At 30.3% G+C, this 72,089-nt stretch overlaps 1 protein-coding gene and 1 non-coding gene across 4 annotated transcripts; both read left to right on the top strand.

Annotated features, from left to right (window-relative positions):
• The first annotated feature begins 40,223 nt into the window (after window positions 1–40,223).
• TRNAG-UCC (transfer RNA glycine (anticodon UCC)) lies at window positions 40,224–40,295 on the top strand. Its single transcript has one exon. It is a non-coding gene; the product is annotated as a tRNA-Gly (tRNA).
• An 8,147-nt stretch (window positions 40,296–48,442) lies between these two features.
• On the top strand, window positions 48,443–71,821 carry Tim17b (Translocase of the inner mitochondrial membrane 17b). Of its 3 annotated transcripts, none has more exons than XM_016048476.5 (7): window positions 48,443–48,484; window positions 50,611–50,710; window positions 54,042–54,105; window positions 55,552–55,680; window positions 57,939–57,974; window positions 59,816–59,890; window positions 71,598–71,821. In XM_016048476.5, the coding sequence occupies exons 1-7, from the start codon at window positions 48,459–48,461 to the stop codon at window positions 71,669–71,671; spliced, it is 504 nt and encodes a 167-aa protein (XP_015903962.1). In that variant the 5' UTR covers window positions 48,443–48,458; the 3' UTR covers window positions 71,672–71,821. The 3 variants fall into 3 exon arrangements, with proteins under 3 accessions (XP_015903962.1, XP_087025458.1, XP_042903567.1); XM_087169332.1 differs by having other exon boundaries at window positions 48,443–48,685; XM_043047633.2 differs by lacking the exon at window positions 48,443–48,484 and adding an exon at window positions 48,665–48,833.
• The last annotated feature ends 268 nt before the right edge of the window (window positions 71,822–72,089 follow it).

Below are 72,089 nucleotides of genomic sequence, written 5' to 3'. Positions count from 1 at the left end.
GCATTGTGGTGGCATTGAAAAAATCGTTTGGTTTCAATTATTTCTTGCTTTCTTCGCAATATTATATTTATTATTTATAAAATGACTCGTAGTCGTAGGGATACAACGAACATCATTTGAAAGTTGTATATTTTTCATCACACTAATGGCAAATTAGTTCGGAACATTGCAAGGTTAGTAAATCTATTCCATTCTACAGTGCAGTAGACGTTTAAACGCTTTAAAGAAAATCCTGTTGAAAACAAGGTACGAAAATGGCATTTGGCTAAGTTAACGAAACATGATTAGAGCGCTAAAATTTGTGAAAATTCCACCTTTGAATGCGGTAAAAGCTTTTGCTGAATTTAATGAAATTTTTCTTCTACAATTTCACCTAAAACTGTTCGACGATTTCTCGGAACAGCTGAAGTAAATGGACTTTATTTTCCTGCAGAAAAATTTTTTTAGTTCGAAAAATAGAGGCTTTCCTTTGTAAAATCTATGTTAAGTAGACTTAATTTTGTTAAATTTTATTAATTAATTTAGTTAAAAATTAATTACAACATCAACCCTTTTTTTAAAAAAGAAAAACAAATCTAAATCTCTTATGTTTAACGAAGAATAAGTATGAATCAAAGAAATGATGATTCACCATTCCGTTGATGAATAATACTTTTATTTTTATTAACCTCATTTACAAGATTTTGAACATTAGATTTAATGACTCACTGGCGATATAATATATCCAAAAATATTTTTTTGAATAAATTAAAGTTTATGGCCTTTTAAATTTAATAGTCTATTCCTCAGTGAGAAGTTAAATTTTTTTATTTGAACTTTTAACGATGTTGCTCTACAGAAGAATAATCATTGATGGTGAAATGTTGATTAATCTTTGAATTGATTAATTGAAGCTGATCTTTTAAAATCAAGATCGCTAATTTTAAAATCCATTTCGAATTAGTTAAAGTTTATTTTTGAATGAAGTAAATTTAAAATTTGTATAATTATTTATTTATAATACAGTCAAACCTCGATATCTCGAACTTGAAGGGAGAGGAGAAAAAATTCGAGATATCGAAAGTTCGAATTCTCGAAAATCGCATGTTATCGATGGTAGAATAAAGAAAAATGCTCTTTACATACCTTATTTACTATTCCATATTTATTCTAAAAACACTTTTTACACTTTCATTTTAAAAAAGATTCAATTGTTGTTTGCTTTAGAGGTGTGTAAGAAAGTTTGTCTTCAGCACTTTCTAAGTGGACTATAGCTTTAAATGTATCCTCGGACATATTCGGTTGCCTATCAATAAATCTCCTTACAGTGTCCACTGCAGAAAGTGCTTGTTTATTAGTAACATTGGGCGGTTAATCTTCGATTTCCTCATCCTCTTCTTCTGATAGTTCACAAGAAGCTTTCGTTTGAGCGATGATATCATTGTCATCCCACTGGCCACACACTGTTACTGCATCATCTACGTTTACAAAGTCATGAAATTCCTTGTCATCAAGCTTCTTGAGTCCGGTCAATCTGTTCCAATCACTTTCGATGTAGTTTTCAGCAGAATAAACGATATTGATTGTTTGACTACTTTCGTGATCTTTAATGAATCCAGACTTCTTGAAGCCATTCATTAGCGTAGAGGAAGACACATCATTCCATGCCTTGTCAGCCATTTTTAAACTGTTTAATTTTTTTTTTTTTTTTTGAATATTTTTTTAGTTTTAGAAAAAAAATCTACTCTATTTATGGAAAAAAAATTCAAGTTAACGAGGGATCAGAAAAAAAAAATCGTGAAATCAAGTTTTTTTTTACATTGAGTGTATAGGAAATTTGAAGGGAATTTTTTTTTCTTCGAGATATCGAAAAATTCGTGAAATCGAGGTTCGAGTTAGCGAGGTTCGACTGTATTTTTATAAATATTTATGAACTTGATGTTTAATAATTTTCCTTTTAGTGAGAATATAAATTTTTTAATCGTTTATTTGAGCTCTCATTTAAAATCACATAGCTTCATTCAAAACAGAGCAATGATGAAATAGGTACTAAAAATTGAAGGAAAAAATTATATCATGTTATAAAATAGTTGAGAAAATGTTTCTAACTTAATTCTGCTATAATTGTTATCAAAAGAAATATTTTGCTGAAGAATATCACTAATTTAAAAAAATAAAAATAATAATATTCCAAAAAATACTTTAAAATATTATAACTTCAAGCATCACAGCAGTCACTTTATTTAACTAAATTTTGATTTGCATTTAAATAAGTTTTTTTTTTCTTCTCTCCTAATTTTTTTTTTTTTTTTTTTTTTTGTACTTAAGATTGTTTTTCTTTTTACAATATGAAACATTGACAATAACAAATTTAAATAATAGCAATTGCATACCGCATGTTTTTTTTAAATTTTTTTATTGCTATTAGTATTTTTACAAAATTGCGTAGTTTTATTGCTTGTGTGATTATCTTTTGATTATTTTAGAAATTTGCTGACGTAATTGTTCTTATATATTACAGTCGCCTATTCGTGTAACAGCAATAGTTTTAACCGTTTAGAAAAGAACATTTTTCTCTTAACAGTGAAGAAAAAAACATGAATAATTATTGATTTAATAATTGAATTTACACCTGGGACATTCCACGGTAAGGTCAACCAGATGGCCTAAATTCTACCACTTTAAGTGGATCTCTAACAAGTACAGTATTTTTGAAAAATTCACATTAATTATTGAAAATGGAATAAATAATAAATAAAGTAAACTGTATCAAAACAGGTCATCTTACACAAATAGGTAGAAGCATTTCACATTTTGATTTACAAAAAAAAAAAAAAAAAAAAAAAAATATTTCCCACGATGCACTTATTATTATTTTACATCCGACACCAAAATACATAATTAATTGTACTGTGTCACTAACAAGGGAAACTAGGGAAGTGTGACTCGCCAATTTTGAAATAAACTAGTGGGATGTATCCCTTATGAAGAATAATTTTCGGGGGCAACATTCGTTTCGGCCCATAAAAGGTCCTTTGAGAGCTAAAAAATAATTTAATCTATAGAAAAATCGGTATTTTATTACTTCAATGCAGACTATTAGTTATTGTAATTGTCTCATACTCCAATTAATTGGATAATTAATTAATTTGATAATTAATAAACTAGTTAGCAAATTAATTACTTAATTAACTTGCAATTAAATACTCCAATTAGTTTGGAAAATTTCTTGAAACAAAAATTTAAATAAATTTGATATAAATTTTTTTTTTTTAAATTAACCTAACAGGCTTTTCTGAAAAACTACAGATAGATAAAATTTTCGAGATCAATTTTGACAAAAAATATGCATTATATAGTACGTGAAAGTACCACAAAATTAATTGGAGTATGAGATAATTGCAATAACTAATAGTCTGCATTGAAGTAATAAAATACCGATTTTTCTATGTATTGAATTATTTTTTATCTCTCACAGGACCTTCCATGGGCCGAAACGATGTTGTTTCCTAAAATTATTCCTCATAAGGCATACATCCCACTAGTTTATTTCAAAATTGGCGAGTCACACTTCCCTAGTTTCCCTTGTAAGATTTAACATTATAAAATTTTTTTCTCTGTTTAAAGCAAGATTACGAAGTCTTATTTGTATGAAAATAATAAATATTCTAATTGCAAATTAATAATTAATTATTTTTACGTTCAACGCTATTTACGTCCAACACCACTACTTATTTTTCATTACATTTTTTTCCATCTATTTCCCGCTCATATTTTACTTTTTCTTTATAAAATGAAGTGAAATATGAATAGAAACCATCTAAACTCTTAGGTTTAATTTAGAATAATATATTTAATTTCAGTAACCAAATAGTATCTGCTTAATTAGGCTATACTTATTTATATTATTCATCAATGAAAATTTTTTTTATTTCATTTATTTATTTATTTAATTATTTTTTGAAGTAAGCAACTAAATTTTAATCTTTTGCGAAGCAGTTATTTGAAATATTTTAAATCGATCAGTTTGCTTCGAAGAGCTTGAAAAGTGAATACATTTGGAGCAAAAAAAATTTCTTTCAAAGTTCACTGTAGTTATTTATTTATTAATTATTATTATTATTATTATTTTGAGAAAAGCAACTGAGACCCGCCTTCAGAAACTGTTCTTGAGTTTAAGCGCATGCTCATACATAGGTTAGTAAGAGTACTTGCTAAAATACATACGCATTCAAATGTAAGTACCAAACCTAGCTAATAATAGCAATGGTGTAGTTGGAGCTGCGATGGCTTAGGTGATGGAGCGTTCGCCTTCCAATGAGGTGAACCGGGGTTCGATCCCGGCGATCGCTGGTCGATACGAATTCCGCATACGGCTTGCACCGACCACAGTTCTAACGTGAAATATCCTCAGTGGCAGACGGATCATGGGTTAGAGTCCCCTTGCCGTCAGGCTAACCGTGGGAGGTTCCTGTGGTCTTCCTCTCCATGTAACGCAAGTGCGGGTTAGTTCCATCAAAAAATCCTCCAAGAAGGTAAATTTCTCCCTATACTTGATCCCAGGAGATCCCTTGTCTTCTGGATTGGGTTCAAAATTACAAGTGTATGGAGTTGAACATTAATAGTCGTGAACCCAAAGATTGGATCGGGTGTTCAACGACGGTTATAAAATATAAAATGGTGTAGTTAGGGATTACAGCACTGTGAACACACTCAAATTTTGCGTCCCTTGACAAATACGTATATAATCTAATATATATAATTCTCTTACGTGACTCCCAAATTTTGGCTGTATTTCTTTTCCGCCGGTGGCAACGTTTGCTTTGTTTTGTTTTCGTTACTATTTCTCTTACACGGCGAATCGACCAATGATTGCCGCTAAAAATGTCACATGCCAAATTTAACTGAGGTGGCTCAACATATAGCGCTTTTAAAAACGGAAACTGAATTAACCAGAGAACATCAGCTTCGGCAATCTCATGCTATTAAGCTAGGCAGAAGTGAGTAGTCTTTGTCGATAGATCTCTATTTTAGTATTTTGTCGAAAGCGCTTTTTTTTTTCACGAATTTATAAAGTATTACGAATTTATTTGACGATTTTTGATTTATATTACGAATTATACAATAGCACATTTCTAATAGGTTTAACGAATTACATGTCATTTATTTGAATTCAAATTTATTTTAATGACTTAGTATTTACTAAAAAGATGTAATTTTTTTTTAAAAATAAAGTTGTTATATGGATTTTAATGATTGTTTTGAATTCTTAGAATTTTGTGCATTTGCAATGTACCTAAGTTAGTAGCGACCGAAGCGAGCTTGGTTTGCGAAGCAAACCATATAAGATTGCGTAGCAATTTTCGGGGGTTGACGAGCGTTAGCGAGCAGGGAGCGCAGCCCACTAGTAACATATATAAATGATATAATATCAAACTTAAGGGGTTTTTTTTGTTGGGACTTTTATAAGTTTAGATTCTGTAAAACTAAATTCATTAATAAAATTTTACATTGAATAAGATTTCACAACTTTAAACCAACGTAACTCGACAACGTTAAAACGATCACTTGATTTGGGATAAAATTGAACAGTATATGTTACTATAGTATGTAGTTTCTATTACACTTAGATATTTATTGTCTTTGATTGAATAAGTGTTTATTGTTTCTTTACCTAATTTGTCTCGCCAATTAGCAGAAAATAATTTAAAAAATAATTAACCAGCATGCAAAGCAAACTGCAATAATAATACACATTCTGTTAAATTTTTCGCAAATGGGATAAAAATTTGAAGTAGTTTTTGGATCCGTAATTAGCAAATGAAACTAAGGGAGAGGTGGATTTTTAAAAAAAAAAATGTATTATTGAATTCCTTTTTAATTATTTTTGATAAATTTGGGGCATCTCTAAGGCTACAACTGGGGACATATGCCCTTTCTTGTCCTCAGCTAGCTACGCCACTAAATGAAAGTAAAAGGTATATAGATAAATATCATTTGCATTGACGCATCTAATAAAATATGATTGTAAAAACTATACGAAACGATTATTCAATTTTATGTAAGAGATAAATAAAACAATAAAATTATCATTTTAACTGCGCAGAAAGATATTTTTTTCTCAGAAAAAATAGAAAATCTTTAGGGACAGTTACTTATTTATTTTTTTATTTATTTCACGATTTTCGAAATTATTGGTTTTAAAGAAATGTTTTATTTTGTTGTATAAGAAATGTTTATTATAGAAAATTAACTTTTGACCACTTTTCGATGTAAACAAACAAACACACACACACACACGAAATAAAAAATACATAATTAAACAGAAATAAAATTTTAATAACTTCTTATTTCAAGCTTCTCATTTCTTATTTTATATTATTCACAAAAAAAAAGTGGGGAAAAACAGTGTACGGAGTTATCACTTTCGTAATTAACTTCTATCACCTCTAAAAGTTAAGCTTTTCGAAAGACTGATGTGCTCCATTTTTTAGGATTGACGAAAACTAAATTATTTTTTGCTTTTCGAACTTTTACTTTACGAACTTATACTTTAAAAACGTTATTCTTAAAAAAGAATTTTTTTTCTTGATTTAAAACATAATTTTTTATAAAGTGGAGGATTTGCGTATCATCGAACTTAACATTCGAAGAAATGCAACATTTTAATTTGATATGAACTCAGTAAACCAAAACATCACTCTCGTCATATGATTTGCAAACCAGCTAAACAGCCTCGCGTTCGAATTTTTTTACAACACCACCAGAGCAATGAACCAAAGTTTCTTTAATATCCTCGCTTTATTTAGACAGAAGAATACTTGAGAAGTACGAAAAACAGGAAACACGAGAAAGATGGGGCCTGCAGCAAACGATATATTCAGATAGAGGTGACCCTTTACAATATCGTTTGGCAAGCGATGTTAATAGGGAAAAAAATAGAAAGATAAACCAGTGAGAGTGGTAGTAAGACCTGTTAGTACAATGGAAAGAAAAAAATGATGCCACAAAATGAAACTACTCTCGCCACCAGGCAGTATAGTTTTTAATAATAATAATTTTCCACGGATCGTTTGCAATAAGAATCCATTGTTCGCAACAGATGTATTCGGCCATGGCCGTAAAAACCTTCTGGCATATTTTATGAACTCGATTCTTGGTTAATTATAGTAAAATACGTGTTTTTGTAACAAATTGTTACATTAAGGTTTAATCATACATATCTTAATTTGGTGTTTCAAGTTTTCGAGGACATCGTTGAATAATTATTCTCATTCAATTTCAAAGAGAAGTAATAATGCCTTAAAAAATTTTCCCTACATAGGAGAATTCCAGATACGCATGACAATGTAAATTAAAATTAGCCTTAATTATATAGAATTAAAGCTTAAATTCACGAACCTATGCAAATAGAAGAGCATGTGAGAAAATATCTAAGTAAGTTCCTTATGAAATATAATATAAAGAAACTTATTTTTCCTCTTAAATCATCAAATAAAGCTTATTTCCAACATATATTTTTTTTTTTGTTTTTTTTTTTATAATAAAAAAAATATAAATTTTTTAACTTTAATTTTCAGATTTGCTTTTTACATAATAGGTTTTTAGTATTAAGTTATCTAAAATTCATTTTTTTTTTAATGTTTAAAATTATTATTTTTTTTAAAAATGCTTTTGACAAGTTTTTTACAAACTATAAGTTTTTTACGTATTTATTTTCGAATTGATTTCCCCTTTCACTAAAACTTATAATTTTTGTTTTATTTATTACCTTCCCTTCCTCCATAATTCTATATTCAATCATTCTCTTTCTTCGGGTGGTTTAACTTCTTTAAACACAGGTACTACGACCTCCAAATGTTGTAGTTTCTCAACAATTGCTTCGTTTTTTCCTCTTATGTTAGTCTTAGTTTGCGACTTCGTTTGATCAGCTTATAGCTTACATAATTCCGTTAACGCCTGTCACAATATAGTTTGTTCCAACCCGTGTCTATTGACCTCAACAATTAACATGGTTTTTCGAAGCTCTGTCGCCAAAGAAAATAAAAAAGCCACAGTTTCAGTGCCTTACATGATGATTAAAATGATAATTTTAAACTACAAATATCATCTTGCCTTGAAGAATTATTCAGGGTTTTAGAATGGACGAATTACTTAAATATTTTAAAAATTATTAAACTTTTGTAAAAATCGCCAAATTGGCGAAATTTTTTCCACCTGGATAAAAATATCACTGCTTTATTCTCAGTTTTTGCAAATTTTTTATTATTACAAATAATGCAGCATTGGAGTAATTTTTTTAAATATTAAAAAATTAGACCACAAGCGATTTTCACTTCCACAAAACTGTGGCTTTTCTCCATGTTGACGCTTTGCGCCATTTTCAGTACACGCATAGACAGCGCTAGCTTTAGATAGGCTTGTCCTAGGAGTCATGAGTTACTATTGCCAACTCACAGCAGTTATGAAAAAAGCATATTATTCGCAAAAAAGTATCATTTCATATGAAGACGAAGCCTTCAAAAAACAACCATAAATCCAATTCACCTATTCACCCGATAGATCAATCATTTTCATAGCAACAGTTGTCACAACAATGTTTTTATTAATCGCTGAAAAATATTAAATGATTCTCACTAAAGTCTCAATCCTCTAGAACTCTAACATTAAATTAGGTTTATTAAGCCATAAAAAATAAAACTATTTTTTTGCAGTTATTATTTATTGGGGCCTGGTTGGCAGGGGGCTAGGCTTATGTTCGTAAGAACGGGAGTTCGAATCCAGCCGGTCGAAGATAACCCGTGTAGTAAATGGTGACTAGTGCACGTTAAATCTGTCAGGTCGCAAAGTCCTCCACATTACCATAACATATTATACCTCTGGGGGGGGGACTGAATTTACTAGTGAACATTCTCTGGTTCAGGTCAAAATTACAATCAGTGGATGGAGGAATGGGTCCTCCCTGTAAAAAGGCTTGTGACGTATGGGTGTATCAGAAGTTGAATTCCTGGCCATAGATGGCGCCACTGGAAGACAGGAACAATCCCACCTTGCTTTAATGGCCTACGACAAAAACAATTATTATTTGTTCAGAAATTATTGTATTGAAAAGTAATATTTGTTCTGACTACGTATTGCACCATGCATTATTTCATTAAACTAATTGTGCATGCACAGCTTAATGAGAATTCTAGAAAACTCTAGAACAACTTAATAGTTCAGAGAATAGAGAATTTTACCTGGAAAAATTGGCGGGAGTGTTTATTTTTTGTACATTTATGTTTTTTGGAGAGCTGAACACTAATCTGCATTATGCGAGCGAAATTTTTTTCGAAAATATTATTATTATTTTTTTTTAATAAAATTATTAAATCCTTCGAAAAACAGCCTTATAAGCTAATTTTATTCTTACAGATTACTTATCAAAATTACCGTACTGGAATTTTCCTATACTGCACCATTTTCATACATTTCAACAGCTTGAATTAAAAAGTAGGCATAGCGTGATCGTGTACTCGAATCAGCTGCGCCTTTTATAATATCATACGTTGTTTACACTTAAGAACAAAAATATTGACTCTCGTGCTCAGTCGACTGGTACCGTTTTCATTTCCTGCAAAGGCTTTTTCTTCTGAGAGAATAATCTTTTTTCTTTCTTTTATCTCTTGGGAAATAAACAGGCATGACAAATTTCGAAAAATAAATAAACTGCAACAAGTCTTAATTTTCTTAGATAGTTTTTTTTTTTTTTTTTTAAGTATTAAAAAAAAAAAAAATTTAAAGTAACTTTAGAACTTTAAAGTAACTTTTTTTCTTAAAGTAACTTTAGAGTTACTTTTGATGAGATATAAAGACTTTTCGGCCATTTTTCTTTGAAACTAAACTTATTACTTTATTCTGCGTTTTTGTTATATCCGTTTTTATTATTATTCATACATACAAGTATTTACTTATACGTACATACATAAAACGAAAACTTAGGATGGTAGGATTTTGTACTGTCATTTGGTAAATTGGCTTATTTTCAATTCAAGTCATCTGTCAATTTGGGATCAATTTACTTTAGACATATAGTAATCGTTGTAAAACTCGGGTCGGAAACTCGGGACTACTTGTGTATTGGCCCTCTATGGGCTGTTGATCCACTGTGTTTAGTTTAGTTACATCTGGGTTTTTGTAAATTCTGCTTAAATAGGTATGCAATTCACATAATATTTCCTAGAGTTATTTAGGTTGGGCGGGGGTAGCCTGGTTGATAGGGTACTGGGCCCATGTCCAAGAGGGCATGGGTTCGTGTCCCGTCGGCCGAAGACTGCCCGTGTAGTAAATGGTGGCTGATGCACGTTAAATCTGTCAAGTCACAAAGTCCTCCATGTTCCCATAACAAAACATACCTCTGGGGGTACTGATACAGGAGTTTCATTGTCTTCTGGATTGGGTTCAAAATTACAAAGCTACGGAGTAAGTTATTTAGATAGTCCTAAAAATTAAAACCGCGCATTGCATTAAAACGTGCGAATTGCGTAACATCGGAAATTTTGAAAAACTTGCGTGGCACTCGCAAAATATAAAATGTTTGGAAACACTAACCCGTAAAATATTTTGTTTTTAAAAAAGAAAATGCCAGAAATTCGAGTGTCTCAGAAATTAGGTGAATGCTTTAAAAGGATGTAAAATTCTAATGACTACGGAATTTGGAAATTGTTATTTGTGTTCGTCCACTTTTGTATGGAAGAGCGTTAGCCCGTGAAGAGTTGCATTCTAAATCTGCTTATTGAGGTATGCATGGTAACAGGATCACGTGACGGCAGTCACACTCTGTCACGCACGAATCCCGTCACGTTCACTAAACTAATGACCTTGGCTAAAAGTTCCGATTGGAATTCTCTCAAAGCCGTCCGCACTTAAATGGATAGGATAGGATGTTGATAGAACAATACCAAGAGATTTTGTTCGGATTGAATTATTGTAGTTATTTCCTCGCAACGCAAAAACAGGTCGTTTGTTTAGTCGCACAAAAGCTTCTTTATACAATATTTTTGTTTCTATTAACTTTTTCAAAAATATTTCTTTTATTCATTGCCTATTTTATATTTATTATTTGTAGCACGCGTAAGCCATTCTAAAGAATAATAAAAATAATAATAAATTTTTAAAAAAAAAAGCGAAATGCTGTACAAAAAACCTCGTTTCAGTTTCGAAAGTATAATTTACCTTCATTTGAACGTAACATAATTTTTAATGTGCTCTCAAAATTGTTTCTGAGAAGTAATTTTGAAAAATAGAACATTTATTAGTGTTTTTGATAGTATTTTGAAATGTTTTAGGAGTGCTCACTTGGAAGTGTGTCGTTTTCTCTACAAATTTTACTTTTGCTAATAGATGGCGCCACACATGAATCGAAGAGCTGAAACTCAGCGAATTTCGACTTTTTTAAATTTGATGTGGAAAAAAAATTTACATCAAAACGTGATCCTCACACAGTGAAATAGCTAAAATATATTTTTGTTTAGTATATTTTATATGAAAAATAGGACAAAATGTAATAACGGTGACAGGCAAAGTTGAAGAAATGAGTATTTTATAAATTTTAACAATAACAGGAAGATAGGCCATTGATTTGCATGCTGTATATTTCTCTCTTCGTTCCTGCCAATCACCGCTGTTTTTCATACAACGAATATCATTTTAACTTCATTTAATGTTTTTTTACGAAATTTCGAATTTTGTTCTCTGTAATCGTAAGCACGAGTGTTCTCTTATTATAAACCACCACAGTTTCAAACCCATTTTGATTGGTTAAACGAATAAGCAGTTAAAATTAAATGTAAACGGAATTTTTTTGTTATGACAATTCTGTATTTTAGATATTCGGATCGCTACTGGCATTAGTTTGATATTTTAGACCGTTAACAACATTCGATTTTTGCCATAGTTTTCTCCAGGGCTCGAAAAACTCAGAAATTTTACCCTTGCCATCCGTCTAACCTTAGGAGGTTTTCGTGATTTCCTTACCCATGTAACGCAAGTGCGGGTTAGTCCATCAAAAAAGTTTTCCACGAAAGCAATTTTCTTCCAATACTCAGTCCAGGAGCTCCCTTGTCTTCTGGATTGGGTCCAAAATTTCAAGGTTACGGAATGGAACATTGGTAGTCGTAAACCTAAAAAATTGGGTCGGTTGTTAAACGACGGTTATAAAATAAAATATGTGTATTGGTGTGAATGAAACTTTAGATTTTTCGGTATATCCTTGATTTTTTTTTTTTTTTTTTTTAGTTGAATTAGACCCTTGGATAAAAATTAAACTGTTGTAAAAATTCAATGAATCAGGAGTCATGATATTAAAAAGTTTTAAAACTTTAAATTAAAATCTTTTAATAGTGATTATTAAAGGTACCCAAAATTTTGCCGAGTGCCCTTTCTACCAATGCGATAATCAATTTGTCTCAATTCTTTTTGAGGAAAAAACTTCCCCTTGGTTGAAGAAATAGTGTTTCAATTCTCATTCAAATAAATGAGATATAAAATGACTCTGGTTACCAAAACATCTATATGAGAAGCACGATTAAAATGAAAATGATAATTTTAAATGTTGGCAAAATTTCAAAAAAGTGATCATTTCTACTTAATTTTTCCACATCACTTACGAAATTTCCAATACATTAGTAGTTGTAAATGGTTAGAAGTAATATTATTAAAAATGAAATAATAAATGATTGTATAGTAAAGATTTTATACAAGAGAATCAATTGATTCCAACTAGAAAGCTCTTTATAGAGAAAATTTCGTTTTAACGAAGGTTAGAAATTTTTGTACTTAAGTAAATGTTTAAAAAAAAAGTTTTGTCGGGGTGGTGTGTACTAAATTATAAAATTAGGAATTTCATCTAGAAATGAAGTTAATATTTATTATAAATTTATTAAAATCATTAATTTTTATTGCGTAAACAAAATGTTCAAGAGTAAAGACTCACCATCAATTTAATCTTTTTATTTGTAGGATATGAAGCAGTTCGTCGTTTATTTTTTAAAATATCGGTAAGCTCAACATCATCTGTTATTCTTTTTTTTTTCTTATGCTCAAATTAATTTCTAAGTTCCATATTTCTTTTGTAAATTTCTTTAAAAAGGACGAAAATCGGAAAGATAAATGTCTGAAAATTTACACACATGACGAAAATCGAAGAAACAAAAAAGTTTGAAACTGAAAATTTTCTAAAATGGCGAAAATAAAAAAGATGAAAGTCTGAAAAAAATTGGTAATAGGAAGTAAACCACTTCATTATAGGAAAAATATTTTAAGTGTTAATTAAAGTTTCGTTCGAAAACTCTATTTTAGAGAAAAATTCTCTGTAGAGAGACTTCGCTTTAATAGGACTCCGTTGTTTTAATAAAAATAACATTTGAAAGGTTTTTGTTTTTAGTGCAAGATTGTTTACAGCTTTATTGGTCACAGTTTTATTAGTATTACTATCATTAATATTATTAATAGTCCTCGAAAATAAGGACGGAAAATTATGTATCACCTTGTGTTAAAGCAAGAGCAACGATTACTCAGTAGTTAAGGCATTAAGCTCTTTTCATGAAGTGTCCCGCAGCGGACTGATCATAAAGACACAGTTTCCAGTTGATCACTGGCTGCGGTCAGTAAGCAGGTGGGTGACCACTTTGATCAGCCTGCGTAGAGACCTAGGATACGCGGTATCGGTCCTCGTTAAACTGTTCTGCCATAAAGTGCTCGACTTCGCGCTCAAGTCGTCGGGCTACCAAAGCAGGGGAGCCATCCTCTCTGCAGAGAGCCGAAATTGCGACGGCATGTTTTCAGATCATCCTCAGGGATGTTTCCCAGACCGTCGCCAATAGCCCATTGCGCAGCTGTAGTGCGACGTAAATAAAATACCTACCTACTCACCTTTTTATGAAGGATTGTGGTTCGATCCCTGGTGGTGACTGACTTCAAGCCCACCCACCGTCGTATTGATGGGTACAAGCTTGTGTGGAAAGTAAAGGCACATTACCATTGGTTACGTAATTGTGAAGACTTAACGCCCATGACCCACAATGGGCTGTTTTGAAGGCGAGAATGCTATAATTTTTTGTTTTAGTGCGTGCTAAGTTTTACAAACTTCACACATGGAAAGAATAAAAATCTATTACATTTGAGACAGAAAATTTAATTTGAAGAATTTTTCGCTTCCATATTGCCACAATTTTAAAAGAACATCTCAAACTATTTCAGACAAATGTTTAAAAATAAAATTCGAATAAAAAAGAAAATCGTTTAAATTTATTACATTTAAAGTATATTGCGTTATAAATGCATTTACTATTTTCTGAAGAAAGAAAACAACTTAGATAAGATTTTATCCAAAAAAGCAATTTCCTTTTACTTCTCGTCTTGGCCTTATTCTTATTACTAGGGTTACACTTCATAAATTTCGCGAGAATTCCGGAAGTCAACCAACTTCCTGAATCTAAACAATTTTAACCTCTGAGCTTTCAACCGTTCGAAAAGTAACCAATAACAAATGAAAAATTTCGCTTTATTTAAACTAGTTTAAAGTTGTAACTAGTTTTCTAATATACGCGGTGCTTACAACCAAGAAAAATTCAATTTAATTAATTTATTTATTTATGTTACATATATGTGTGCAACTACTACGGTTTCTTTGCAGTTTCAGAAAATATTTTTTCCTAGCTGTAGCAATTCCAATGTATTTATATTTTAATAAACTGAAATTGAAAGAATTTTGTTCACCACTGAACACAAGTAATTTAAACAGATACCTGTATATTTTATAAGCGTCTTTGAACAGCCGACCCAATTTTTAGGGTTTACGACTTTTAATGTTCAATTCCGTAGCTTGTAATTTTGAACCCAATCCAGAAGACAAATGAGCTCCTGGATCAAGTATCGGAAAGAATTTGCCTTCGTGGAGGACATTTTGATGGAAGTAACCCGCATTTGCGTTACATGGAAAGAAAACCACGAACAGTTCCCACGGTTAGTCTAACGGGATAGGGGACTTTAACCCATAATCAGCCTACCACTGATGAAATTTTACGATGTTATGTTATATAGACAACTGTTTAAGTTCAAAAATTTTAATAATTTTTTTTACTGAAAATTAAATAATTCGCAACAGCCACAAATAGTTGGAATATCTGTGCATCTATTGGGGTTGGATCAAAATTAATGATGGAAAATTATGGTACTATTTATACCATTTCCATGTAAACAATCCTTCTTTTAACAGAAAATGTTTCGGAAGATTTTTACATAGAGTACTCTTGTCTTCTGGATTGGGTTCAAAATTACAAGGTTACGGAGTTGGGCATTGGTAGTCGTAAACTCAAAATTGTGTCGGCTGTTCAACGACGGTTGCAAAATACTATAGAATGACTTCAAAATTGCTAGTGTGAAAGCTAGAAAAAAATTATTATCTTCCTCCCCTCGGTGTGGTCGATCCGAATTTAGCATGAATAAAATTGATAACATCTACCATTTTATCCATAATGAGCACTAATTAAACTTATAAAATCTGAAATGGCTGATTACTAGAACCCAAAATTTTATATTTTTTCAATCTGTAGCTCATGACAGTTGTTTTTTTATTTATTTTTAATTATATTGATGGAAGCGTGAATAAAGGCAAATGTGAAAAGAAATTTTCTTAAAATTGAATAGGACAGCGCATGCGCACCCCGTCAACCACAATTCGTAGATATGACGAGCGTTGATTTCGCGGCATGCAATAAGTGATCAGTGTTCGAAGGAGCCTGCTTGATGATCAAGGCAGCCCCTGTGCCAGGTAAGTATAAAATTAGAACATAGCTCAAATCTCTGTAGGCTGCCACGAGGTGTCATTATCTGATTCATCGGATTTTTGAGACATATAATGGGGGAATGAGCAAAGTGGGAGTAGAATTGGGGGGTTGAGAGGGTTGACAAACACCAAATACAGTCAAACCCCGCTATAGTGAACACGGCTTATAGTGAACTCCCGGATATAATGAACGAAAGGCTCGGTCCCGTGCCTTGCTATACGCGTATAATGTTATTTTTAGTGGATATAGTGAACCAAAAAAGTGAGGAAGTTGGATATAATGAACTTTTTTCTGTCTTCGACTGATTCCCCCCCCCCCATTTTCTTTGTAATAATTTTCAAATTTCTACTTCAAAATAGATACATATAGCGATTTTTAAAACCATCTATAGAAACTACTTTTATGTGCTCGAATGGTAGGTTAGACAGGTTTAAAAAGCGGAATAACAGAAATTCAGGAAAAATTATCCGAGAGTCGGGAAGTGTTTCCATATCTGATGTTGAGGATTGCTCATCAGCTAAAGATTACTAATTTTTATTTGTACGCAAGACGAAGAGTGATGAAAAATAACACATTTTTTACTACTACATAATATTTTTCAGTCATTTATATGAATATAATGTAATAAAAGGGAGGAGTTTGGGAACCATTAGTGAAATTGCCTGCTTAATGGATATAGTGAACTCCCGGTTATAGTGAACCGAAATTTCGGTCCCTTGAAGGTTCGCTATAGCGGGGTTTGACTGTATTAAAGTCATGAGAGGGAAACCAGTCGGTTGAATATATGATGAAATCGATTGGAAATTTAAACATAATAGAGATTAAACTAGATTAGAATATAATAATATTTGCAAGAGTCAGAATAATATTAAAATTTACACTGTTGTAATAAAATAGAAAATAATAGAGAAAATATATGCAACTGTTTGCATATTTACACGAGATGGAAAAAACCACTAGTTTCTGGGATGCTGATCTCACTAAATTTACCAATTTATAGTCCCCACGGCTGTGACCCATTTGGATGCATGCTAAAATCTGAAATAGCAGATTACTAGTACCCAAAAATGTATTTTTTCCGATTGGTAGCGCATGAAACTTAATATTTTCAATTATATTTAGAAGCATGAATAAAGACAATCACATAGATTCCGAGAGTAAAAAAAAAAGTTGGAATGTGCTAACAAATGCTAAAATAGTTGTTGCTATCAAATCATGCGCTTTGTCCTAGTTAATAAATGCCTTTTTCACATTAATAAATGTTAAAACAATGACTTATGTTAAGCCTTTTCTGAAAATTTGTTTGATCTTCCCGATAAGCGACTAATAGTATCGGGCGCAAACGTTTCCCCTGGCAACTGTTGTCCAAAGGTAAAAGAGAGAGGCTTAAGATATCCCTTTTATTGTTAAAGATTCCTACAAAATAGGAAGGAAAAAAAACATTAGGTTGATATTGAGGGATACTGCGAAATCTTGCCCAAAACTGAAAGATCTACCGACACAATTAATAAAGTTTCAAGGATATGTAATAAACTTATTTTGATTAAATACGGCTTTTAGCTAGCAAATATCACTGCAATTTAAGAAAGAAACATACTCATCTACAGTTTAATTTAGAACAATGCCTAATGCTAAACCAATGGGGGAGGGGAATCATTTTTCACAACTCAATGTTATTATTTATTATTCATGAAACAGAATATGTAATTTCCATAAAATCTCCAGAAATTTTTTTTTCTCCAGTTAGTTTTTTGATTTCAGTTGGAAATGTTAATTTTCTTCTTATTTAATTGAGCGAGGGGAAGGGAAAAAAAGAGAGAAAACGATGGAAAACGAAATTTAACAAATGACATTAATTACTTTCCCCCCTTTCTTTTTGTGCGTAATGGGAGACGTTTACATAACCTTGAATGAAAGAATTTTTCAAGTATAACACTCATTCGAACTACATTTGATAGAACACTTGAGGCGGAACACTTTCCTCATTTACAGAACATCCTTTTTCACTCTTTCCACTGATAGTCAGACGATAATTTATTTACTTTTTTCAGGTAGATTATTTGAGCCGTAATTAACTCGTAAGAGTTCGAAATTTAGAACACAAAAACTCGAGTGTTCTTTTTTACTTCCTGCTTTTTTTTTCTCCTTCATACAGATTTATAATTATAAAAAGATTACAGCCACCCCAGAGTAAAAATAAAAGTTAGAATATGCTAAAATAGTTGTTTCTATCGAATCATTCACTTTGTTCCAGTTAATATGTGCCTTTTTCACATTAAAAATGTTAAAATAATGCCTAATGTTAGAACTTTTCTAAAAATTTATTTTAAACTTCCCGATAAACGACTTATCTGGGGCAACTGTTCCTCTTGCAAATGTTGTCAAAATTTGTATTATTTAATTTGTATTAGTATCAATTTTTCTTTTTAATTATATTAGTAGAAGCATGTATAAAGGCAAAAGTGAAAAGAGCTTTTCTTTAAATTGAATAGGACAACGCGTCAACCACAATCCACAAAAAAACAGATCTGATCATTAAATTAAAAGTTATTCAGGATGTTCCATTTTTTTCCGCACTGCATGTTACAGTCATTTTAAAATGAAGTTCCAAAGTTATGAAACCTATGCATCCTGTAAAGATTTTGATTTATATATATTTCTGGACTATTTTATTTTTGCGGATCGTAAAACCTATTATCACAATTCCTTCAGAAAGGAAGTAAATTGCTCCGCTTTCTGCAAACGTTTATATAAAGTGATAGAGTACTAAAATAAAAGACACGCCCGATGGTTGAGTGTTAGAGCACCGCGCTCTCGTGCCACAGGTCCTTAGTTCGATCCTCGGGCCGGGCAAAGTTGATTCAGCGTGTCATCCCTTCAGTTAAGGGGTCACAGTACCTTTGCAACAATTTCTTAAAATAAAGGTATAATCATTCATTTTGAGGATGCTTTACATGCTCATTTAAGTTATAATCAATAATTTATCTTCAAAAATTATTTAAACTGTTTAATTTTTTTAAAATTTTAAAAAAAGTTGAAAAAATTCTAAATTTTTAAATCCCTAAGGCTTTTTTATTTTAACATATTTTCAAAAAAAAAAATTTTCATACTGCTTGCAATATTTATCTTAATAATTTTGTGCATTCGTTTGTTGATATATCAATTAGAATATTTTTTACAAAATATTTTGTAAAAAAGTAGAAAAAAAGGGTAAAAATTCCTGTTAGGTATATATAACATGCCTTAAAAATTGTAATACCTCATAAAATGCTTATTCCATGCACAGTTTAAATAAGTGTATTATACTCAAGATAAAAAAGTTTACTTCAAAGCTTTATCTTAAATAGAAAAAATTCCGTCTAAAATTCCGTCAAAGCTTTATCTTAAATAGAATATGCGAAAAAGCACTTTAAAGTCAGACTGCTGAGCAAGTTTCTGTATTAGAACAATTTAAAATCATTCATAACTTTTTTAAAAATGTAGATAGAGAGATGAATTTTTTTCTGTACATTTGAAATACTTTGAAGTTTTATTATAAGCAATAAAAAATTTTTTGGTATTTTTGTCATTTTTTGGGTACTGTGACCCCTTAATCGATGAAATTAGTAACAAGCATGCTTGGGAACTAAACACTGGGTATTTCGAGTTTGGCTGACCACCCTATCGGAACATTTGCTCGTGCACCCCGGAGTGCAAGGTCAAGGAAACTGAGATGGGCCGTAACCACCTTCTAGTAGGTGTTGGATGGGCACAGTAGACCTTGGCCCTCGATGGGCCGTCACGCCACATAGTTTAGTTATTTTAGAATATTAAAAAATGAAATTTGAAAATTTTTAGTTGTTTTTTCAAGGTTTTTTCAAGGCTCATTTACGAGACAGTTCTACTAATCAACTTTTAGCCTTACATTTTGAATTTTTATCTACTTTTGATTTTAGATTTCATAGACTTCTAGTCAGACTTTTACTTTTAGACATTTACTATTTGGACTTTTAGCTTCCATTGATTTTAGTTTTGAGATTTTTTATCTCTTGTTTCCTTATTATTATAATCATTTAATTCTCGACATTTACACCGGCGCTATTGGGTTTCATTGCCTTTAACACATGTTTTTAATTGTCAAACTTTATTGTTAATCCACTTTTAACTGATCACCACCATTGTCATTTGGCGAAATTTTACTGTAACTTTAGTTTTTAGAGAAATTTTATTGTAATAATTTTACTTTTATCTCCGTATACCCCCCTGGGGTGGGTCGGAGTTCAACCTTACTTACTTACGAGACAGTTAAAAATTGCTTTTCATACGAACTTTTAACTAAATTTTCTAAACCAAAAATCTCTATTAAAATAAAAATACCCTAGGGACAAAAAACTTCCACAAAGCGGAGCAAGTTTCTATATCTGTAGTAGTAAATATGATATCACAATACCTTTAGTACTTATTACTATAATTAATAAAGCATTACAGGTGACAATAGTTTGGCAGTTTTTATGGTCTCCAAAAGCGTCTACATTTCTCGATATTATGTATAAAAAACAAAGAACATGCAGAAAAAAGCAATGAAATCTTTATATTGATTTTAAATTTAAATTGATTAATTTGAAATGAAATAAATTTGAATTAATTAAGAATTTAAACTACTCCATTCGATTAAAGTAGCATAAAAGTGGGCTATTTTGAAAATTTACTTCCATAATAGGTAAATTTTAAATTAGGTTGAAAATACAGCACAGAAACAAAACTAAATTATATATAATGAATTAAAAGATAATACCCTAGACAGATATGACTTAAAACTTTATTAGAAGCAATTGAAAATGATGTTTAGAAAAGAAATAATCTGCACTTAAATTAGATGCTAGAGTAGTTGTTCTTTATTTAGTTGATGTCTTTTGTGTTAGATGTTTTTCTTCTTGTTACTGGCTGCTCACTTGTTCGATGTATCAGTTCCTTGTTGCCAACGCGAAAAAGAAATTTCATCACTTTTATAACAAAATTCACATTTATAAGCAGTGTCTTAAGATAAGAGAGATAAGATAGATACTCTTTTTACAAAACTTTTCCTTTTCCACCAAAAACGTGGGCGCGGCATCTGCTGAAAAATTAATTTTATTCCCTGCAAAAAGATAAAAGAAGAAATAGTTTTTTTTTTCCTTCGGTAAAAGAGAAAGCTATGTTTTTGAGCGGTTTGAACTGGTTTGATCTTAAGATCTTTAACCTCATTACGTGGACACAAAGCTGAATTCTGAACGACAACAGTAATCCTTTCAAAATTTAACGAAACAATCGCCCACTCTATTCATTTAGTCGCCAACTGAAAGCCAACTGTCATAACTCATTGTCTGTTGGGTTGACATAGACATTTATTTCAGAAAAGTTGGTTGAGAATGTATGATTGCTTGCCCACAAGTTTTTTTCCATTTCTGTCAGAATATGTGCTTCATTAATTTCTCTAAATCTGTAATAGATAAATTCAGTAGCGTGCAAGGATGTTTGCATCAGGACAGCAGAGTCGAAAAAAATTGGGTAGGAATTGGATTCGAAAAAAAAAAAATTTGCTCGACTCTGGTCAGCAAATGGTCTGGCCTACCTTTTATTTGTAATTTGTACATATTTTACTGAACAAATGTTGAAGGGGGCGTAAGGAATCACCAAATTATTTTAAACTGTAATTAACTGTGGTACACTATTATAGATACAGTGGTAAATTTTTACAGTTTACGGAAACGGATTAATAACGAAATGTGCACTGAAGAGCCAAAAAAACTGGTATACCTGCCTAATATCGTGTAGGGTACCCGCGAGTACGCAAAAGCACCGCAACACGACGTGGCATGGATTCGATCAATGTAATGTGTGAAGTAGTGCTGGAGATAAATGACACCATGAATCCTGCAGGGCTGTCCATAAAAAAGTGGGAGTAAGAGGGGGTGGGGATATCTTCTGAACATCACGTTGCAAGGCATCCCATTGCAAGGCACTCTTCTGAATTTAGACACTTCCGCTGGCCACCAAAATCCCCAGACATGAACTTTATTGAACATATTTGGGATGCCTTCCAACGTGATGTTCAGAAGATATCCCCACCCCCTCTTACTCCCACTGGTTTATGGACAGCCCTGCAGGATTCATGGTATCAATTATCTCCAGCACTACTTCACACATTGATCGAATCCTTGCCACGTCGTGTTGCGGCGCTTCTGCGTACTCGCGGGTACCCTACACGATATTAGGCAGGTATACCAGTTTTTTTTGGCTCTTCAGGGTATATTGTTACGGTTAAAACCTGAAGTCTGGTAAATCTTAGGTTTTATCGATAAAGCCTAGATTTCACCAAAACTGGCTTGGTTAAAGTCTGAGGTATGCCTTACTAGGATTTGATTTCAGTCTTTTACCAAGCCTTTGGCACCGGGATAACCTGGTTGGCAGATGCTGGACTCACGTTCATGAGAACGGAAGCTGGAGTCCAACCAGCCGAAGACTCCCCGGGTAGTAAATGGTGACTGGTGCACGTTAAATCTGGATGGTCACAGAGTCCTCCTTGTTCTTATAACAAATTATGCATCTTGAGGTACTGAATTGGAGATTGATAGTTCTCTGGTGCAGGTCGAAATTACGATCTGTGGATGTATGAATGGGTCCACCCGATAAACGGGTGTGGCAGAAGTCGAATTCTTGGCCATAGATGGCGCCACTGGTAAACAATAGCAATCGCACTCCTTGCCTTAATGGCCTACGAAAACAAGCAATCCTTTGCGGTAAAACCTTATTTACAGTAACATATATAAATCAAATATTTTACAGATTGTACTTGTTTCATAAGTTTCATAACTTTTTTTACCCATTGGCAAAATGGGTCTTGGTTTGGATTTGATGGCGTGCACACACTTTTTCAACTGTGTTCAAAAGTAATAGTAAACAGTGCGCATGCGTTGCTATGGCGACCGTTGCTGCTATTCTTTTTAATTTCACTATCAAGCATTTTTAATGTATTTACATAATAATAATTTAAAGTATTTTTATATTCTTTTTATTATTAACGTATAATGACTGGCTTGACAGTGATTTTAATATAAATATGAATGCTGAAGAAGGAAAAGTATTTTGTGACATTTTGAAACAGGTACGTAGGCAGGATTTGAAAATCAATTGGAGACAGTTGTTTGCAACCCATGATTTGAAATGTTGTGGCATTTAACGGAGTCAATCCGGAAAGAAAAAAACATTTGACCAATGGGTGACCAGTGATCGTAACAAGGTGATCAAAACTTTTATTTAATTAATTTATTTATTTATTTGGAAAAAAAAATTACCACTGTTCCTGCAAAGCTAGACTAAATTACATCACTATCTAATACAGGTGTTGTGTCACAACAACCAGAAATAAGACGTGAGTTGTACCAAACAATTTATTTAAACATTCACACGAAAAATCACAAAATATTACCCAAACGAAATATCTCTTCTCAGAAAAAAACTCTCTTTTTCAACAACAAAAAAAAGAACATCACTTCTCGTGTGTGTCTCTCAAGCAACATTATTTTAGCATTACCTCTCGAGGAATTGATGCTTTTAGCTCAGTTGTCACTCTGTTACGTTACAGTCTAACTCCTCCCTTCCACAGAGTTTTCTTTGCAAAAGTAGGAAATGGCAAAAAAACATACATAACATTTTGTCAAAACTGATCTATATAGGTTGACATAAAACTGTTTTGTTTATCGGTATATAGGAAAATAAAACAGTAAAGGAAAATAAACAGGAAAATAAACAGTAAAATTGTAGTCACGAATCTTTTCAGTGAGTAAGTCATCGTTTTTCGCCGTTTGATCAGAAGTAACGATGTGTTCATTGGAATCGACTATACCGAGTTGTACATTATCTTTATTTTCCACTTCCCTCCTTTCATTCATATTTTCTTGTTTTCGAGTCATTACAGCACTTATCATTGGGACTTCAAACGAATTTTCCAATAGAGCAGCCGTTTTGTTACCCAATAAATAATACCCTTTATCAAGAGAATCACCTAATACAGCTGCCTTAGTAACCACTTTTCCTAACTTACAGTTTAATTCAACTTCGGCTAATGGAAAACAAAATGATTCTTCCTGTATTGGAGTTTTTATCCAAACAGATGCACCCGTGTACATTTCAGGTTTTACAAATCTCCTAGGAATTAAATCCAAGGTTGCGCCAGTGTCTCGTAGTATTGAAATGCCAACGCCATTTACCACGCCAATGCTCGTATATGGTGTCATTATACTATCAGGAAACCTTGATTCCGAAACGTGAAGCGAAGCCACAGTTTCAGAATTTGTTTTCGCCTTGGGACATTGAGGGCGTAGATGATCATAAGAACCACATTCATAGCATCTAAGCTGTCTTCTTCTTTCAAATTCTCTTTCGCGAACATTTTCTTTAACATTATTTTTCTGCCAAGTCAACTTTTCTTCAGTTCTGGTATCACTTTGGTTCGGAAATCGCCAAGAATCATCTTGGTTACTTCGATTATAAGACACAGACTTTTCCTTGAAACTGTTTTTTAAACTTTCATAGTCGTCCAATTTTCCGGCTAATTTGGTATAAGAATTCAATTCCATCCAATCTTCAAGAAAATGATCTCTCATGTCATTTGGTACATGACGTTTCATTTGCTCGGTAACCATCAAACTCTTAAGATCATCGAAAGTGGTAATTTTTGCTTCAGAAACCCATTCGCTAAAATAGCAATTTAATTCTTGTGCAAAATTTCGCCAAGATTTTTCAGGTGATTTAAAATGTCGATAAAAATTTTGTTTGAGTTCCTCTGCATTAAGCTTATATTGTTTAAGAATCAATTCTTTTACAAAGTCGTAGTTATTGGCATCATTAGGGGACTCTCTCGCCAACATATTTGAAATGTCGGGTGGTACTACGCTCAATAGGTAAGGCACCCATTCATCTTTAGGAATTTGTGCAATTTCTGCTCGACGTTCAAAATTTATCAGATACAACGACATTTCATCTTTACCTTCATTAAATTTTGGTGTTATTTGTAAAATCTGTATTTTATGATTTGTTTCACCTGATACCGGTCTGTTTTGGTGCTGAATTTGAGAATTTGCTTCTAATTCGAGTTTACGCAATTCCAATTGATGTTGCCGTTCAAGTTCTTCTCGCCGCTCTTGTCTTTCAAGTTCTTCTCGCCGTTCTTGTTTTTCAAGTTCTTCTCGCCGTTCTTGTTTTTCAAGTTCTTCTCGCCTAATTCTCTCCTCCGTTATACGAGTCAAACACATCTTTACATCCTCAGCCTCATAATGTTGACTAGTTTGAATTATTTTTTTAATTTCACAAACATTTGCTTGAGGTGGAACAGATTCACCTAATTCGTCGGCCAATTCTATCAAATCCACTTTTTTCGCTTTATTAAGAAAAGCCATAATTTACAACTGATAAAAAACTAAATATACAATAACTGACTACCTTAAATCAACTACTCTTACTATATCCCACCGCTGCCACCAGAAAAATTCTGTTGTGTCACAACAACCAGAAATAAGACGTGAGTTGTACCAAACAATTTATTTAAACATTCACACGAAAAATCACAAAATATTACCCAAACGAAATATCTCTTCTCAGAAAAAAACTCTCTTTTTCAACAACAAAAAAAAAGAACATCACTTCTCGTGTGTGTCTCTCAAGCAACATTATTTTAGCATTACCTCTCGAGGAATTGATGCTTTTAGCTCAGTTGTCACTCTGTTACGTTACACAGGGATGGGCAAACTACGGCCCGCGGGCCAACTATGGCCCGCCGGAAGGTATTATCCGGCCCTCGGATAGAATCTTAACTTGCCGATCCGTGGTGAATATAAACAAGATACATTATACATCCATTTTCTTGTCTACTATGTTTAAAGCTACTGATGACCTTTTTACTTTTCCTACTTTTGTTCTACAAAACGTAAATTGATGGAAATAGTACAAGATGGAAATAGTACAAGATGGAATACAGACAGCTTCAATATAAAATGTTGAAAGCAGAAGTTATTTATAGAAAAGCCGCAGATTGGTTCCAACGAGCGTTTGTCTTTCTCGAGGAGCACACATATGGAAAATAATATAGGTGAATTGTACTTCACATGTGGTAGATCGCGAAATTTTAAGCTCTAAGGAGCGGATTTTTCTGCCGGAGCGAGTTGTAACATTATTTATCGCGTATGGAAAGATTGCACACATATCGTGTCATAATCAAGGCTATGTTTGCTTCATCTTATATATGTGAACAAGTGTTTTCAACTATAAACCCTATAAAAATCCTTTCAGAAGTAGACTAACAAACAAGCATTTAGCCTCGTTTCTTAAAATAAGCACATCTCACTTCGAACCTCAGTGTAAGGAACTTTTAAAAATTAAATTGCAATTTCATTAAATATTTAAATTAAAACTTGCATACGTTTTTTTTTTAGAAGTATCTACTCCGCCCACCAAACTTTTTTTCCTCGATATTTTGCCCTCGACCAAAAAAGTTTGCCCATCCCTGATCTAATAAGTGACCAAAGCGAGCATGACCTCTTGAGACCGGATTGCGAAGCAATCCTAAATGAAACTACGAAAGTATTTGAGGGATTGGCGATCGCACTAAGCAGAGGGTGGAGCCCACTAGTAAAAATTAATTCGCGTCGCTAGATGAAATTATAAATTCACTTTTTTTAAATGTGAATAAATTTTAAAATGAATTTTTATTCGAGTGAAAAGTTTAGATCCGTGTTATATGCTCTCATCTCCTGCGAAGTGCCCATTAGTGTATTAATCGGCACAAAAAAATCAGGAAAAAATTTTAAATTATTCTTTTGTTCAATAATTTAATAGAGGAGAGTATTACGCAGTTGAGATTGAATTCGAAGATGATTTTGAAATTTTCCTTGAACACAACCCTTTTTCTCCACCGCTTAGTTTGCAACTAAAAATACTTTTTTGTTTCTTTTCAAAAATTATTTTTAACCCTTGTTTACTTTCACAAAGATATTCTATTTTAAGTGGAGAAAAATATGTTATTTGCTTAAGACTCTTTTTTTTTTTTTTTTTCTATTGCCATTTTTTCCTGTTATTTTACCTTTTTTTTATTTTGTCGTTTTAAAAAATTGCATTTGTTAATTTTTTTTTATTGAATAGCGTAAAATATGTTTATAGGATGCCTAGCAAAAGATTAAAGACGCAATTTTTAATGAAAGCAATAAGTTTTTATTATTCTTAAAACATAATAAAAACATGATTTTTAAATTTTGAAGCTCTTTATATTTTCAACGAGGGGGTGGGGGAGTATGAGGAAGACACACTTAATAGTGTTCACTAACAAATTAGGTATTGTTTTCGATGTATTTGACCGATATATATGTTTGAATGTAATAAAAATTTAATTTATTTGAGCCGCGATGGCTCAAGGGATAGAGCGTTCGCCTTTCAATGAGGTGAACCGGGATTCGATCCCGACGATGGCTGGTCGATACGAATTCCGCATCCGGCTTGCACCGACCACAGTGCTGATGTAAAATATTTTCAGTGGTAGACGGATCCTAGGTTAGAGTTCCCTTGCCGTCAGGCTAATCGCAGGAATTTTTCGTGGTTTTCATCTACATGAAACGCAAATGCGGGTTAATTTCATCAAAAAGTCCTCCACAAAGGCAAATTTCTCCCAATACTTGATCCAGGAATTCCCTTCTCTGCTGGATCGGGTTCAAAATTACAAGTCTCCGGAGTTAAACATTAGTAGTCGTAAACCCAAAAAATTGGGTCGGCTGTTCAACGACTGTTATAAAATAAAATATCAAGTTAATAGATACAACTTTTTAAATTTTATTCTGGTTTTCGTATGAAAATTACAGTTTTGTTTTTATGTGCATATTTACGCATCTAACATTGCTATCTAGGAAAGTGAAGTATTGTTTCGTATGTATTGTCGTGTGTATTTCGAAGGTATGTGGGAAATAAAGACAAGTTCACGAGGATAAATAGTTCTAACTTTTAAAAACTTCAATGCACAAAAAGTACAGTTTTATTATTATACTTATTTAATCGATGGAAACTTCTATGGTTGTTGAATAAAAAAATTCTTAATGATGGCAACATTCATTTTTTAGCATATAAATCTTAATTTTAATAGTTAAATATTATTTTTTTACCTACCATTACAATTCACTAATACAAACATGTAAAATATAATAGTTAAGCAATTAATTGTACTTTGACGTTTTGCAGAGTATCTTAATTTTCAGAAAATTCCTAATATCTTCAGTTTTTTTTATTTGACTAGAATTCTGTAAAATCTTTTCAAACAGCAGTACAAGTCAGCAAATAAGCTATTTACACATCTGATAAAAGTGAGGCTTCATTACTGATGTTTTTTTTTTTTTTTTTTTTTTTTACGTTTTATCACATGAAATAAAATTTAAATCAAATGAACTATTAGTTTCGAAATTGTAATGGGTTCACAATTTAAAACTACAATCATAAATAAGTACGTAACAATGCCCCATTCGTAGGTATGAAAGTTTTGAAATTTTAAACAATAAATTCTTTTGACTTATTTCTACTTTATAGACTAATTTTATAGATTTTATTTCATTCGTTCTAGTGTAAAAAAAAATACATTGGAAACAATAGGTATCTTACTAGCCAAGATAGCGTAAATAGGTATAATCAGACGCGTAAATAGGTATAATCAGACGCGTAAATAGGTATAATCAGACGCGTAAATAGGTATAAGTACAAAGTTGTATTTTTTTACTTATAAAAACTAATATAAAGTCTTAAAATTAATAGTTGTATTGACTTCATTTTGATTGAGTTAGATTTAGGGCAAAAAATATATATAAAGAACAATAACATCATTTGTAGACATAGTAATGTCGGGGGCGTAGATAGGTATAAGTACAAAACTGTAATTTTTTTTCCATAAAGCTTTTAAAATTTCTAAAATGTTAGTCCCATCGACTAGGGATTGGATTCATTTAATTTAGAGTAAAAAAAAAATGCCTCATGCACATGACCTCACTTGTCTAGATAGCAATAGTTAAATCTATTCCACTTTTATCCTCTCTCCTCTCCAAGCGCGACTTTTAGAGATGGGATATAAAGTGTTGAAGATGTATTTTATTCATTATTGGATATCTGTAAGGAACATGATTTTTGCATCTTTTTCACAAACACAGAATATTATTTTCATATATTCACAAAAACAGGATTCTTTCCTAAAGGTGACCTATAATAATTTTAAATTTACAAAACTGGTATTTGTTTTTCACAAGTTCACAAAAAAACACCTTTTTCAGCAAGTTTGGACAGTATATTAATTTAAGGATTTTTTGAAAAACCTTTAAAACTCGACTCTAATCACACAAATTCTCAAAATAATAAGTAGAGTTTTCGCATTAAAAAACAGAATTTTCACAAAAACGCTGGAATTACCAAGTTAATTAAAACTGTGAAATGTATACAAAAATAATGCATATATAAAAAAATATGCAAAATGAATTATAAAAATATATAACAACAGAAGTGTTTTGTTTTATATATCTAATTTAAAAACTGTTGTTTTTTTTTTTTGCATATTTTTTCTTTTGACTGATTTAATTATTGAATTCACTCTAGAAAAGACTCACAGAGTATTAAATAAAAAAGAACATACATTTATAGCATTTAAAAGTAAATAGCTTTTCGGATAAAAGAACGAGATTTTTCTAGACATTTTTTCGGTGTTTCCTTTTAAATTGAAGGGGATATAATTTTAATTTAATTATGTTGACAATTTTTTTACAAAATGGTTAGATTGTAGTATTTAATCTAAAATATACATTAATTATGTATTTAATACATTCATTGTTGTATTTAATCACAAAATGTTTAACATGTAAACATAAACTGTTTTTTCGTATAACAAATGCATTAATTATTTCAGCAGTTTATAATTTAAAAAAATATTGAATATACATAGTTTTTTAAATTTAGAATTGGAGAGAGGGAGAAATTTAATTTAATTTATTCATTTTTTTAAACATGAAAAATGAATTTTAAGAAAAGATGTGCTGCTGCTCAATCTAAATTATCATACTTTTATCTACGTCTTTGTAGCGCTATCTTTTTTCCTATTACACACACTCTTATAGAATTTATAACAAGTAAATAATACGGTTAATAGAAATTATAATACTTCTTTATACGCATTAATTATTTAATTCTATTATACATATCTATCATTAAATTCACTGATAATCTGTTATTATCTACCTTGTATCTGGCAATACCAGACAGTTCAAGGTTTTGAATTGCGGAAATGAAACACTGTGAGCAATAATTACATTTTCCCATATCCCATTTAAATGCAAGATGTGCATTTATTTTGCGCAATAGCACAATTTTCCAATGCACTTCTAAAAGCTAATTATTATCAGTACTAGTTAGATTCTCATAAATATGCATTCATTCATATATGCATTATTATTCATTCATTGGTTGATGACCGTGACATCCAGAATATAAATATTATATTGATGTATTGTTTGCTGATGTCATAGGCACGAAGTAATCAAAATTTATCTTCCGGTTTGGATTTATAAGTGATTGATTGATTCATGTTATCAAAAGAATAATATAAAGTGTTTCTGAGAACGTTGAACTCTTTTAACTAAGTTCATTATCTGAGTTTTTTTTTTTTTTTCAAGTAGCCGAAAAGATTAAAGGCTTGTGATTGTTATCTTCTTTGTTATCAGTTGTTCGAAAATGAAAAAAAAGTGATAAACATAATAAATCCATTCTTTAAAAGAAGAGAGATTTTAATTGCTTTCTGTTGTTTACTGTTTTTACTATATCAAGAAACTTATTATAAGCTGATAAACTCTTACATTTGTTAATCTAATTTTTTTTAGTTAAATAAATACGTTATCTCGAGTTCCATAAACTTAATTTTAAAAAAATTTTCAGACTTTTCAATCGTTCTTTTATGTTTAATGTTTTTAATATGAACAAAACCTTATAGAAACAAAACCTTATTTATTCATTTATTTTTAAAAAAAGAACGCTTGAGTGATATTATTTTTTTAAAGATATTCCTTGACCTTATAGCTAAAGGTGTGTTATTATCGATTTTTTTAATTGAAAACGATTTTTCGTTAATTGAAAACGATTTTTTTAAATTTAAAACTGTTTTGAATATTTTCTTAAATTAATGTGTTTTTAAGCCTATTGTAGTCTGGGAAAAGAGAATTTGGGGTCATTATTCAGACGACATTTCGTTATGAATACGTGTTTACTTATAAGGAGTGGCAACACTTGCTAGATTTTGCAAATGGTAATTTTAAATTATTATTACTGAAACAGAGTATTTTTATGTGGTTTATTAAGTTGTGTATTATTAAAAAACTACTTCTGCAGACGTTACCCTAAAAAAAAATTGCATTTGATGGAGAATACGAAAATAAGTGAGTGAAAGAGTGAATGACGTAGTGATTAAATGAATGAGTGAGTAGATCGGTGAGTGAGTGAATGAATACGTAACAACTGTTCATTATGAAAATGATTCTGTGTGAAAAGTGATCAAGGTCTTTTTCATAACGTATTTGCTGTATTTTTTATCCTAAATTCTCTTAGTTGAGTTTGTGTATGTCGTCATATTAAATTTATAATTGAATTTTTTTTTCTTAGTTAAGTGGAAAAGTTTGATGTAGGTAGAGCAATATCTTCGTCAAAGGAAAAAAAGCGACATCTCTGACGTTAATCTAAGGCTATTATTCTATTAATATCTATCACAAAAACACCATCTGGTTTAAATTATTGAAGGCTTCAATAGATAAAAAGGATTCAAGGCTAAAAATACTACGGGTGGCATTTCTAGAAAACTCCGTACGAAAATAATTCCAAGTGCTCTACTAATATATAGTCTGTTCATTTTTCATTGACTTAAGTTATATTTCTTTTCGTTAATCCTGTGGCATTTCGTTAATCCTGTATTTTTTTGACACTTCAAAACATTTCACCAGAATGTCAAAATAACATTATGACCTTGGGCATTCCAGGACACTTTAGTTCAGTTAATTTTATATACATGTATTTCGAGGCATGCGTGTCTGTATCAGTGAATTATTAAGTATCGGTTTTTTTATTTATTAAGTTTTTTTAATCAGTATTTTGTATAATCAAACAGAAACGTGACAATTATTTAAGAGAGCTATAGTGGCTCAAGTGATAGAGCGCTCACCTTCCAATCATGTGACACGGGTTCGAATCCTAGCGATGGCTGCTCGATACGAATTCCTCGCCCGGCTCGCACCTACCACAGTGCTAACGTAAAATATCCAGGGTTTTAGACGGATCATGGATTTGAGTCTCCTGCCGTCAGGCTAACCGTGGATGGTTTTAGGGGTTTCCCTCTCCATGTAACGCAAATGCGGGTTAATTCCATCAAAAAGCACTCCGCGAAGGCAAATTTCTCCCAATAATTGATCCAGGAGCTCCCTTGTCTTCTGGATTGAGCTCAAAATGACAAGGTTACGGAGTTGAACATTGATAGCCGTAAACTCAGAATTGGGTCGACTGTTCAACGACGGTTATAAAATAGATTATTTAAGAGTTTCTAGAAGAAACCCAAAAATTAAGAACTACTAGAATAAAACGAAATGAGCGGTCACCACAGGGCGACTAAACATTACAAATGACGACTGAGAAAGATACTCTCCTTCGATCACCATGTGAATTTTATTATTGTTTTTTAAGTAAATATCGAGTATTTCATAGTATTCTGAAAATTATTTTACCTTTTTCACTCTTGTTTCGTAAAATTTTTTCTTAAAATTAGAAATGAACTTTGTCGTGTGAAACTTGCCCTTCAAGAAGAAGATGACCTCCCATACCCACACATGCAGGTCTGATTGTGCTCCGGAAAAAATCCGGATTTCCGGATTTTTCGTTAACAGTGATCCGGAAGTTTCCGGAGATCGAAGATCCAGATGTTTCAAAAAATCATTGATCACAGAAGTTTCCGGAAATTAAATTTTCAAAGATGGAACTTAAAAACACAGTTTATTTTATTTGTTTGTAAGGGAGAGCCAGAGAGATACTTTATAAGCTTATATTCATAATTAATATTCATTTTTTATCAGTAAATAGTTGTTATAATGATAAACTCTAAAAAGAAAGACATATTTGTAAATTTTAATTACTTCTCCTGGTCATCATAGGTATGTGTAAATGATATAGGTATGTGAAAAATTTTAAATACATTTTAAGTAAACTAAGAAATATTGAGAAAAAGGAAGAAAAAAAAGAACTTGTTAAAATTTTTTTCTAATTTTTCAATTTAAACTGCTTTTTTTTTTTTTTTTTTAAAAAAAAGCTCAGGAAATTTTCTGGAATTTTGACTTGGGCTCACAATCACCCCTGCACATGTGACCTATGGCGTCAGCGTCAGCAAAATGACGTATTAAAGTTGAGCTAAGTTTCTCTACATAAATTAGAATGTTAAATAACGATAAGTTAATTAAATTCGGCGCATCTAATTAGTTGAAATATAAGTCTTTCTTCTCTACTTCTTTTACTCAACTTAGATTTATTATTTGTTTATGTATTTTACTGTAACCGTGATATATTTTTATTTTGTGTACCTGGCAACTTCGATGCGTAATTAGTTTGTTTTTGTTCCACATGACTTCGTGCCTGTCTTTATGTTAAGTCCCTGTGTAAATATATAGTGAAAGAATTTAAATCTTTGTGAAAGAATTTAGAATGTGTCACTTAAAAGATTTGATATTTGGCGGGCTTGGCGTACTCGAAATAGAATTGAAAGAACAGTTGCTAACGTAAATAAATGCCACGCTTCAACAACCAATCATGATCGAGATACCCATACTACGTCACTTTCAGGTATCCCATTTATATTTTAGGAAATATTCATATCATATTTTGAGAAATGCTTCAAAATTCATTATTAGTATCCACAGTTTTTTAATCTTTTAAAACTTTGAAAAAGTAGCTACGTGTCTCAAGTGGCCGCTGGTCAGCAGCTAAGTTTCTTAATTTTATCCTTTACGATTCTTTGATAGAAAAGTATCAAGTTGGTTTTTTCTGCGAAATTTCTTCTCTGTGAATAATAAATTAAGAAATGTTTTTGCATATCGTATTAAAGCTTTCAATTCTAATCTGTTTTTCAATCAGCAATTCGAAATACATGAGACCATAGATTTCATTAAGTAGACTGGTACTAGTGATTGTAATCCATTGATTTAATTTGAAATCATTGATTATTAGAAAATAGTGCTATAGAATTCATTAATTCATGTTAACATTACTGGGAATCAAATGTTGTTAACTCATTCATTTTAATCAAAAAATAGTTAGTGCGAATTTTATCGGCTGATTTGACATTGAATAACTAGTTTGAATCACATTTCAACTACTGCGTTTATCATTCTCGTTACATTCTAATCAGTTTAATAGTTTGTTTTCCTAACTCTAATGAGTACATTTCTTTGCTTTTTTTTTATCAATTGCACCAAAACATATAACTGAAAACATTAAATTGATAAGATAGGCTTTTTACTCGAATTTATTTCAATGGAAATAATTAATTTAGAAACAATTTTCCATTAAAGATACGTTCTAGTCTTGTTCGATTCGAATCTACTTATAATCAAAGTGCTTTTAAAGGTGCTTTTTTTTTTAATTTAGGTGGTTTTTTTAATTCGGGGTTTGTGAAAAGTGATTAATTTTCTTTTAAAAAGATTTTTTTTTTCTTTGCCGCATCGATTGGCGTTCTAAATTACGAAAAATTCATGATTTTCATTATATACTCGGCAATATTTGTCAGAAATTAGTTATTTTATCATGATTATGTAAAATTTCTGAAAAGGTTTTTGAATTTTATTTATTTTATGTTTATAAATTAAGAACTTTTAATGATAGGAAAAAGAAAAATTGTTATTACTGCACGTATCCTAGATATGATTTGGGGGGGGGAAGTGATTAAAAATATTTTTGAGTGCTTCAAAAGTACTGAAAAGGTGCTTACTTTTTGTTGAGTGACTACGCTCCCTGATAATGATTCATTTCGTCTGACTTTAATAAACATATTATTTCTTCTTTTTTTTCTTCAAATAAACATAAGTAAGAACTCACATTAAATAATTGATTATGCAAAAAATTTTTTACGATTTTTTTTTGACAAAAATAATGCATTAAAATTTTTTTCTTGTATAGATTAAAGTTTAGAATTCTAATCTGACAGTGGTTATCAGTGATTGTGATAAATGAAATCAATTTTGCTGTAAATATTCCATAAAATACTTTAATTTTTGATTCGAACGTGGATCAATGATTTTAATACGCTAATTTGAATCATTTAATGAAAATAGTTGATCTAAATAATATTTGTTGATTAGCGATTCAAATCACTTACTGAAAACGCATTTCAACTGTTATATTAAATTCCAAATAAATTTAATGATTCGTTTTATCTAACTTTAAACTGTATCGAATTAACCTTTTTATCAAATAAACCAAAACTAATTAAATAACTCGGACATCAAATAATTGATGAAGTTGAATTTTTCTCTGAATTTTTATTCCATGGACATAAAAAATTTCGAAGCATTTTTGCATTGATTAAAAGTTTGTATTCAAATTTGTAGATTCAAATCAGGGGTTATAAACAATTTTATAATTATTAATTTTGAAAATAATATATAATTATTACATAATTATTAATTTTTAAATAATTAATAATAATTTATATATAATAGTAATATAATAATTAATAATATAATAATAATAATATTATAATAGTAATATAATTATTAATTTTTGCAAATAATCTATAAAATTCATTTATTCATTATTACTCTAATATGAATCAATGATTTCAATTCATTGGTTATAATTAGGGATTAAAATTAGTTAATATAAATAATATGAATCGAGTGATAATATGAATCACAATTTAATTTTCACCGTTTCTTTATAAAATCTTCATTATATATTTATTGCATTTATCGAGAGTTATTATATATTTATTGTATTTATCGAAAGTAGATATCTATTTATTGTATCAAATTATTATATATGTACTGTATTTATCGAGAAAGATTAATTTTTCTTGTTTTATATTTAATTGCAATTTTAGAATTTGCTGTGAAATTGATTTTTACAATCGATTCACATCAAAAAAAAATAATTTTGTTTGTAGCTTATTCATCATATCTAACTATTAAAAGAACAGCAGTTTTCATTCAAATTTCCAATTTTGTGCAAATGACAAGACAGAAAATCTATTCTTAAAGAAAACTCATACTGAGTTACTCGTTACTATAGAAACCAAAGAAATAATTTCCAGAACGCTTTAAAATGAAATTAATTCCGTTTTCTTTTTCCTAAAAGGAGAAAAAGAATATCCAGGCGCGCGTTCCCCCTCCTCTTTATTAGATATTTTTTATTTATTCAACTTTCATTAACATTTTAAACTTCAGCTAATATTCTAAAGGGACAGACTGCTCCTAACTTTGTTTTCGAATCGTTAAAAAGAGGGGGGAAAAATACATATATGAGCATTTCGGATTTTGTTAAAACTATCCAAATTTTTTTAAAATTTTATATAAAAAAAAAATAACAAAAAGTATTTTAGAATTTTTTTAATTCTTTAACGAAAAAAAAAAGTTTTTTAGATTTTTTTTTTATTTCTGTAACAAACCAAAAAATAACAAAAAATTTTTTTAGAATGTTTTTTTTAATAACTATATGCGCTTTTTTTTTTCTTCATTTTTTTTTAAATTTAAAACAAGAACATACAAATTTTAAATATAAACAAACGAAAAATAGTTCCTTATTCGCTTAGGAACTAATTATTAAAATAAAATCCAAAATAAAATTTTTAATCATTCAAATTAATTTGCTATATGTTTTTTTGTAAATGTAGATTAGTATTTAAAAAATAATCCAAGCGTAATGCCGTTTTGATGCGTCAGATACAGCTAAATTGCTATGTCCCAGCCTTCCTTCCCTCTTATTTTACTGCAATTAAATCAACTTTTAATTAAAAATAATTTTAATTTATCTATAGTTTCGAAAATTGTATTATATGTAATATACATACAGCGCAACTTATCTAAAATACAGTTTTAAAATTACTTCTAAATAAAAATCAAACATTTTAATTGTTGGCCCAGGTATTTTAATCATCGTATTTGTTATTTCTGTTTAGTAGACAAAAATGGGTTCCTTGGTCTATTTTAGAAAACGTGGCCATCTTAAAAATTGTCATACCCAGAAAGCATGTAACCTTACGGCAACCTTTTGTCGGAATTTTTTTTTTTATTGTCACGAAAAGGTTTAGACTAAAAACCTTTTTTCAATAAAGCAAAAACATTGCACTTTCAAACCTTTCATCCTAAAAGGATTAAAAATAAGCTTTATTTAAAAAGTATTGTCACTTAGGATCATAATGACGTCTTAGCTGACGTCACACTAGCGATAGGATCAAATTGCATTGTCCATTGAAATTTCATGACAAGGTGGATTTTAGCTGAGCATGCAAGACTTAGAGAAAAGAAACCTTATAATTACCTAGATTTAAGGTTATTTTCTCCTTGAGACTAGCTTTATGAAAGGATTTTTTTTCACGCTTGAAAACCTTAAGTCAACCTCAACTTAAGGTTTTTATATAGAAGGTTGTTTTCCAAGGTTTTGGATTAGGATAATGTGCGTAGAATAGAGCAAATTGTCACAGATCTCGTTTTAAGGATAGAAGGTTTTCACGTAAACCAACATTTTAAGGTTTACATTAAAAGGTTTTTGCTTACGTGAAATAAACCTTATTTTGCTATCTGAGATTATGTTTGCTTCATTCTAAGAAACTAAAGCTTTGCTAATTTAAGGATGTTTTATTCAAGTTCCCCTCTCTTATTAGCATTTGTTTTTTTAAATTTATTGTTCTAATGTCTATTTGTTTTTTCATCTATTTGTCTATTTGTTTAAATTTCTTGTTCAGTTTCATCTAAACATTTCTTTTTTTCAATTGATCCTGTCCAAGTAAATTGACTTGCTGTTTCTTTTTACCCTTCTGTTGATATTCCATTGTTACCATGTTCATGATATTCACGTGGTTCTTAGTATTTCACAGGGTGCGTAGCGTTTTTAAAAAGTGCTTATTTTCGATTTTCGTTTTTTAAAAGCCCTTAGAGGTGCTTTTTTCATTGGGTGTTTTTAAAAAATGCTTAATTACACCTTTTTAAAAATGAGATTTTTCCTTTACTATGTTCATTTTCCCTTCGAATTATGCGAAAAGACACAGTTCACATTGTTCTATTCAACGTTTTCACAATTAATTTAAACCCAATCTATTTCGGCGTATTGTCAGTCCCTAGCGTATGAAAACGCCATTCGATTTACATGATTCTAAATTTCATGATATTTGACAATTGTCTGAAACAATACCAAAAGGTTTTTTTGTGTGTGGACATGACGGTTAAAACCAGGTAAAACCATCAATTGTCAAAAACTTTTCAACCCAGCCTAATTATGATATTTTTTTAAAGTGCTTAAAAATATTTTTTGAGTCCTTGAAAAGTGCTTAAAAGATGCTTATTTTTTGTTGAATAATTTGGATACACACCCTGTGTTATTAAACATTAAGTTTTTTAAACGAAATACAGGTAGGTATCAATTTCTGTACTACTAAACTTGCAGTGCAAAGAACATTTAAAGTTTTTATTCGACAGTCAACTTTCTACTCTTTACCTTCCATTTATAAAGTTTTCTTTTCCTTTATAATTCGAAAAAAAGCAGTTTTAGTGATTTGCAGTGTAAATTTGACTGGAGTGTAAAACTGTCGACTGTTTCAGGTAACTTAATTTTTTTTTTTTTTTTTTTAATTTTTTATTTAAGGACTTTTGAACATAGGTAGGTCACAGCGTGGGGAACATAAGACAGATTCAAACCTCTTGTGCTTTTTTTTTTTTTTTTTTTTTTTTTTGCAATAGAAATAATTTTTTAAATACCTCTCCATTTTGCAAATGACCCATATACATTTTCTCTTTAATTAATTTGAAATCTTTCAATTTTGCAGATATTTTTTATTTTTTACAATTAATTACATTTATTTCTTTATATTTTTGTTGCATTGACAAGCAATTTAAATTTTCTTAAGATAAGAATTTTAGTTAAGAGTTTTTGATGATAAAAGTCGATTTCAAAAAAAGATGTAAGTTATCTTTTTTATTATTATTAAGTACATGTATGTATTTTGTAGCGAAATTTAAAAGTAAATTATTTGTCTTTTGCTTGTGAAAGACTCTTGTTACACATAAGAAACACTATTACTAGATTAAACTATTTTATTGAGAATGACAAGGAAATTAAGAATAAACAATGGATAGTATATTTGCTTCTGCTTGTAATAAATTCTCAACAGATAGCAGCACATGTTCAAAAAGAGGCAAATATTTTAAGTTTTCCAACTTATGCCAGTCGAATGGAATTATGGCGCCATCTATAAGAATTCACGTAAAATTATTTTAATCGCTAATAATTTAAGTTACTAATCTGAATGAATAAATAATTAGTATGATGTTTTCAGAACAATTACTCACATTTTATTTATTAAATAATCTTTCAAATAAAAACTTGTATGAAATAAACAGACTTATTAATTCTTGGAGCAATGAACTTTTCTATTCAATTAATAATAATGAAAATATAGCATTTTGAATAGTTTACTTAATATAAAAGAATTTATTTAGGCTGATCAAAAAAATTATTTTAAATTAATATTTTTTTAAAAAACTACAATGAATAATGTTTTTTATTATGTAGACATTTAGTTACCATTTTAATTCAAATTATATGAACGAAAAAAAAAACAGAATAATTATGTAATGCACTTAATTAAATTAAGAATAAATCAGTGGTATTAATGATTACACTAATAAAACATACCAAGTAATTAAAATTACAATTGTAATGATTAGTAATGTATCAATTCATAAAGGTTAAAAACTGATTTGAAATAGTTAATAATATTTTTAAAAACCAGATAATAAACCAGAATTGTTTTTGTGATGCTCAAGAATAATAAGAAGGACTAAGACAATATAATATAATAATAAAGTGCCATTTCTTTTAAGGTGACATTTTTATGTAAAACTGTTGTTTACTATTTTTTCGTGACCAAATACTAAGCAAGATTTTAGAATTCAGATAACAGCACAATGCACTGAAATATGTTTCATTGGAAGTCGAGATGTTTCAGACCAAACGAAACAACAAATCAAAGTTCGTTCAAAACAATTTCAAATTGTGGTTTATCATTCTTCTAAGTATACTTCATTTACCTAACATTAAATGTCGGTCAATTTTAAAATAATAATCTCTTATAAATTAAAAAAATTCTAGGTTGTGTAAGCGTTGGTGGTATAACGGTTAGCATAGCTGCCTTCCAAGCAGTTGACCCGGGTTCGACTCCCGGCCAACGCAAGACTTTTTTTGTTGCATTCAACTTTCTTTTTAAGAAATTCTTTATTTTTTCTTTCCTATTTTTTCATTTTTTTCGCTAACACAATTTATCTGTTTTAATGACGATAAAATTGACCAATGGAAGTTTTGACCAATTTCTAAACCAAAATAAAGTTGAAGAAAAGATTTAATATGGATCTGTAAGACAAAAGTAAAACTATTTTCTCCTTTTAAATCCATTAGAAAAAAGGTTGTTTTTAAAACTATATATTTTTATTTCCATAGGATGCACAATGGAACCATATTATGCCTCATTTTACGACCTTTAATTCGTCTATAAATCTTTGGCTAGTCGTGATATTTAATCAAGTTCTAACAGACCAAGTTAAAAAAGTAGACGTTAATATTAAAAAAGATGTAGGCTAATATGTATATTTAGATACTATTTACAATTGCTATTCTCTTCTTTTAAAACGGAAATATTGCCCATATAAATTAATTCGTCTATAATTATAATTTTATGGCTTGGCCTCCTGTTAACTTATATAAAAATAAGAAATCGTGTAAAGTTTGAAAATTGTTAGTTAATATAAAAGCAAAATATAAAGCCTTATGCAAGGCCGTAGCCAGGATATTTTTTCGGGGGGGGGGGGAGGATTTGGTTAGAAGAAAGGGGAATGTTTCAGACATGCAAAGTAGGGGAAAAACATTGTAACAAATATTGTTTATTCTGTTGTTTGCGAAAGTTAAATTAGTAATTAAAAAATATTACATAATACTTATTTTTCAATTAATATTACATAATAATTATAATCAATTTGTAAACGAGGTTTACAAAGACATGCGACGGGGATTTGAAGAAAATTTTTCGATTACTTTTTCAGGACAAACCAGAATATCCCGAAATATGCTTAATAAAGTTAGTTAATAAAGGGTTTGATTCGACAGTTTTTGTTTTTCTTTTTACTGAGAGGCTCAAAGAAAGACTAAAAAGTTTGAATAACAGAATTTTGGGGGGAGGGGGGATTTGTCCGGACGGTCCCCCCTCCCCCCTGGCTACGGGCCGAGCCTTATAAAAAATACACAGACATTAAAAAAAAAAAAAAAAAAATATTGCAAATAGGTCATCTAGAGACAAAATTTGAATAAAAGTTTACGGCTTGGCCTCGTGTTTACTTATAATGAAATAATAAAATGAGGTAAAGTTTTAAAATTATAGTTCAATATATAAACAAAAAATATATAGAATTTTATTTAGAGCAAACAAGAATAATTCAGAAAATTTTCATAATGTCCCGACGTTTTTTTTTTTATGAAGGGGAATGTTTACAGCAATAATTTAAAATAATTCATTAAAATTTCCACTTTGTAAAAAAAAGTTTAAAAAAAAACATTTTTAATTCTGTAATAATAAGAAAAATTATTATCTTACATTTCGTCTTTTTACTTACGTACAATGCGAATGTAATTGGTGTCGGGGGAATTTATATTTGTAACTGAACCTAAAACAGAGATAGAATTGGGGGGGGGGGGGGACTTTTTTTCTCGGGAAGAGGAGTTGAATTTGAAAATTACTGGGTTTTTAATTTTATTTTATTGTTATTCCCAGGAGGGAGTATTAATTGCAAATAATGCGATTGCATTTTTTAGTGGAAGTAGTGTTAGCCTCTCTCAAAAAACATTTTGTTTTTTAAGTTGATTAAATTTATGTATTATTTTTATCTTTTCTAATAGTATTTATTTCTTTAAAAATAACATTCAGTTTTAAGCAATTTTTTTTAAAAGTCTTCCGTTAGCAATTTATAAAAATATGAAACTTTCTTCTTTGAATAATTATAATATAGTATTTATTTTTAACTGATGATTGTTGTTTTAAAAATGCTTAATATCAAAATTATTATATTCGGTATTTTTAGCAAATTAATAACGTTGAAACTATTAATAATTAATTAATATTTATAAATAATATTATAATCTATATTATATAAAACGCTAATACGTACGTATGTATGTATCAATAAAACCGATGATATTTCTTTTCTCGCGCTGGCAACAGTTTTCATTTTTAATTGATTGGATTCGGCGCGCAAGACCACGTAGTGAGCAACCAGATAACAATAACCAGAGTGAGCATTATCAGGTTGTTCAATTCAGATTCATGCACTAAAAACATGACAATATTTAATTTAAATTCAATTAGGAATTAATTAATTAATTGAAGTAAGAATGCTTTAAAACGCTGCTGTTGAATTGATATTTTTCTACTGGGAGCTACCTAAAACGTCTAAAAAACGTTTAAGTGTTTGTATTGAATGCATTGAATTTTTTTATATTTCGCGTTTTTTTATGCATTGAATTTTCACGCTTTAAAATGCAGAATATTAGTGAAGCACTATTTGATAATTTATTTTGCTAATATGTTTCTTATTTAGCTAATGTTTTGATTTTTTCACCATGTACAATCTAAATAGCTAATATGCTTTTTTAAAAGCCAATAAGAACATTGGTAGAATTCTTCTACATAAGTACAATGTACTTTGATGATAAAATACTATGTCTTTGATGATAATATATTATGTCTTTGTGCTAGAACATTGTGTTCATTGGCGAGCGAGCGCAGCGAGCCATGGTTCACGGCGTGAACCACATAGGATTGCGTAGCAATTCTCGGGGGTTGGCGAGCGTTAGCGAGCAGGGGGCGGAGCCTCCTAGCAATATTATAATTTAATATTAATAATATTAGTATAATTTAACACAAATAATTTCACATAAAATAAATTTAATTATTAAATTAATAATTAAAATTGACTTTTAATAAAGTATTGCACCACTTTTCAATGTGATATGTTTAAAAAAAGTACATTGAAAGTCATTAGGTGAACATAAAGGAATAGGGATCCGCCTAGTGGTGCCAGAGAAAAATGGCGATAAATTCAAGTTAATGGTTTGTGAAATCAAGTTTATGATCAATTCAAATTTCATGAGAAACAGAAATTTGCACAGAATTGGAAAAATAAAATAATAATTTCTTCCACTCAATCTGATAATAGCAATTAGAAATTGAAAATTTTTAAATTGTTGTTTCAAATCTGGTGCAATTTGTTCCTTTCGTGAAAGAAAAAAAATCCTAATATTATTTTGTTTTCATGTAAATTTAATTATTATAAAATGAAAATCTTTTCATCATACATATTTTTCTACCATTAGTTTTTTGAACGTCAACAGACGTTATTCGTGTGTATGATTTATATATAACACACAGAGAGAAAAAAGCAAGAGAAGTTTTTAGCGCTTAGGGGCACCGATCCGAATTTACATGAGAATTAAACTATCCGTGTAGCATGATGCATAAATTTAACGTAAATTTTGGGGTAATTGGTAAAGTCAATGCGATGTCACAAAATCTCAATAAATGTCACGTAATATTGACGGAATGCTATTACCATTGAGATATATGGTAAAAAAACGTTTTTATATTTTACGAAATATTAACGAAATGGATTTTATCAACTTCCCTTCGTATATTTTGCGAAAAATTGACGAAAGAATAATTACTTTTTAGATTTAGTAATGATTCTGTGTATTTACGTAAATTTACGTAAATTTTGATGTATTGTTGACGTAAATATTATGTAAAACTAACGTACGCATTCTTACCTTGTAAAAAGTGGTTGGTAAAATATTTGTGAAAGAAACAAATTTGCTTGCGTAGAAATGTACGTAAATTCCTTTAGTGCAGTTATCCCCTATATTTTGGGGTTCAAAATCCGAATTCGTTGGGGGGGGGGAAGGTATGTTTATTCAGAGAAAGTACGTTTTTGTGTCTGATTTCGTAACTTAAAATATCGTCTGCGCTTATTAATTAACATATTTGAGGTCACGCCTTCGAACCATTAAAATTAAGCTATAGAACGTGAAGATTCATCCGATCATTAGATCAAAAGTTATTCAGGGTGGTTCGTTTTCTTTTTGGCACACTGTACATTTACTTGTACACTCTACGGTTTTCCAAATTTTTCCAATGCTATTTTATTTTATTATTTGCCAAAATGCTATTTTAACTTTTCTTTTTACCGCATAGTCTATTTTATTTAAATTTAAAAGGATGAGTCTTGTTGGCTCATATGATAGAGCATTCACCTCCTAACGAGGTAAACTGAGTTCGAATCCCAGTGATGGCTGGTCGATACGAATTCATCAGCAGACTCGCACTGACCACAGTACTGACGTGAAATATCCTCAGTGGTAGTCGGATCATGGGTTAGAGTCCCTTTGCCTCCAGGCAAACCATGGGAGGTCTCGTGGTCTTCCTCACCATGTAACGCAAATACGGATTAGTTCCCTCGAAAAGTCCTCCACGAAGGCAAATTTCAATCAATACTTGCTCCAGGAGTTCCCTTGTCTTCTGGATTGGGTTCAAAATGACAAGAGTACGGAGTTGAAAATTAGAAGTCGTAAACCCAGAAATTGGGTTCGGCTGTTCAACGATGGTTATAAAATAAAATAAGGCAGCTAACTATGTGATTTCTGTGATAAAATAGTGTGATCTATGTGATAAAATAAAATAAAACGACATTCTCTGGATTTCGGCCCTTCACGGTAATAAATGTAATACTTCAGCTATTTCTCTCCTTTTTTGTAATCAATCGCAATTTAGTAGACAAATTCGATCACATCTCAACAAGATCAAAACTAAGCATCAAACAGTTAGTTCCATCAAAAAGTCCTCCACGAATGCAAAATTTCTTCGAATACTTGATCATGGAGTTCACTTGTCTTCAGGATTGGGTTCAAAATTGCAATGCTATATTGGTTGTCGTAAACTCAAAATTGGGTTGACTGTTCAACGATGATTATAAAATAAAATTAATACATATTATCAATACTAATTAAGCATTAGTGTCAATAATAATATGGAGATTTTTACGATTCTCCAAAATGAATAAGTATCTTTTCACCAGTAGGGGAGAGTGGGGTCAATTGTAACAGGGTACGATTGTAACAGAGCAAAAATTTCGAGTGTCGGGTTCTAGATTTGGTTCCTAGGTGGCGCACAAGGTGTATTTAATAAATCTACATGTACACCCCTGATGGCAATCATTTTTATGTACTTTTGAAAGAGTTAGATCACAAAAGATATTTTCACGCCACGCAAGTACTTTTTTTGGTATTAGAATATTATATTGTAACAAAGTAATTTTGTTTAAACAAATAAAAATTAGTAACCGAATATGTAAGTGGACACCTTAATTAACATTTCAATAAAAAAAAGATTAGTTTTGCTAATTAACTAGCATTGTTTTTAACAAATGAAGCTGAAGTGGCTTCTGGGGGACAATTGTAACAATAAGTAAAGGGACGATTGTAACAGCTGAAAATAAATAATCTTATGTTTACAAACCATTACTTAAGTTTTTAAGAACCACCAATAGTTTCCTATATCATTTATATTATGTTGCATGTGCATTATTTTATTTGTCACCTTTCACAGCATAAATTAAAATTTTTAACCCCTTAAAGTTAAAAGCTTAACCCTTTAGGTCTCTGCTCATTATTATTTTTACTCCTAAAATATCACTACTATTTTGATCAATAAAGAAATATATCACAACTATGATACTATGTATAATTAACTATGTTTTAGTTGAATTTATGAACTGTTACAATTGACCCCGTAAGTGGGGACAATTGTAACAAGTGTTCGACTGTCAAAAATTGTTAATAACTAATATAATAACATTTAAAATTAGGTATTTATTTTTTTTTCTAGTAGAGGATAGTCTACTTTACTCGTCTGTCAATTAATATTAATAATATATTGGATTTTTTGTTAGTTAAAAATAGTTAAGTAAAAAATTTTACAATTGACCCCACTCTCCCCTATATTTGGTTTTCAGTACACAAATTATTTGTTTTTATATCAAATAATACACATTACCAACATTAACTAAGCATCATTTTCGTCAGTGGTTGTATGACGATTTCTTACTGTTCTTCTAGAGACAATTAAATATCTTTACTCTGTTACTTTTTCTTTCTAGTAAATTGGCGTCAATAATAATATAGCAATTTATTGCGTTTTTCCTAAACAAGTTTGTACCACATTCTTATTAATGCCGCCTTTAAATACATAAATATTATTTTCTATTCAATTGCCGTTGATTTTAAATAAAAAAATTTTTAAAAACACATTTTAAAAGATATTTTGTAAATCAGAAAAGCGTGTGGTATCAGATAACTTTAAAAGTATGAATTTTGTAGTGTAGATCACGCGTTAATATAAAATAATTAAATATTTTAATACGTGCAAGTAACTATTTTTTTTTTACTTAATAGATCTATGAGCTAGTAGTTATCACTAATGTTATCATGAATTAAAATATGTAAAAAATTGTATCACCTTCAGTTAAATTTTAAACGAGGGCTAACGCTTAACTAATCAGAAAATTACATTTCGTTTTTCGCTCATCCTGCTCGAACGGTTCGTCGTATAATGCTCTAATGTCAATAGTGACCTTCCTCGTGCTTCAAACTGTCTGTATACCAAATTTCATCGATTTTAGACAGATGGTTTAAGAGTCGATAAAGGACACACACACAGAGGCATTCATTCATATATATATATATATTAACATCGTTGCCAAGTGAAAGGATAATGCAAGTCTTAAGCAGGGAAAAAGGGCACAATATTTATTTAATAATTAATAGAGAGAGAACAAACAATCATTAAAATGACACAAAATCATAGTGCTCCTCACTAAAAGTTGGGGAAAACCTTGCAAAGTAAATCAGTAACCATCTTTCGTTTTAGGGAATATGGGAAATCTTAGTAATTATAATTAAATAAATTACATAGGTCCAGGGAAAAAGTCTTTCACACGAGTTACTTCAAGGGAAAATCGTCAAAATGGTAATTAATGCATACTTGAACTAAAAATAGATTAAAAGACAGGATGCGAATATTAAAGTCTGAGAAAGAGCGTTTCAATTTGAATAATAAATTAACACAATCACAAAGATTTACAGAAAAGGAATAACATAAAAAGATTGGTTGAATCTTTTTATGTAACATATATATATAGGTTAAAAAGAATTATTCTAATTGCAGGCTACAAACTCTCGATTTTTTTTTCTATCTTGGATCAGTCTTTTAAATAAGTTAAGAATTAATCTGTTAATTAGCATTAGAAATACATGGTTCTTTTGCGATACAATTAAAGTCTTCATATTTTGTAGAAAAGTAGTAGTAGTAGTTCATTTACGTCACACTAGAGCTGCACAATGGGCTATTGGCGACGGTCTGGGAAACATCCCTGAGGATGATCCGTAGACATGCCATCACAATTTTGATCCTCCACAGAGGGGATGGCACCCCCGCTTCGATAGCCCGACGACCTGCACGCGAAGTCGAGCACTTTACGGTAGCACAGTTTAACGAGGACCAATACCGCACACCCTTGGTCCCTACGCAGACTGATCCAAGTGGGTCACCCACCCGCACACTGACCGCAGCCAGTGATGCTTGACTTCGGTGATCTGCTGGGAACCGTGTCTTAACGATCAGTCCACTGCGGGACTGTAGAAAAAGGAAACCATTGTTTTTGAAAACTATTGTTTTTTATTATATCTTAAAATTTATTTAATTATCCTCATATCCCTCTGTTTTGGAATACAGAAAAGGTTTACCAGCACAGTTGAAATACTCGAATAAACGCAACGATGTTGTTGTTGTTGTAGTTCATTTACGTCGCACTAGAGCTGCACAATGGGCTATTGGCGACGGTCTGGGAAACATCCCAATAAACGCAACGAGTAAATTTTAATTTTTTTTAGTATTTTTTGGTATACATATGCGCTGCTAATTTTCTTTTCTTGTATTTACTTTTCTTTTAAAAAATCACAGAGCTTTAAGATTTGTTATAGGATTGTCATTGTTTAAAATTTGTCAAAATTTTTGAATTTGAACATTTTAACTGTGTGGTTGGTGCACCCCGTGATACATTTCTCTAATCAGATTTCCTCGAGATTTATTGGGAATGCGTGAAACGCTTGCAAAAAAAACGGTCCTTTAGTTGCCTGAACATCTGCACTGCCCTCTGCAGGTCATTTTTTTGGTCTCGGTTTGAAAGAGTTATATTTTCTATTTTTATTTATTTTCTTTCTTTTGTATGACTTCGTCTCAAAATGGAAGAGTACGCACGTGAGCCATGGTATGAAAAAAAACAATATTGTCTTGTTCAATTTCCTTTCATTAAACTAATTACTTGCTAAAACTTTTCATATTCATGTAAATTTTAATTCAAACTTGTATTTCCTTAAAGTATAAAAATTTTCTTGCCGGCATGTTGGTTTGGTTGCATCATCTTCCCATCAATTCAACACAGAAGTTAAACACTGATATTATTATAAGTGTACGATTAATTGGATAAAATACAGTTAAAAAATTTCATGAAAATCACTACTAACATCTTCGTTAACTTTTTTTTTAAAATTTAGTTTATCTCAAAAGTTAGAGTAAAGGAAAATGCAAACTAAGATGATAGGACAAGCATATTTCAAGTAAATTGGGGAATATTTTCGTATCTTGGTCTGCCGCAGAATAACTGTCAAGGGGATACTTGATATTTTTCGTATTGTGCCAATTGCATTCTGAAACTTGCAATTTTTCGAAGAGAAAAAAATATTCGGAGGTTTGCCACGAAGATAAATTTGAGTTCCTTTTTTGGTCCTCTTCTATGGTGTTCTTTTTTTTAAAAGTTTTTGGCGTGCCGCTGCCCGAAAATTACCAAGACTCTGCAGCTATTTTATCGCTTTTGAAAAACGGCATCGTAAAAAAACGACCTAATCAAACGGGTTAACGTGTAGCCAAACCCTACGTTTAAAAAAAAAATAAAAATAAATGTGAGCTATTTCTTTAGCACCTTATTTGTAGTGGTGAGATTTCGGTATAGTGATTTGTGGCTGAATAATCACAAGTTTTGGCTATTTCTGGGCAACTGCCCTGGAGAAACTAAAAAAAAAAAAAAAACATCTCAGAAAGGGACAAACTTGAAGGGTATAACTCGTAGCCATCCCAGTTCAAACCTCCATGTTTTTTTTTTTATATAAAAAGTTTAAAAATTGGGATAGAATCGACTGAAAAAAGTTCTGAAAATATGATTAGTAACACCTGAAAAAACTATTATCAAACGCCTTGAAATTGCGAAAGAATAGTCATGAATCGAACATATCAAATAATTATGACGCAAATTTGAAATTCACATGTCCGAACAACATCATATTAAGAATATCAAATTTGAAAACGCTTGTGAGAAACTGAAAAATAACAGTTTTTTGAAAAAATTATCTTAAAACGACGCAACATTATGATAGAATCGATACGAATCGAACATATCAAATAGTGATAACTCTAATTTGAATTTTGACTGTTGTGATAACATCATGTTAAACATATCAGAATTTATAAAACCGTGTTAAAGGGCCAAAAAAAAATGATTAATAGTTAATGAAAAAATTATCATCAAACAACCTGAAATGATAATGGAACCATCACAGATCTAATGCTTCAAAGAAGTGATAGCTCAAGTTCAAAATGCACAGGTCATAACAACTTATTAAATATACAGTACAGAACCCGTTATCCGAATATCAAAAAACTGGAACGAAATTCGATAAATTTCCCATCATTTTTTTTAATAAAATTTTTTTTCTTCCTAAGATTAAGATTTAAGGATTTTTCTTTCTCGTTTGAAAGATACTTAATCATTAATGTATTACTTCATTTTTTTTTTCCTTTTAAGATTATTTCCAAATATTAATTTATTTTAGTTGATTTTAACAATAAAAAAAAACTGCTTTTTGTAGCGTAGCGATTCAGAAAACCAGAAAAATCAGTTATCCGGAACGATTGGGACCATTGCTATTCCAGATAACTGATTTTTCTGGTTATCCGGAATAGCGATGGTCCCAATCGTTCCGGATAATCGGTTCCCTACTGTATCAGAATTTGAAAAACCGTAGGGAAATAGTCGAGGGGAAAAAACAATTATGTCCAAAAGGCTATTTATTTCTGCTGAAAAAAGATCAGTAAACCATGTGGATTTACCAAAAGATAGGGGAGAATTTTTTATTCATAGAGCAAATGGGGTGCCCTGCCCCTAAGCAAATATGGCAATTTACTGGTCATTTGCTTGGATTCTTGGTAAGCTGTGATAATGCTGGGTTGTATACCATTTTATGTAAACACTAATTTGAATCCAGACTAGGATTCTTTAAGATTCTGTTGAAGTATGGGTGTTAGAAATTTAATTTTAATAAAAATGAAACTGTTTTTCAGCCCCTGGAGAATTGTAGATGATTGCGGTGGAGCTTTTACAATGGGCGCCATTGGTGGAGCTGTTTTCCAAAGCATAAAAGGGTTTAGAAATGCACCTTCGGTTAGTATAATTTAAATTGTATTTAGTTTATTTTCTCTTATAGTTTACTTTACTTTGTGTATTATAAAACACTAAAGTATCTTATGTATTTGTAATCCAATAAATTTATAGGTATAATTATGGAAAGTCCTACTAAAAAATTACCCTAATTTTACATCATGCATTCCAGTCTTGTCCAGGGTATCCGTGAACCTGGAAAGTCATGAATTTCGGTATTTAACAAAATTTGTCATGAAAAACAATTCTTTCTAAATTCTTCCTTTAAATTTTGATGTTCACATACACTACCCTACCATAATGGAAGAGACACTAATTTTTTAACATTTTTTTCAAGTTTCTCAATTAATACTGAAAGGATTATTTTGTAACTTTACAGGTGTTTAGCTCATGGGATTTTTTATAAACAATAAAGTTTAAAACTCTCAGGTTTGAGGGACCGACTATGAATTATGAGGCAAACAAGTATTTTTTAGCATCCTATGCCAAAAAAATCAAGCAATAAGCTTGTAAATTGTATTGAATACTTAGTTTGTTTTTTGCAATAACAGCATAAAATTTTATTAACTTAGCTTAATTATTATGGACATATTTATTAAAACTTGTTTTTATTTTCCTCACGTTTTTGGCTATAACTTCAAAAATATTGAATAAAATTAAGCAAAATTTTTGGTGAAATTCAAAATTAATAGCAATAAAATTATAAACAATTTTTTTTTATTAATTTTTCATGCGTGTGTAACATTAAAAAAACTAATTTAAATACTCATATCTTGTATAGTTTTTTTAAATTTGTTTTTTTTTTTTTTTTTTTTTTTTCAAATTTTAAACAATAATTTTGTTATTAATTTTGAATCGGTTCAAAGGTTTTGTTTACTTTTATAGTTATAACAAAAAGCTGAAAATAAGTATGTCCATAATCTATAAATAAGCTAGATTTACGAAATAAAATGCAGCTATCGAACTTATCAATTAAAGTAATTGATACAAATTACAAGCCTATTACTTGGTTTTTTGTGATAAGGTGATCAAGAATAATTGTTTTCTTTCGTGATTTATAATCGGTCCTTCAAACATTTGAAAGCTTTAAACCCATTTTGCTAAGTATGAAAAATCGCATGAACTAAACACCTGTAAAGTTACAAAATAGCCCTCTAAGCTAATCTTGAGAATTTTTTTTTTTAAAAATGTAAAAAACTGTACATGTCTCTTCCACAGGGTAGTGTATTTACACTCAAATAAATTTAATCTTAGAACCCAATCTTTTACTGATGGAGATTATTCTGTGTGCGACATAAACTAATGTGAAGTGAACCATATTGTGCATCTGTATTGTCATTGTGGAGTTGCTTAACATATATTTGACAATAAATCAGTTTTTGCTGCTTTCTTATATGGTTAAAAACTGAAATAGATATATTTGATTATTCACATGTTTTGCTTTATTAAAATTTTAAGAAAGGTAAACAGTTTCAATAAATGATCAATTGATTTAAAAATATGGTAATTTCCCACTACGTTTTTTATATTTTTTGTAATGATTTTGCTTTTAATTGGTCTTTTGCTATAGGAGTTAGAAAAATAGTGTAAGTGTCTGCAAATAAGCCATGTATGTATATTTATCATTGATTGTGAATTCTGTTGTGTTTTCAGAAAAGAGATACATGACAATTATTTTTTAAGCACTTCTGGAATCAATAATCAAACCTTAATTACAATTATTAATTTTCAAATTGTGAAATTTCAGAAATATGAGTTTAAGTTTACAAAGTAAGAGTTTTGCACTCAACCTTTTACTTGCTGAGCTGATGCTTTGTGAGTCAGAAAAAAGTGCAAAAGAAAGCATGTATTTATCATTTGATTATGCATTTAATTGTGTTTTCAAGAAGGAGATACATTACATCTATTTTAATCGCTTCAAATCCATACCTATTGAAATCTTAAATTTGAAACTTCAAACTAAATTCCGGAAAATGAACAACTTCTTAATTGTTCTAAGTTAACAAAAAGTTTTACTTGCTGAGAACTTTTATTGCAGTTATTAATTTTCAAATTATGAAATTTCAGAAATATGAGTTTACAAAGTTACTTAACCTTTTACTTGCTGAGCTGATGCTGTATCAGTCAGAAAAAAGTGCAAAAGAAAGCATGTATTTATTATTTGATTATGCATTAGTTGTTTTCAAGAAGGAGGTACAAGACAACTATTTAAATTGCTTCTGAAATAATGAAAACTGTACCTATTGTTTTGCACTCAACCTTTTACTTGCTGAGCTGGTGCTTGGTGAGTCAGAAAAAAGTGCAAAAGAAACCATGTATTTATTATTTGATTATACATTAGTTGTGTTTTCAAGTAGGAGGTACAAGACAACTATTTTAATTGCTTCTGAAATAATGAAAACTGTACCTATTGTTTTGCACTCAACCTTTTACTTGCTGAGCTGGTGCTTGGTGCGTCAGAAAAAAGTGCAAAAGAAACCATGTATTTATTATTTGATTATGCATTAGTTGTGTTTTCAAGAAGGAGGTACAAGACAATTAATTGTTTTTGAAATAATGAAAACTGTACCTATTGTTTTGCACTCAACCTTTTACTTGCTGAGCTAATGCTTGGTGCGTCAGAAAAAAGTGCAAAAGAAACCATGTATTTTTTATATGATTATGCATTAGTTGTGTTTTCAAGAAGGAGGTACAAGACAACTATTTTAATTGCTTCTGAAATAATGAAAACTGTACCTATTGTTTTGCACTCAACCTTTTACTTGCTGAGCTGGTGCTTGGTGAGTCAGAAAAACGTGCAAAAGAAACCATGTATTTATTATTTGATTATGCATTAGTTGTGTTTTCAAGAAGGAGGTACAAGACAACTATTTTAATTGCTTCTGAAATAATGAAAACTGTACCTATTGTTTTGCACTCAACCTTTTACTTGCTGAGCTGATGCTTTGTGAGTCAGAAAAAAGTGCAAAAGAAACTATGTATTTATCATTTGATTGCACATTAGTTGTGTTTTCAAGAAGGAGATACATGACAACTATTTTAATTGCTTCTGAAATAATCAAATCCATACCTATTGAAATCATAAATTTGAAACTTCAAACTAAATTCCAAAGTATGAACAACTTCTTATTTGTCCTAATTTTTAGTTTAATTTGTTTCCTGTAACTAGATTAACTTTAATTTTTTACTAATTAGCAACTTTATGCTCTGCCATAAATTGTATATGCAATGTTTTCTAAAAGAAGGATGTACCTAGATTTAATAGTATTACTTTAAAATCTTTTTGCATTTAAAAAAATATATTGATGCATAATATTTTGTTCAAATTACCTAGGGAACAACCAGAAGGCTTCAAGGTAGTTTAGCTGCAATAAAACAAAGAGCTCCTATTGTTGGAGGTAATTTTTTTTTTCTTTTTCAATACCCTGTTTTTAGTGATTTGCCATTAAAATATCTTATAAATTAGTATTAATATATAATTTTTCTTGCTGATCTCCGAAATCATGAGCTTGTTGAAGACTCTTATTTAGTAAATTTAGGTAAATAAATGGCAAATATCTTTAAATTAAATAAAATGGTAATGTTGAAACTGTTTTTTATTACAATGGAATTAATACCTTAAGATTCAGACATTGATATTATTTTTCTGATGATTGATTTAATATGAATCTTTATATTTTTAAAAAAAAAAATGTTTCGACTTGCACCCCTTTTTCAAAAGACTAATGTTTAAGGAGCCTTTTTTAATAAAAATGTTATTGATTTGCTACTTTATGCTAGTTTTCTTTCTAGTGCTTAAAGGTGCTTATTTTCGATAATCGTTTTTTAAAGCCCTTAAAGGTGCTTTTTTCATTGTTTGTTTTTAAAAAGTGCTTAATTTTCTCTTTACCCTGTTGATTTTTGCCACGTATTATGCAAAAAGACGCTGTTCATATTGTTCTATTCAATGTTTCCACAATTAATTTAACCCCAATATTTTTTTTTTTTGACATAACGTTTAAATCCGGATAAAATCGTCAATTGACAAAAACTTGCCAACCCTGCCTAATTGTATTTTTCGTTTTAAAAGGTGCTTATTTTTTGTTAAAAAATTTGGCTATGCACCCTGTTAAAAGTAGTTAAATAACCCAGCAGACTACTGAATTTTGCCAGTTCCTCCTGGTCTACTGGTTTAATTAAAATTCTCGTTTTTGTAAATTTTAGAAAATTCCCTTAAAATTGAGTAAGTTTCCTAAAAATATCCCCATTGAAATAGAATTTTTGTTCAAATTATTGCTTGCTTGCTTGAATATTTAAATAAGTATTAATGATACATAATGAAGTGAACCTCATTGGAAATCAGTTCAAAACTTCTTTTGTTCTAAAATTGTCAGTTTTTTTTTATTTAGAGCTCTCTTTTTAAATTAATTAAAAATATCTTTTTAACTATTTTTGATGAATTGAATGCCTATTAATATTTGAAATAATGAGAAAGCAGAATGCATAATATTGAAGTCTGTTTAATGTCAATCATAACTAGAGAATATTGTAGTTTTTCTATTTTGATGGCTATAAAAATCTCTACAATTCCCATGTGTAAAATATTTAGTTCATTAAGTAACAATTGTCATGCTGAAATTTATATTTTAGTAGAATCTACTGGATTTTTTTCCTATTCGTGTTAGCGGCTATGTTTCCACATCGAGGAACTTCCAAGATATTTGTTTTAAATGCATATTTAACTGCAAAATAAAAAATACATGCCTTTAAGGTGGAAATCAAATTTTTAAATATTTCTTATTTTGTACAGTTTTCAGTGATTTGTGTTAATTTATTATTTTCTTTCTGTTTAAATTTGCATTAAGGTAATTTTGCTGTTTGGGGAGGTGTCTTCTCAACTATTGACTGTACACTGGTTCATATGAGAAAAAAAGAGGATCCCTGGAATTCTATAGCAAGTGGTGCATTGACTGGTGCTATTTTAGCTGTCAGGAGTAAGAAATTTACATCTATACATATATATCTCTTTTCGAAAATTGTACTGTTAAATTTTTGTTGTCTGTCTATTGGCGTTTAATTTTGTGAAATTTAATACATGGTGCATAACGTTTTTAAAAACCTTTAAAGGAGCTTTTTTCATTGGGTGTTTTTAAAAAGTGCTTAATTTTCCCCTTTTTCAAAATGAGATTTTTTCTTCTTTACCATGTCGATTTTCGCCGCGTATTACACGAAAACGTGTGTTTCACATTGTTCAACATTTTCGCAATTCATTCAGCCACAATCTATTACGCCATACCGTCGGTCCATAGCGTATGAAGTGTCAATCATTTTACATGTTTGATGAAATACTTGCGAGTCCGCATGCGTGTCTACTGAGCTAGGTTCGGTGAGATTGTTGCAGCACTCAGAATGTGCAACTGCTGAATTTTGAAGAATATTCTCTATTTCAGGCTACATTTTACACCTTCTGATATCTTATCGAAAAATCCCTTGATCATTTTATAATGGCTAATATGATCAAGAAAAGAATTCTTTGTCAGAAATTAGTTATTTTATCATGATCATATAAAGTCTTTAAAAATTATTTTGCATTTTGTTAAGGTATATAGTGCTTAAAAATATTTTTTGAGTGCTTAAAAGGTACTTATTTTTTGTTGAAAAATTTGGCTATGCACCCTGTAATAGTATTGTACTTTAATAGTACTTGTGTCATTGGTTGAAAAAATAAAGAGCTCTATAAATAATTATGTCCAATTTTCGCCTAAACCCAGAATTTATGCCATGTTGTTAAAATTTTCAATAGTGGTATTTTTCTATTTTAGAGTTATTCGTATATAGACTGTTTCTCTAAATTTTCCAATGTTGAGAATAAGTGGATGAAACAAATCTCATGGAAATTCATATATTGAATTTTAGTTCAATTGAAATTTCGTGATTTGCTAAATGTATAAGTTTTTGGAAAATATTGTAATCGAATTGTCTGAAAGCTTAAATCCTAATGATATCAATAAAACTTTCTAAAATATCCAACACTTTCATACTTCCTTATAAATGTGGCATCGGTGGAAGGATACAATATAAGTTTTCTATGATGATGTGTTTAAGTCTTACGACGTTTGCTATAGTTTACGCATTTATGCATCTGTGATCAGTAGTTGTAAATGGCAAAAAATAGCAAAATTTATAATTGTTTTCTGAAGAGTAATTTTAAAAAAGAAATATTAATTTTTACAAAATTTCTAATTTTCAGATTGAAATATATTCCATAGCTGCCAACCCTTCTGCATTTTGCAGAAACTTTCTGCATTTTTACTTATTTTAGCTATTTTTTCCTCTTTTATGCGCAGAAGAGAAGTCTTCTGCATTTTACCCATCCGCCTGATAGCTAGTATAAGTCAGACGTCGCTGTTCCTCTTGTAATAGCCTTTGGCAGGCCGTAACTACATTTTTAATCAAGAATTAATAAATGAATATTGTACCACTGTATAAGTAGCTGGTCAAAAGTTTTTTTAAAAGATATTTCCTTTTTTGTTTTAAAAAAAGATGAGTATCTTCTGCATTTTTATAACTGGAGGTTGGCAGCTATGATATTCTAAGTGATGATATTCTTTTATAGTGTTTTGGTGATTCATCACCAAAACACTATAAAAGTTGAAATTCATTTCAAGATCTCTGTTATTTACCAGAGCTATTTTTCTAAGTTTAAAGTATTAAAAATATATATATTATTTTGGAGGAGTTTGATTTGGAAGAAAAAAAATACTAATCATTACAAAATAACTACTTTTTAAAGATTGAAATATATTCGAAAATAGTTTGAATAAAAGAGTTGCTTTTCTGTTGAGGGAAGTGTGAAATAATTTAGTCAAAAAAGTCAAAAGAATTATATAAAGATTTATTTGTTACTGTAATTATATATAAGGAAATGTGTGAGTTTATCCATCTCATTAGATGAGTCCTACATATTAAAGCTTGTCCTTTACATTAACTATTAGAAAGTAGTAAGAAAAATAAATATTACTACCATTAATTAAAAGTTGCTTTACATTTTATTTTTCTCATGGCTCTTAGACTATCCCAATCGACTCATGAAACCAAGAATTAGTATTAAATTTGATCATAAATAAATTTAATAACTTATTTTTAATAATCACTCAACTCATGTTTGAAATTTATTTTCGATTTTATGTGTGTAGATTTTGAATGTTAATGTAGATAATTTTACATATTCATAAACCATTTCCTTTTTCAGATGGAACTGGTGCAATGGTTGGCTCTGCTGTTATTGGTAAGATTTAATTTAATAAGTATTGTTACCATTATGAGTGGTATTTTGTAAATGATTCTTGTGTTCTTAATGTATAATTTTAATCTAATCTACTAGTTAAGTAAAATCTTTAAACCATTTTTTTTTTAGGTGCATATATTTATACTTCATTTTCAGGGCAAGTGCTTAAGACTTACCCTGTAATTAGCCTAATATCAAAAGTATTAACCAAGTTTCAAAATTCATTTCCAAAGGCAAATATTAATGTTTTTTAATGATTAATTTTTTACCGCTGAAAAACTTCAAATCAAAGTACATATTTACTATAAATTGAATTATTTTATAAAATTCAAATTTAGTCATTTTGCAGTTGGTAAAGTAGTATATGAGGATTGAATGGGAAAGAAAATAAAAAATGTAGAAGTTATTTGTCATCTTTGGGAGAGGTTACTTTTTGATAACTTCTTTGACTAAAGCAGTAATATAAAAATGAATCTGAAGCAACATTATGTTATTGTCACAAAAAAAGCATATTTTCTGCAACAAAAAAAAAGTTGGAATCTTGCTATACCACCCAATCTGTTTTATTGACACAAATTGTAGGGGAAATTTTGGCCTTGCTTTATTGCATAATCTTTCTTGTTGCTTGCCTTATCTAGAATTAATCTTATTGGTTATGAGGCGTTTACTGTAATTGGATTAAAAAAAATATGGGATTTGTTTTTAAAAAAATTTTTCCCTATGGCCATTTTTTTCCCCAGATCAACAACTATATATATATATATATAAATTTTTTGTAGAAAAATCTTTTGCAATATATATATATATATATATATATATATATATATATATATATATATATATATATATATATATATATATATATATATATTAACAAAACTAAATAATGAATCCAAATATATTCACTAATAATGAAATAATGTAACCAAATATATTCACTATTAATAAAATAATATTTCATGATAGACAATTATGTTAACTATCAACAGCATAGTTGGCAAAATGCTTTCGAGTTACATCTCTTTAATGCTGTCTATCTGAATTCTTTCTCCCAATATGTTGCTTATATAATGCTTGTAATAAGTTTTATATACAGAGTGTACTGCTTTCCTGCCTTATCTATTGGGACCGTATTTTCTAGATTAGGGTTGCTTCCCCTATTTTAAAAATCCAATTTTCTCAAAAGAAGAAAAAAAAAAAAGATTTGTTTATTCAAATAAAGTATGTTCTGGTGTCCAATTTCGTGACTTATTTTGTCTGTATGTAAGTGCCCATCCCTGATATAAGAGAACAAAAGTCATACTTGTGAAATTTAAAGGTCATCCTTTTATGAATTTTTCGTCATCCATATGGACAGCAGTATGCGACCATTTTTTATTAAATTTTACAGTTCAAAGCAGAGCTCAGCAAGCTATGAATACGTATTAAATCCCATATAATTTTTTTTTAGAAAAATTAAATATTTTTAATTTAAAAATCAAATATTTATTTACCCCCTGCAAAAATCTGAAAAATACAATTAATTTAAGAAACGTTAAAAGTGTTTATGGCTGTTTTGGTGAAGTAAAGACATTTGCTTGATTTTCCAAATACTTATTCTTGGATAGTTTGTTTTGTTTAGTGCAGAACTTCACCTGATGTTTATTAAAAATATCAGCCTTTGTGTGTCGTGACATGGTTTACCTAACCCAATTTGTCAGAACAGACTGTTATCAATAGCGACACAACAGAAATGTGTTGCATAGTTTTGGAACATACTTTGCATTTAATGAGTTCTTCTTTATCAAATTCTCCTGTACTTATCTATCATTGAAATAATTATTTAATATGTTTGTCTTCAGGTGGTGTCCTTCTTGCACTGATTGAAGGTGTAGGCATCTTATTTACTCGTTATTCAGCAGAACAATTTAAACCAAGTAAGTAATTTATCAGTTCCATATAATTAGAATTCCTTGAATTAGAAAAATGGGCAGCAGCTTATTTAAAAGATTATTTTTAATTTGTTTTCCAATAGTTAATTTTAAGTTGTTAGTAAAAGTCGATTTTTTTTTAGTAGTAGTATTTTGCTCTAAGATTGTGTTGGTTTTCCAATTTGAAAATTCTAGAGTTAAGTTTTTCGGTTAATCATGTTACCATTTATCTATTTTCACAATTTAGTTGTAGAAATCATTTTGCTTAATTTTATTCACGGTAATAACAACAGTACATATTCTGTTGTCTTCTGCCACGCTAGTTAACTATTCTGTTGACTTAGGGCCAGAATTGAAGACTACATCAAAAGATCCCTCATAGAAAACAGTTCTGTCTAAATGATATTTTCTGTGCCGAAACAGGGAGACAAATGATTTCAGAAATTTATTTCATGCTGTTCACTTTAGAGTGTATTTTGCATAGCTGCCACTAATTCACCATTATCTGTTTTCACAATAAATCATTTTGTTTAATTTTATTCGCCGTTTTATCAGCAGTACATATTCTGTTGTCTTCTGCCACGCTAGTTCAACTATTCTGTTGACTTAGGGCCAGAATTGAAGACTACATCAAAAGATCCCTCATAGAAAACAGTTCTGTCTAAATGATATTTTCTGCGCCGAAAGAGGGAGACAAATGATTTCTGAAATTTAACTTCATGCTGTTCACTATAGAGTGCGTATTTTGCATAGCTGCCGGTCATTCACCATTTATCTATTTTCGCAATAAATAATTTTGCTTAATTTTATTCACGGTTATATCAGCAGTACATATTCTGTTGTCTTCTGCCACGCTAGTTCAACTATTCTGTTGACTTAGGGCCAGAATTGAAGACTACATCAAAAGATCCCTCATAGAAAACAGTTCTGTCTAAATGATATTTTCTGTGCCGAACCAGGGAGACAAATGATTTCTGGAATTTCATTTCATGCTGTTCACTATAGAGTGCGTATTTTGCATAGCTGCCGGTCATTCACCATTTATCTATTTTAGCAATAAATAATTTTGCTTAATTTTATTCACGGTTATATCAGCAGTACATATTCTGTTGTCTTCTGCCACGCTAGTTCAACTATTCTGTTGACTTAGGGCCAGAATTGAAGACTACATTAAAAGATCCCTCATAGAAAACAGTTCTGTCTAAATGATATTTTCTGTGCCGAAAGAGGGAGACAAATGATTTCTGAAATTTAACTTCATGCTGTTCACTATAGAGTGCGTATTTTGCATAGCTGCCGGTCATTCACCATTTATCTATTTTCGCAATAAATAATTTTGCTTAATTTTATTCACGGTTATATCAGCAGTACATATTCTGTTGTCTTCTGCCACGCTAGTTCAACTATTCTGTTGACTTAGGGCCAGAATTGAAGACTACATCAAAAGATCCCTCATAGAAAACAGTTCTGTCTAAATGATATTTTCTGTGCCGAAAGAGGGAGACAAATGATTTCTGAAATTTAACTTCATGCTGTTCACTATAGAGTGCGTATTTTGCATAGCTGCCGGTCATTCACCATTTATCTATTTTCGCAATAAATAATTTTGCTTAATTTTATTCACGGTTATATCAGCAGTACATATTCTGTTGTCTTCTGCCGCTAGTTCAACTATTCTGTTGACTTAGGGCCAGAATTGAAGACTACATTAAAAGATCCCTCATAGAAAACAGTTCTGTCTAAATGATATTTTCTGTGCCGAAAGAGGGAGACAAATGATTTCTGAAATTTAACTTCATGCTGTTCACTATAGAGTGCGTATTTTGCATAGCTGCCGGTCATTCACCATTTATCTATTTTCGCAATAAATAATTTTGCTTAATTTTATTCACGGTTATATCAGCAGTACATATTCTGTTGTCTTCTGCCACGCTAGTTCAACTATTCTGTTGACTTAGGGCCAGAATTGAAGACTACATCAAAAGATCCCTCATAGAAAACAGTTCTGTCTAAATGATATTTTCTGTGCCGAAAGAGGGAGACAAATCATTTCTGAAATTTAACTTCATGCTGTTCACTATAGAGTGTTTATTTTGCATAGCTGCCGGTCATTCACCATTTATCTATTTTCACAATAAATCATTTTGTTTAATTTTATTCACGGTTATATCAGCAGTACATATTCTGTTGTCTTCTGCCACGCTAGTTCAACTATTCTGTTGACTTAGGGCCAGAATTGAAGACTACATTAAAAGATCCCTTATAGAAAACAGTTCTGTCTAAATGATATTTTCTGTGCCGAAAGAGGGAGACAAATGATTTCTGAAATTTAACTTCATGCTGTTCACTATAGAGTGCGTATTTTGCATAGCTGCCGGTCATTCACCATTTATCTATTTTCGCAATAAATAATTTTGCTTAATTTTATTCACGGTTATATCAGCAGTACATATTCTGTTGTCTTCTGCCGCTAGTTCAACTATTCTGTTGACTTAGGGCCAGAATTGAAGACTACATTAAAAGATCCCTCATAGAAAACAGTTCTGTCTAAATGATATTTTCTGTGCCGAAAGAGGGAGACAAATGATTTCTGAAATTTAACTTCATGCTGTTCACTATAGAGTGCGTATTTTGCATAGCTGCCGGTCATTCACCATTTATCTATTTTCGCAATAAATAATTTTGCTTAATTTTATTCACGGTTATATCAGCAGTACATATTCTGTTGTCTTCTGCCACGCTAGTTCAACTATTCTGTTGACTTAGGGCCAGAATTGAAGACTACATCAAAAGATCCCTCATAGAAAACAGTTCTGTCTAAATGATATTTTCTGTGCCGAAAGAGGGAGACAAATGATTTCTGAAATTTAACTTCATGCTGTTCACTATAGAGTGCGTATTTTGCATAGCTGCCGGTCATTCACCATTTATCTATTTTCGCAATAAATAATTTTGCTTAATTTTATTCACGGTTATATCAGCAGTACATATTCTGTTGTCTTCTGCCACGCTAGTTCAACTATTCTGTTGACTTAGGGCCAGAATTGAAGACTACATTAAAAGATCCCTTATAGAAAACAGTTCTGTCTAAATGATATTTTCTGTGCCGAAAGAGGGAGACAAATGATTTCTGAAATTTAACTTCATGCTGTTCACTATAGAGTGCGTATTTTGCATAGCTGCCGGTCATTCACCATTTATCTATTTTCGCAATAAATAATTTTGCTTAATTTTATTCACGGTTATATCAGCAGTACATATTCTGTTGTCTTCTGCCGCTAGTTCAACTATTCTGTTGACTTAGGGCCAGAATTGAAGACTACATTAAAAGATCCCTCATAGAAAACAGTTCTGTCTAAATGATATTTTCTGTGCCGAAAGAGGGAGACAAATGATTTCTGAAATTTAACTTCATGCTGTTCACTATAGAGTGCGTATTTTGCATAGCTGCCGGTCATTCACCATTTATCTATTTTCGCAATAAATAATTTTGCTTAATTTTATTCACGGTTATATCAGCAGTACATATTCTGTTGTCTTCTGCCACGCTAGTTCAACTATTCTGTTGACTTAGGGCCAGAATTGAAGACTACATCAAAAGATCCCTCATAGAAAACAGTTCTGTCTAAATGATATTTTCTGTGCCGAAAGAGGGAGACAAATGATTTCTGAAATTTAACTTCATGCTGTTCACTATAGAGTGCGTATTTTGCATAGCTGCCGGTCATTCACCATTTATCTATTTTCGCAATAAATAATTTTGCTTAATTTTATTCACGGTTATATCAGCAGTACATATTCTGTTGTCTTCTGCCACGCTAGTTCAACTATTCTGTTGACTTAGGGCCAGAATTGAAGACTACATCAAAAGATCCCTCATAGAAAACAGTTCTGTCTAAATGATATTTTCTGTGCCGAAAGAGGGAGACAAATGATTTCTGAAATTTAACTTCATGCTGTTCACTATAGAGTGCGTATTTTGCATAGCTGCCGGTCATTCACCATTTATCTATTTTCGCAATAAATAATTTTGCTTAATTTTATTCACGGTTATATCAGCAGTACATATTCTGTTGTCTTCTGCCACGCTAGTTCAACTATTCTGTTGACTTAGGGTAGGGGTGCACAACCTTTTTGAGAGAAGGGCCACTTGCACAGCAGGTTGGCTAACGAAGGGCCGCACATGTATTTAGTCTTGTTAATGACAAATGTAGTAATGTTTATTTAAACATTAGCGTTCCATTTTTTTTATCAATAAACTTAGCAATATCAATAACTTAGTAGTGTTCCATTATTTGAATTCATTCAAAAATAAAAAAACTTACACTTTTTTTTGACAAAAAAAAAAACTTGCTATTTTTATCATATGAACATAGATTTTTCAAAATAAATAAACAGTGAAGAAAAGAATTTTTTTTTTTATCATATCATACAATACCAAAATTCATTTCAGAATTAAATTCTAATAAATAAAAAAAAACTGCAATGCCCACAGAATGAAAGTAGGAAAAAGTTTAGTCATATTTAAGTATTATAAATTCAAATTAAATATTTTAATTGAAGAAAATTTATAGGTTTTAAACAAAAGTCTAAAATAAAAAAACTGTGATAGTTCAAAATAAAATTCAATGCTTATTTTGTAATGTACTTTATTATTTTATTTTATTAATTATTAAATTTTTTTATATCGTAAACATTTTCCTTTTTTTTTATCGAAAAAGATCACTTAAGCAACAAAAAATTGAAATCTTAAACTACAAACAGTGAGCAGTTTAAAAATTCACGTTTTCTGCCACTTCATGAATTTCTCAAGTTGAAATAACATTGCATTTAAATTAGGGATGTAACAAGTATTATGGACATTCTGTGAAAAATTCAGTTGGTTGAACGATCAGTCAAATATTTGGCAGAATATTTTTTAGAAATGTATTTTTCTAAGTTTTTTTTATTTTTGAATTTTTATAGATATTATTTTTTTTTAAAATTATAATCAGACAAGTCAATTTTGTCATTTTTTCGATACTTTGAGAATTGAGAATGATTTTTTTCCATTTTTTGCTGCTTTTATTATAACCCAGCATTTTAACAGAACGTCTCATACTATTAATTTATTATCACTCTTTCCCTGTACTGTAATGTAAATAACCAGTAACATAGAAAAGTGTGATTTTCAGTATTAAAGTTTTGTTTCAGGAACTAAGAAAAAGTTGTTTTTTCTGTTTTTCTTTTTTTAGGCATTCTTATTATAACTCAGCATTTTTTTAAAAAATAAAGTTACTAATAAAGTTTATTTAATAGCAATTTTTTTTCTTCTAAAATTATGACAATGAGAAAAATTTAAATTGAGATTTTCGGCATAAGTTTTTCATTTTAAAAATTCTATCTTTTTATTTTCTTTAAATAAAAAAAAAAATTTTTAGACGTTATCATTATAACGCAGTAATTTTTAATAGCATTTCTGATGACTTAATTCTTTTTTCTTGGCTTTTTCTGGTAATTGAAAAACTGAGATGCTAAGCTTTAAAAAATTTTTTCAAAAATTAAGATTGATTTTTATGTTCTCTGTTTCGCTTTTCGACATTTTCAAAAACGTTCTTGATAGACAAAAACGTTCTTTTTAGAGTTAATTTATGAATACGCTTTTCCAGGAAATATTATTCTGAGTCATTAAAATTTTAGTTTCTGTGTTTAGTAGCAGTAAAAGATTTTGCTATTTGGCCCGAAGTGTACGGCATTCAGTCGATTTTTTCTTCTTTTTTTTGCCGAATATTTGGTTTTTGACCAAATCACAATTCATTACCACATTCGACCGAATCATATTATAATAACGAAGGAAATAAAAACGAAGGAAAAATAACTAGGATTTACGATAAATTTGTACCGGAATACCGTATCAAAAAGTGATTATTTAATTGCGCGATTAACAATCACGTGTCGTAATAACATCATAATTAAATAACGGGATCGTCAAAATCATGTGGAAAAATATAGAAATAATTGGGAAAAAATATATTTATGTTGAACTCAGCACGAATAAAGTGTGTCAAATGCATGATTTAAAATTTGCATGTCGTAATAGAATAATTGGAATTTTTTATAACACGTAGGAACGCATAGCAATAACTGCCGAAAAAAATTGCTGAAAAAAAAAAGAAAGAATTGCAAAAAAAAAAAAAGATAAAAAATCACTTAGATTTAAGATGAAATCGTCACAAATAAAGTGCACGAAAAGTGATTAGTTAAATTTGCGATATGAAACTCGCATCGTAATAAAAATTTGGAATTTTCGAAATCACGTAGAAAAGCGGAAATAACTGATTAAAAAAAATCATTTATATTTACTATAAAATCGGCTTAACGAAAGCACGTTAAACGTACATTTACTAAAGAATCTGTTAAAATTGATTGTGTCAAAACGTGATGACTTAAAAATGCGATTAAAAATTGCCATTTTTAAAAAAAAAATTTTTGTGTTTAGAAGCTCTCGCGGGCCGCACTTCAGTAGTCGAAGGGCCGCATTTGGCCCGCGGGCCGCAGGTTGTGCACCCCTAACTTAGGGCCAGAATTGAAGACTACATTAAAAGATCCCTCATAGAAAACAGTTCTGTCTAAATGATATTTTCTGTGCCGAAAGAGGGAGACAAATGATTTCTGAAATTTAATTTCATGCTGTTCACTATAGAGTGTTTATTTTGCATAGCTGCCGGTCATTCACCATTTATCTATTTTCACAATAAATCATTTTGTTTAATTTTATTCATTGTTATATCAGCAGTACATATTCTGTTGTCTTCTGCCACGCTAGTTCAACTATTCTGTTGACTTAGGGCCAGAATTGAAGACTACATCAAAAGATCCCTCATAGAAAACAGTTCTGTCTAAATGATATTTTCTGTGCCGAAAGAGGGAGACAAATGATTTCTGAAATTTAACTTCATGCTGTTCACTATAGAGTGCGTATTTTGCATAGCTGCCGGTCATTCACCATTTATCTATTTTCGCAATAAATAATTTTGCTTAATTTTATTCACGGTTATATCAGCAGTACATATTCTGTTGTCTTCTGCCACGCTAGTTCAACTATTCTGTTGACTTAGGGCCAGAATTGAAGACTACATCAAAAGATCCCTCATAGAAAACAGTTCTGTCTAAATGATATTTTCTGTGCCGAAAGAGGGAGACAAATGATTTCTGAAATTTGACTTCATGCTGTTCACTATAGAGTGCGTATTTTGCATAGCTGCCGGTCATTCACCATTTATCTATTTTCGCAATAAATAATTTTGCTTAATTTTATTCACGGTTATATCAGCAGTACATATTCTGTTGTCTTCTGCCACGCTAGTTCAACTATTCTGTTGACTTAGGGCCAGAATTGAAGACTACATTAAAAGATCCCTCATAGAAAACAGTTCTGTCTAAATGATATTTTCTGTGCCGAAAGAGGGAGACAAATGATTTCTGAAATTTAATTTCATGCTGTTCACTATAGAGTGTTTATTTTGCATAGCTGCCGGTCATTCACCATTTATCTATTTTCACAATAAATCATTTTGTTTAATTTTATTCATTGTTATATCAGCAGTACATATTCTGTTGTCTTCTGCCACGCTAGTTCAACTATTCTGTTGACTTAGGGCCAGAATTGAAGACTACATTAAAAGATCCCTTATAGAAAACAGTTCTGTCTAAATGATATTTTCTGTGCCGAAAGAGGGAGACAAATGATTTCTGGAATTTCATTTCATGCTGTTCACTATAGAGTGTGTATTTTGCATAGCTGCCGGTCATTCACCATTTATCTATTTTCACAATAAATCATTTTGTTTAATTTTATTCATTGTTATATCAGCAGTACATATTCTGTTGTCTTCTGCCACGCTAGTTCAACTATTCTGTTGACTTAGGGCCAGAATTGAAGACTACATTAAAAGATCCCTTATAGAAAACAGTTCTGTCTAAATGATATTTTCTGTGCCGAAAGAGGGAGACAAATGATTTCTGGAATTTCATTTCATGCTGTTCACTATAGAGTGTGTATTTTGCATAGCTGCCGGTCATTCACCATTTATCTATTTTCACAATAAATCATTTTGTTTAATTTTATTCATTGTTATATCAGCAGTACATATTCTGTTGTCTTCTGCCACGCTAGTTCAACTATTCTGTTGACTTAGGGCCAGAATTGAAGACTACATTAAAAGATCCCTTATAGAAAACAGTTCTGTCTAAATGATATTTTCTGTGCCGAAAGAGGGAGACAAATGATTTCTGGAATTTCATTTCATGCTGTTCACTATAGAGTGTGTATTTTGCATAGCTGCCGGTCATTCACCATTTATCTATTTTCACAATAAATCATTTTGCTTAATTTTATTCACGGTTATAACAACATTACATATTCTGTTGTCTTCTGCCACGCTAGTTCAACTATTCTGTTGACTTAGGGCCAGAATTGAAGACTACATTAAAAGATCCCTTATAATAGAAAACAGTTCTGTCTAGATGACATTTTCTGTGCCGAAAGAGGGAGACGAATGATTTTATATCATGCTGTTCACTACAGTGTGTGTATTTTGCATAGCTGCCGATCATTCCAATTTTCTAGCCTTCCGAAAATTAAATTTTTTGTCAAATTACCCCAGTAAATCCGTGAAATTCAGGAGACTTTCTGTGTCTTGAAAAGTTAGGAAATTAATTCATTTCTCAGGAGATTTATTCTTTCATTGAATTGGAAAAGGCCTCTCCCGAGCAAGAGCACTTTTGTTTTGTTAGAACCAATTGTTTGTTTTGCTCAATTAATTTCAATTGGTGGGCTTAAAACGTGCCTTTCTCTGTCATCTACTTGCACGAACAGCATTTTTTTTTTCCTATGGTGGAAATCTGTTAATATGTTAATAGAAGTTTTTATGTTAATAGAAATATAAAAAATTCTTCTTCTTTGAAACAAGATTCATTTTTTTTCTATCTGCGATTCCTCTTCATGCAGTGTGAAAATTACATGCAATTTAAAATCACTCATGGCCATTCAAGATCACTTGATTTTAAAACTAAACTTCATGATTTGAGGTTTAATAATCATGTATTGCAATTTTTATCTCATATGGCGATTTGTATTTTTGCTATTTTAAAATCAGATATTGTGGTTATCATTTACATGTTTTAAAAATTACACATCTTGATTAATATTCACTAGATTTAAGAATCAAACATCTTGATTCATATCCATGCAACTTGAAAATTAAACATTATGCTTCGTACGTTGGATTTAGAAATAAAACTACATGTTTCGTATTCACACGATTTAAAATTGCATACTAAGATTCATATTTATAATATTTAAGGGGGAAAACACACATGTTGAAATTCGTGTTCGCACAATTTAAAAGACATTTAAATTGCTATTCACTATTATCCGATTTAGAATTTGCGCATTGAGATTTGTATTCACATGATTTGAAAATTTAACATCATGATTTGTATTTATGTGACACATCGCCATTCAAGATTTTAGAATTTAAAAAGCCAAACGTTGAGATTCAATCAAGTATTTTGAAAAGTCATACATTGTGGTTTAAAAATCGAATATCACGAATCATATTCTTGCCATTTTGAAATCACTTTTTTTAAGTCTCACTATTATAAGATCAAGCATCGTTATTCATATCTTCACCGTTAAAAAACTTGCAATGCGATTCATATTTATATGATTTAAAAATTATGTATTTATAGGATTTATTCTTAAAGAGTTAGCAATAACTGATTCTATGGATATACAGCTGAAAAATATTAAGTTTTGTGTCTAGCCTACTTATAATAGAAATTTATCAATTTCTTATTTTTAGAAATTTTAATTTCAAATTATAATTTTCTAAACTCAAAACTTGATTTTAACTCATGAATATATATGATGTACCCTCTATGTGCTTTTTTTTCCTTGCTAAAATTTCAATTTTCCCCCCTTTCTTTATGCAGTTACATTTACTCCTGTAGTATTATTTTCTTACTGGAGTCATTGCTGCTATATAAAAAAATACCTGATATTTTTGCAGGAAAAAAATTGTATGTAGGAATTTTAATAAAATTTCTTCTTTGTTTGTAATAGATTTCACCCAATAGTTTTTTGCTATTGCTTGTAAGAGTAATTTTTACATGTACGTATTAATAATAAGCTCTGCATTCTTAATTCAGGAAAAATTGATCCATTGGTTGGGGAGTTTCAAGATGAGAATCGCTATCAGTTTTATCACTGAGTTTCTTTCAGTTAGGGAAGGTTAAATATGGGAAGCTTTTACTTGTATTATGTAAGATAGCATTTCCTCACAGTAATTTGGCCTTTAAGCAAATTTTCAGTCAAATCAAAAAGAATAAAATTGATTTTGGAATTTCCTTGGATTCAGACACATAGCAGTTTTAACTAATAGGTTGGATAGAACTAAACCTTGTTATCAGCCGTTATTTGCCGCTGACTTCTCAATAAAAAATATTAAAAAAAATGTTGAATCATCTACGCCTAGTCCAAATAAATTAACCTAGATTTTTTTAAATTTAATATTTCAGTTTTCATTATTTGTTCTTAATTTATTTCTCTCGACTGTGTAAAAAAAATCTATTGTTCCTTATTATTGCATATCTGAAATGTATAAGAAATATATTGATTATTTTGCTATAGGTAAATAAATATGATTTATTACGATACATATAAATTAATGCATGTGATGTGTTGCATTTATGCATTAGTATATAATTAGTTCAAAATGTTTTTCCAGCTTTGTGTTCCTATTTTTGTTTTTACAAATTGACAGCTATGATTTTGCATTGTCTTCTGCCACGCTAGTTCAATAATGCTGTTGAACTGGGGCCAGAATTGAAGACTATATTAAGAGATCCCTCATAGAAAACAGTTGTGTCTAAATGACATTTTCTGTGCCGAACGAGGGAAACACATATGATTTTAGATATAAAACTATCTCATTCTGTTCTCTATGATTTCTGCCTTGCTGGTTCAATAATGCTACTCATCTGGGATCAGAATTAAAGCATACAAAAGATTCGATATAGAAAACAGTTGTGTCTAAGTTTAAAAGAAAAAAAATTTGGGGAAATTTTTTTTTTCCAATACATTTTTAGAACTTTCTTCTTATTAGTAAAATATAAATGTAGTTCATTTGAAAATTGAACTAAACTGGTTCATTTGTGTGAAAATATTTTCACACAACATTTGTTGTAGAAACATACATGAGATTCTTTTGACTTATTGCCAGACTTTCCAAACTTTAAAGGTGAGAACATAATAAAAGTACATGCTATGTTAAAAGGCAAATTTTAATGTTTCAACATTATTTTGTTCTCCTTAATTATGATATGTATAGAAGCTTAACAATTTGTTTGCCTGTTGATATACACAAATAATAATAAGTATGTAAATTTCAATATTTATTTTTATTTATTTATTTTTGAGTAAAATAGTTTCACATGTTTTTTTTTTTTTATTAATTTGAGTTATTAGGTATTTTCAGACTCTTTGTTTTTTTTCTTACTCTCAGGCCTCTAGAAAAGGTAATGTTTATCTTGTGCTGCATAATGTTCTTAATTCCACCTTGTGGAATAATTTCAAAAGTTTTGGAATATCAAGCCTAGTACTTGGGTTATTTTCTCTTTTTTTGTCTTGTGTATTTGCTTAAACCTTAATATGTAATTTCGTTTTTTCTAGTGAACCCCCAAATGGAAGATCCATCTCAGTTAAATACAGGAGGTATATTTGGTGGTGCAGCAAATCCACAATGAGTGTTATATTGTAGATACGTGTATGAATATTCATCCTTTCATCTGTAGTAAAATATTGTACAGTTTTATTAAAGGGCATACCATTATGGAATGCATTATCATTTATTATGCATTGTAATATATATATAATAAATTGTTGTTAAATGATTCTACTTTGTCTCATGCTTTGAAATTAACTTTTGGCTATAGCAGTTATACTTAATATTTTCTAAAGATTAATTTTTTTTACCAATTTAAAAACTAAGTTTTCTGACATATCAAATTCAAATATTATATTTAAAGATACAGCTAAGATGTTGACTAATGGTTATAGTCCTATTCTAGAAATTGTTCTTTTCACAAACTTCTTTTTTTTTTAGAGAGAGACTGAAAAATCATCCTGAAGTAGCATTCATTCTAAAACAATTAAAGAAAAATA

This window comes from Parasteatoda tepidariorum, chromosome 8 (genome assembly GCF_982258835.1).
Source record: "Parasteatoda tepidariorum strain Cologne lab strain chromosome 8, Ptep-v5.0, whole genome shotgun sequence".
NCBI lineage: Eukaryota > Metazoa > Arthropoda > Arachnida > Araneae > Theridiidae > Parasteatoda > Parasteatoda tepidariorum.
This window is presented reverse-complemented; position numbering and strand designations above follow the sequence as displayed.

What these genes read in the sequence shown, in the direction of transcription:
- Tim17b (XM_043047633.2), top strand. Translation starts at nt 48,799, where the DNA reads ATGCAAACTAAGATGATAGGACAAGCATATTTCAA. An exon ending in ATAGGACAAGCATATTTCAA is followed by an intron (nt 48,834 to 50,610) that starts GTAAATTGGGGA and finishes ACTGTTTTTCAG; the next exon opens with CCCCTGGAGAATTGTAGATG. An exon ending in GGTTTAGAAATGCACCTTCG is followed by an intron (nt 50,711 to 54,041) that starts GTTAGTATAATT and finishes CAAATTACCTAG; the next exon opens with GGAACAACCAGAAGGCTTCA.